The sequence below is a fragment of the Humulus lupulus genome, chromosome 1 (genome assembly GCF_963169125.1).
Source record: "Humulus lupulus chromosome 1, drHumLupu1.1, whole genome shotgun sequence".
Lineage (NCBI taxonomy): Eukaryota > Viridiplantae > Streptophyta > Magnoliopsida > Rosales > Cannabaceae > Humulus > Humulus lupulus.
In genome coordinates, this window is record NC_084793.1 from 55,267,544 (window position 1) to 55,339,632 (window position 72,089).

Sequence of the window (72,089 nt, forward strand, 5' to 3'; positions counted from 1 at the left end):
TGTACATATGCAGCCTACTCGATCACCACAATCGATGTTTCTTTTGTGGAACTAGAATTACTGATCATTTTGCCAATTAGGACGGCTAAATTGTATATTGTTTGTCATATATCAGTTTATAAACTCTTTTGTGGGATCCCATGTATATATTAAACTCTTTTATCAAAAAGTATTACTCCTTTGGCCAAAAAATTTAACACCTACCATTTATTTAGTTTAATCACACGTTTAAGTCCAAATGACTCATTTAGCAAGTTGAGCACTATTTTAAACACACAGTGTAACGGTCCTGGATTAGAAGGGTGATACACATATTTTTTGCAATTGTGAGATACTGGGATCTGAGTTCACGTGAGCAACCAAGTATCGTGACCTCATCCGTGAATGGTAAGATTCACTGAAGATAACTACTGAATGAAAAGTTGTCATGAGGGTAGGTCAGAAAGTGTTGGAAGTATACACTCTCGAAGGCAGGAAACCGACTTGAGGAGTCATTTGAATTCAGCTCAGAGTTTTCGCTCTAACTATCAGTCTGAATTGCGAGATCATTTGAATACCCAACAAGGACATAAATCTCGCGGTAACGATCTGAGTTATAATTAGACGAGGGAAAATCCTTCAATAAGGCATGAAAATGGGAACATCCCGATTAACCGAGCTCAATCGATGAGGGACAATAACTCAAACAATGCGTAGAATAAGATGGGAGCTAATAATCAACACCCAAATAACCTGGAAGTGAAGGATTCAACCCTTGAGCGGCTTGCTCTGATGGTAGAGCAAATGAAGCGTCTCATGTCCTGAAAAAATCAGGACGACTGTGATTCTGAGAAGGAGTTCGAGCCCTTCGCTCCTCACAATGCTTCATCTCCATATTCGATAGGATTTAAAACGTCGAACATGACCTCCTATGATGGGACTACCGACCCATCGAACCACATTGGGACTTTCAATACTTTGATGAGAGGATTTAAAATGTCAACATCGACCTGCAATGTGTACTATTCCCAGCCACACTAACAGGATCGGCTAAGCTACGGTATAATAAATTTAAAAGGTACTCAATCACCTCCTAGAAACAGCTGTTGAAAGAGTTCAAAAAACAATTCTGAGTTGTGAACGAAGTACGAGTAGAACCAATTCCTTGGCCAATATAAAGCAACAACTAGGTGAATCTCTTAAGGCTTACATCAATCGGTTCACGAATATAGCAGCTCAAGCTGGGGACGCTGATGATAGCTCCAAGCTCATGGCCATGCGATCAGGAATCACCGTGGGAATTGTGGAAAGAACTCCAAAGGAAGGGAGTGAAGAGCACATATGAGTTCTTGGCTCGTGCCCAAGAATGGATAAACCTTGATGAGGCAGAATCCGCAATGGCAAGGACTAGCCAAATTCCCACTCAGCCTGCTAGAGTAGTAGCGAATACTACAGCTACGGCTCAGCTCCCTACCCATAACAATTAGGCAGGGAATAATAACAAGAGAAATGGAAATGGCAAAGGTGACCAGGCAGGGCCAAAGAAAAACAAGGCCGGAGAGAAGTACACTTCAATATTCACCGCCTATACCAACCTAACGGATACGCAGGAACGCAGATACCTGGAAAATTCTGCTTGCCTTCCTTTGAAGAAACCAGAACGCCTGAGAAATCAGCGAGCAAAAAGAGATCTGGCCAAGTTTTGTCATTATCATAACGACATTGGCTACAACACTAACAATTGTTGTTAACTAATGGATGAGATCGAAACACTCATCTGAATTGGACCGTTAGCACAGTATGCTCGAAATTGGGTAGCTCCTAATTCTCCAGCTATGCAAAATCCACAACTAGCTCTGGGACATCAAGTGAATCCATCACCAGCTCTACCAGCTTTGGAAACCTAACTCATCCATCCTCTTGTTGAGGGAAGGGACATAGCCACGATCGCAGGGGAACCTCATTTTGGAGACACGAGCAATGAGGCTCATAAAAGATATATCCAAGAGCTAAAAACTCATTATGGCGTAGTTTTCACCCCAGAGCAACAATTGTCAAAGCAACAACAAATGGACAAACAACCCATCAATTTTACAAAAGAAGACAATAACCACGTCCAATTCCCTCATAATGATCCGCTTGTAATATCCATTTAGTTCGTGAACCAAAGAGTTAGAAGGATTTTGATCGATAATGGGAGCGTAGTGAATGTTCTATTCAGGTCCATTCAAGAGAAGATGGGGCTATCAATAGCCAATCTAAAGGCATCCTCCACGACTCTAATGGGTTTTCTGGAGAAGGAACGATAGCAATCAGAATGGTCGAGCTCATAGTAACCATTGGCGATGAAGCACAACCTGTGGCGAAGATGCTCGAATTCATTGTAATAGACTGTCCAATTACTTATAATGCCATTTTGAGGCGACTAGCATTGATAACGTACAAAGCCATAACTTTTGTTCGCCATTTAACCATGAAGTTCCCATTTCCCTAAGGGATATGCATATTAAGGTGGGGACCACCTCATTGCCAAGGAATGCTACAACATTTCCATGAAGGGAAAATCACAACCCAGACAACAAGCCATGGTGGTAATCGAAGAAGTCGAGGAGCCTAGGGTAATGGTAGTTGTTGAGGAAGCGAAAGAACCTCAGGTGGCAATAAATGAGGTTGCCCAACAGAAGAAATTGACCCGAGGATTGGCGAGGACCAATTCGAGCTCCAAGCTTTGGAGGAGCTAGAAGAGGTAATTCTTGATCTAGAATCAACATCAAAAGTTGTAAAGATTGGAAAGAACCTTAGTGTTGAACATAAAAGGGATATGGTCGAGGTTTTAAGGAAAAACCTCGACGTCTTTTCTTGGTCACATGTTGATATGGTAGGAATCAGTCCGAGTATGATCATGCACTCGCTAAATTTGGACAAGAATGAACCTGCAAAGCAGCAAAGGAGAATGTTATTGGGAAAGGAAAGAGGAGAAGATTTGGAAAAAGAGGTAGCTCGCCTCTTAAAATGCAGATTCATGAGGGAGGAGAAATATCCGACCTGGATAGCCAACCCCATCGTAGTTCCAAAACCAAATGGAAAGTGGATGACTTGCCTCGATTTCTCCAACGTCAATAAGGCCTGTCCAAAGGACTGTTTTCCCTTACCTAGAATTGAAAAGTTAGTCGACGCCCCAGCGAGTCATGAGCTCATGTCATTCATGGATGCGTATTCTCGATATAACTAGATCGTGATGAACCTAGGGACCAAGACCATACAACTTCATGGCCGAGCACACCGTGTACTGTTACAAAGTCATGTTGTTCAGGCTGAAAAATGCTAGAGTAACTTACTAGAGATTGGTAAACAAGATGTTCGTTGACCAGATCAGGAAAAACATGGAAGTGTATGTTGATGATGTTAGGAATACATCTTATAGGATCATAAATATTTTCATGTATGTTTCATATATTAAACAAATTAACATATAAAATAACCTAGAAACACGTCTCTAATGAATTTCATAAAGTAAGTCAAATAACAGAGTTTAAGATTCTTAATCTTACGCAACAGATATTGAGACTCCTTCATTCACTCTTTCTAACCCTTGTTCCTCTCTGTCGCATAGTAATAACAAGAGAGTGAACTTAATAACAAGAGAGTGAACTGGATCTTCAAATTACACAGTCTTCTACAATTTCATTTGATCACCTATACTAGGGTGGGCAATTCTCAACACATTACATGGGAAAATTATGGAGAAGAAGAGAGTAGTGATGGGCGGCCACAATAGGTCTCTTTTTGAGTTGTTTTTCTTAATCACAATTAACACTTCCTTGACAACCCTAGACTTAAGTCCCTATTTATAGCAATATTTTAGGGTTAATTTAATTCAATTAAATAATCAAAATAATAGCTTAAAATCCCTATATGGTTGAATATTAGATGGGATATTTGCAGCAAAAATACCTAAATTTTTCACTTTATAACACTTAAATACCTAAGTCTTTTTTTTTTTTTTTTGCTGCTAAAGTACCTTCCGTTAACATTTCTTGGCATCCGTAGGTACCTAGCCATTAAGTACCAGGTAAGTGCCTACGTGGCACTTTCTGATTGGTCTAAGTGGAATTTCTATTTTTGATTAAAAAAATCATTTAATTATTTAAAAATCTAATAAAAATTAAAATTATTGAAAATTCATATTTTAACTAAATTAAAATTAAATATCATTGATTAAAATGCCTAAAACTAAAAATAAAATAAAAATCTGATAAATCGCTAATTAAAAATTAAAACATTATCAAAATTAAAATAGATTTAAAACAATTAAGAGCTAAACAAGGAATCGTTTCCAGATTTACAAACCCAAGCTTGTTCATATTCACAAACCTAGATTTACAAGATTCAAGCTATAACCCAAACTCAAGAACAATTACAAAGTATGTATTCCCGAATCATAAAAAAAAATTAACATTTCAATCGAATCTTATAATCAAAACAAATTTCAAAATCAATAAAAACATACAAACAACTCAGATCTCAGATTCTTCAAATGAACAAAATCAATTTTAGAATCAAAACTAATCTCAAAATTTGTACAAATCAATGCATTTATTTTATCATCATCAAACCATTGTTCTAATTATCTTCAACACTATCAACATCATTATTCATATAAAATCCCAAAACCATTTTTCATCATCTTCAACAATTATCGGTACCATTTCACATACACAAGAAAAAAAACTCCATAAACAAGTTAAGACCATTGCAGCTCTTCCCTTCATGTTGCTTGCGAGCCTAGTCGCCCAATGTTCCCAGTCCATGACCTAACACTAAATACTCCAAGCACACTCAAATCTCGTTGAAAACCCAAATTCTGTTGACTACCCAGAACACTTGTTCCCATTGAACACCCAAATCACGTCGAACACCTTAACTCTGTGTAGATTTGCCATCACCAACTCCAAATTCGTATAGATTTGTCTTCTCTAGCCCCAACTCTGACTACCTAGATCTGAGAAGCACCAACCCCGCCGACTCCGACTATCGATCTAAGAAGCCCCAAACTCGACAGTACTATCGCCAAGATCTGAGAAGCTTGCAAACCTCTGTCTTCGTCACACCATAACTCCACCTCGTCGCACTGCCAGTCGCCCCAAAACTCCAGTGGTGGTGGACCTGAGAAGAAGAAGAAAGGGGAAATGGAGAGAACAAGCTTCGATTTTTCATTTTTTTAAGCTTTTTTAGTTTTAGATTTTATTAGTTATTAACAAGATTTTTGTTTTATTTTTTATTAGATTTTTAGTTTTAGGGATTTTAATTAATGATTTTTAATTTTAATTTATATATATAAAAATGAATTTCAAATCATTTTTAATTTTTTATTAGACTTTAAATGATTTTTATTTAATTTTTAAATATATAAATGAATTTTTTTAATTAAAAATATCCACTTAGACCAATCAGAAAGTGCCACGTAGGCACTTACCTGGTACTTAACGGCGAGGTACCTACAGATGCCAAGAAATGTTGACGGAAGGAACTTTAGCCGATAAAAAAAAAAATTAGGTATTTAAGTGTTATAAAGTGAAAAACTTATGTATTTTCGCATAAAATATCCCATATTAGATATTTTGTCAAGCTTTAGGATTTTTCCATTTTTAAATTCAAAGGATAAAAGCCTTTAAATTCAAATACTATTACTTTCTATAATTAAATAATAAAACAAAACTCTTATTAATTAATTAATTAATTATATATAATATATATTATAAACATATTTCGTTATATACGAAATCTGTTTTATTAAAACTTTATATATATAATTATAATTATATTTAAACAATAATTAATTAAATCATTTATTCAAATTAACTAATTATAATTTGAATCTTGATTTAATACTATTTATCAATTTGACACAAATTTGTCATAATTAATAATTTTTCCAAAAATTCTCTTTTCTTCTCTAAATTCCACATCTTAGTAAAATTGTCCAAAATTGACACAAAACAATTTTTGACAATCCTAATTGATAATTAAATCAATTAATCGAGACTATCTATGTAATATATGTTCAAACATGTCATGGTATTTGGCAATTTGGCCTGAGAGAGCAATTCGATAATTTTGGGGTATTTCCATAATATGGTAAACCATTAGGGTATTTTCGTAATTTTATATGAATACATGCTTATGTGTCTATTTGACTATATTTATGATTTGAATATGTTATGTTAGCAATTGTTGAAATTGTGTACGTTTATGAGTAACAACAATAATTCATTCAAGTTTTAAGGGCATAAGTGTCACATAGTATGTAATTATGGGCCTTAATATAATATAAGGGAATTTTGGGCCATAAGTTAATTAAGGAAATTGAAAACTACTAGCTTTATGTGAAATTACTTAAAATACTTGATCCTAGTTATGAGAAAGTTTGAATTTGGGGTAAATTAGTCTTTTCGTTATAGGGTTAGTATAAGCAGATTAAGAAGAGACTCTGGGTTAAGAGTGTCGTAATATGGCCTCCACTTTCTCAAGCAAAGCAAGGAATCATTTCGCTCTCTCATTCAGACCTAGAAGGGTGGTGAATTAGGAATCGACTTTGAGGTAAGATTCAATTACTCTGTAGACTATAAGGATATGGTTATTATTGTTTTTGGGAATTCGAGGTAGAAGTCATGAATTAATCGTTAGAATTGCATATTATGATGCCTATGATTGTGATTCAATGGTAGAAACATTCTAGGGAATGATCTATGGGTAATGATTAAGAATGTAGGTTATGGTTGATAGTTGTATAGACGTTGAAGATGAAGTTAGGGTTCTTGAACCCTAACAATGTATTTATGAACATTTTGAATGAATGCATGAAATGGTGATAAATTAATGATTAGATATGTTTAGGAATGTGGTTTTTCAATTATGGAATTGTTGTGGGTTGAAATCTGGGTTTGGTGATGTTTAAGTTCATGTTCTTGGGGAAAATGGGTTAAAAATTGCATCCTGCAAAATCTGAAATCTCGTTGTGCGATTATGCTCAAACCTAGCGCGATCGCACTACACGTCTAGAAAGTCAAAACTCTCTATGATCGCGACTGTGCTACTCACCCAGAAAGGGGAGTTTGTTTAGCTTTATGTTTTGGTTTTGATTTTTGTGTCTACGATTAGGGGTTCTGTGGTTTTGGGACTTTTGTGAGGACATTTTGAGTATGAATCAACATTAAGATGGGCATGGGTGCATTTATAACAGAGTCTTGGTTTGATATGAAACTTAAGATTTGGCATTCTATGTTGTGACTAGGGTTCGGTAAGGGAACTTGAAGGGAATGGAATTATTGTTGTTGCTTGGACCTGAGGTAAGAAGAGTGGACACCTGCATGCAGGGTGTATGCTCAACATACTTAAGAATAGATTTATTTATATGTCATCAGTATGATTATGTTTCAAGCTATGCATGATATGTGTATTCATGATATGTATGTGTATGTTGTATGTTTTGCGTGACATGCTTATAGTATGGTAATTTGCATGTTTACGTTACGATAAATTGCATGCTTATGATATGTTGAAATGCATACTTTTGTTTTCGTGCTCATTTTCACACTTGACTAGAATAGTATTGGTCTACGGCTGGAGTGTTTCCGGTATGGTATGATATGTTATGTTAGTTATGTTTTTTATATGATTTATTTTGATTGTGAACATGTTATGTTATAGTTATATCTTATTTTATGAATATATTGTGTATGTCTAGTATTGTTGTGAATATAATATTTTTTTACATGTTGTTTTAGTATGGGTTGTGTCCTACACAACTCATCTTATTGGGCGTTAGCTCACGGGTACTCTGCGTTGCAGGTGTCATATGTTGAGTTGTTTCATGGTGACGGGCAAATTCCAATCCAGAAATGGATGTATTTCATGAGAGTCATTCAACCTTGTTACGATCGAAGGGACGTTAACGCTAAAGTTTTACTTTACATTGTTATTCATATGATTTTAAAGATGTTTTAATGTAATTGAGACCAGAATTAATTTTGCTTGTTTACTAATATTTAAATTACAGATATCCAAATATTGCATGTTTTAAATAAGAATATTTTAATGAAGTTTGATGCATTATTTAGTCTATCATTTGGTTTTTGATCTTTAAAATGATTTGAAATGACTAGTACCCTGGTATGGTCTCAGGGTTAGGATTACGGGATGTTACAATCTAGATGATTTATTCAAAGGAATTGTGGGGATGGACCCATGAATTCAAGCTCCAATAAGTTACCATAAAATTATTATCGAATAATTTCAATACCTTATTAAATCCTCGTGACTCCACTAAAGACTTGAAATTACACTCTTGAACTCATAGAACGCTTTACACTTAAAGTAAATACATTATTTATTGTTACAACCATAATTTGTCATTCAATCCTCTATAAATGATCTACAATTGATTCAGGTACAAATTATCGTTTTACCCCTCAATGTATTTTATCCTTAAATACCACTAAGTTCCTTGTAAATGATATTTATGTGAACTTTAATCATAGAAATGAGTACTCAATCATTTAACTCGTTAAACCAAGTTATAAGATGATCATCATTTCTCTTCTTGCTAGAAGCTATAGATGTTCATATCTATGATTAATACTCTCACTTAATTATACTACCAAGTGCCCAAGATGTAAGTATGGGCTAGTCCATAGGGTAAGCTGGTAACGAACAAATCAAAGGACTTGAATAATACAATCATTTAAAATACTAACCACTCAAAATTGAGATTGAATTGACCTATTGCCAACTTTATGATATGACTATATTAGATAATAATGGTACATTTACTTGTCTATCTAAAGTCAACATCAGTCTAGTCTGATGTAACAAATACATCTGATCTTATCTACTTTGCTAATGTTCTGGAAAGAACATAACACTACAATGTGTAAGTAGATCATATCGTAGATTGGCAAGTCATTGTAAATCTTGTGCACTGACTAATCTTAGGACTAACTTATTTTGAACATATAATCATATTTATATTCACTTGTGATTGCGTCACTATAAATATGATTAGCTATATGCTTAGGATTTAATATAAGTTTATATTAAACAAATAATCATGAAAATAAAACATATGAGCAAAGTTATTGACCAAGTCAAAAATGATTTCTATTCTTTTATTGATAATAAAATGAGATTACAAAGAAATTAAGTTTTAATTAGGGCATAAAACCCCAATAGATGACATACTCGTCAAGTCAAAAAATGTTAATAACCATGTATCCGACCTGGAAGAATGCTTTGTTGTATTAAGAAAGTGTGATATGAAGCTAAATCCCCATAAATGTACCTCCAGGGTCTCGTCAGTGAAGCCTTTAGTCTTCAATGTCAACTCGAGGGGAATTGAAGCTAATTTTGAGAAAATCATATCGTTGTTAGAGATTCCATCTCCCAGATCGCGAAAGGAAGTTTAGAGCCTAATTGGGAAAATCGTAGCCCTTAACTGGTTCGTGTCAAAGTCCACTGATAAGTGCCTCCCCTTCTACAATTTTCTCAGGGGAAATAAATGATTTGAATGGACAGAAGAATGCGACACATGTGTTTCTAGATTTAAAAAAGCATCTAGATTAACCCCCCGGCCTATCAAAACCTGTTGCGAGGGAAAACTTACACCTCTACCTGGCAATAATTGAGAATGCGATTAGCACTGTATTAGTTTGGGAGGAAAATCAGGTACAAAAACCAATATACTATATAAGCAAGAGGCTTCTGGAAGCTGAATCCTGATATCCTTTGATCGAGAAGCTCGCATTTTGTCTAATTTTGGCCACAAGGAAGCTTAGGTCGTATTTCTAGTCCCATGTCTTAATCGATCAACCTTTAAGGTAGGTCCTTCAAAATCCTAAAGCATCAGGACGTTTGTTAAAGTGGGCCATCGAATTCAATCAGTTCGAAATTTTATATAAACCACGAACAACTATAAATGGTCAGGCTTTCATTGATTTCGTGGCCGAGTGTACGGGTTCCCAAGACGAGCCTATGAGAGAGCCAGTTTAAGAATTGTGGAAGCTCTTCATCGATGGATCATCAAATGAGCACGGGTCTTGAGCTGGAATAATCTTGATCAATTTTAAGGCCATCATTTTCATACAACTATCAGATTCAGGTTTGACTCATTCAATATTGAGGTTGAGTGCGAGGCTTTGCTGGCTGGAATTCGTGTCACAAAAGAGCTAAAACAATAGGATATCCAGTGCTTTAGTGATTCTTAGCTCGTGGTGAACCAGTTGTTAGAAGAATACCAATCTCGTGGAATCAAGATGGCAGCTTATCTAGCTAAAGTAAAAAAGTGAACTGTCAGAATTTGAATTCTATTCCATCGAATAGGTTCCATGCGAGCAGAATACAAATGCAAATGCTCTTGCCCAACTTTCCACCACCAAAGAGGCGGACACATTGAATGTAGTCCCAGTTGAATTTCTAGACAAGCCCGACATAGAGGAACAGTTAAGAGAAATCAAGATGATCCGTGAATGCCTAACCTAGATGACCTCAATCGTGGAATACCTCACCACTGGAAAACTGCCCAAGGATCGCAAGGACGCGCGGAAATTGTTGTACTAGGTCCCAAGGTATGTTCTAGTCGAGGGAGTTCTTTACAGAAAAGGTCATTTCATACCTCTCCTTAGATGTGTTTTGCCTGAAGAAGCCCGACTATCCTCAAATAAGTCCATGAAGGATTCTGTGGGGACCATGTTGGGGGGAAAACCTTGGGCTTGAAGGTATTGAGGTAGGGTTATTTTTGTCCTACACTAAAGGACTCAACATCGTATTTTCAAAAATACAATAAATGCCAACGCTTTTCCACGATTGCTTGAGCTGCGCCTATGGAGTTGACTATGATCTCCTAGCCCTAGCATTTGCCATTTGAGGAATATGCTTAATTGGTTCATTGCCAACTGGAAAAAGAGGACTTCGCTATGCGGTGGTCGCAATCGATTATTTTACAAAGTGCGTTGAGGTCGAACCACTGGCGACCATAACCTTGAAGAGAGTGCTAGACTTCGTGATAAAAAATATAATATGTCGTTTTGGACTCGAGAAGAAGATTGTGTCCAACAATGGAACTCAATTCGATAGCAATCTATTCACGAACTTTTGTGATAAGTACAACGTTGTACGCCCTAAATATCCACAGGCTATTAGCGAGCTGAGAAATGGCATAATTATATCAGCCACGTGGATGCCACGTACCCAGAGCTGCTATTACCAGGTCCTACCTCTTTAGCTCGAGGTAACCAAAGGCTTAATGAGATTACTAAGGAGTCGGGTCAGGAGTATGGACACCACGAGCTGAGGGTACATCAAGCTCGAGATGCGAGCTTGAGTTGGCACCTCTGACCCCTTATAAAGTCAACCACGCAATGTAAATGTGCATATATCAGACATCACGTGTCTGACCCATCCCTGAATTCTCGGACACACAGCATAAACGTGCGTGTTCAGGCACCCACGATTGGGTTGGGCCGTGCGGCCCATTATCCCCCTTACCTATTGATTAGACCACACTTCAGTGTCAGGTTTTAGGAATTAATCATGAATGTCACAGAAGTGACATGATGGGTAAGAAGGTCATGGGATGACCCCCCTTGCCAACCCCCAGGTGCCCTCTCCCTATAAATATGGAGACCTTGGGAGTTGCAAAGGGTTGGATTCTATTTTGTAAAGAAATACCCTGTAAAGAATATTAGAAAGATAGCAATAATATTGGCTGGTGGACTAGAAGGATTTTAACCTTTGAACCACCTAAAAAAAGTATTCATGTTACCATTTTACTTTAAGATCATTCATCTATTACGGTTCATTATTTAGCACTAATCCCACTCTTTATTCTATTAATTATCTGTTGCCGAAGAACCGCGTCAACAGTTTGGTGCTTTCATTGAGAGGCTGTTAGATTGGTGCTATCGTAAATACCCAACCATGGTAGTCACTCGCTCAAGACATGGTAACGAGGCAGACGGGCAGGAGGCCCATCATGCCGCCATTTTCGATGATCAGAACCCTGAGGTTCAGCAGTGGTTGGGCAAGCAGCCAATATGCTAAGATGACACTGGAAGTTTGGCTCCCGGCCACCCGATCTGAACCCAGATTTTTACACGGCAGTGGAAATGGAAAATGCACAGCTGAGGAGTCAGCTGGCGAAAGCTAACAGCAGATTCAAGAGGTTTTGGCCCGACTACCCCCTCTTACAACAGACGCTAACGTCGGAAAGAGGCAAGGCGAGACTCATAAGTCCTGCTGGGGTAATCAGCCCAGGCCCAGCCAGTCGGTCAGACCCCCGACATCAAACTCTACTCCCACATCGCACCACCGGGAAACCACTTTTGAGGAACTACCTAGGGTCGAGCAACAGTACAGCCGATCGGTCCGGACCTCAACTCCCAGCTCACTTCCGCCCTCGAGCATGCCCAGGAGGGCTCGAAGGAGCTCGTGAAGGAGATCTGGGGAGGGCTCACAGCGACAACCTTCCCCGGCCAGCCGTCCTACACCCCGCTCAGACCGCCGAGCACAGGACCTAGAGGATGGTAGAGCGGAGCGGCCGCAGCCTGACCTGATCTGCCCTGACGGGACTAGGACCGCATCTCCGGTCAGGCATCCTCCTTCACCAATAAGATACCCGTCTCCTTCCCGGCCAGTTCGAGACATTCCGGCTCATGGGAGCAGTAGGAGAAATCCACCTTCCGCCGGACCTTCCCATCGTAGCCGGGCGCCCAGAGAAGTCCCGGATCCTCATCCCCAGAGGCAGGCTCCAAGCTTCTCAAATGGGAGCTATTGGACCGGAAGCCGTCGAAGTGACCTCTCCGGCGGAGACCTGCGCCAACGCTTGAGCTCGGCGCAAAGTCCTCAGGCCGCCCCGAGGGGCGACCTCCGAGATCGTCTAAACTCTCAAAGGGGAGACCCGGTGGGAAACGGCAACCGTGCTCGCCAAAGGGAAGACCTGTCCGAAGTACGCGACAGCGGGAACGTCCCATATAACCTATCTCAAGATAGGAGGGACAATAACTCGCCAAATGCATACAATGGATTCGGAGCTGTTGAACAGCCCTGGAACAACCAAGGAAATCAGGACAAAACCCTTGAGTGTTTGGCTCAGATGGAGGAGCTGATGAGGAAACTCTTATCAGAAAAATAAAAAGATGAATATGATTCAGGGGACGAACTTGAGCTCTTCGCCCCCAGCATAGTAGCAACGGCGTATCCACCTAGTTTCCGTATGCCTCACTTGTCCAAGTTCAACAGAGACGGGGACCTGCCAGATCATCTGGGCATGTTCAATACCCTGATGATGGCCCACAACATTGGTCCCGAGCTGAGGTGTCTAATATTCCCTTCCACCTTGACTGAGCCAGCCAGACAATGGTTCAAACAGAATAAGAAGCAGTCAATCAGCTCGTGGAAAACTTTCTCTGCTGACTTCAAGAGAGCATTCCGAGCTTCCCAGGCTGCTCGCGTCAAGGCCAACACCCTGGAAAATGTAAGGCAGCAACCCGACAAGCCTCTGAAGGCTTACCTGAGCAGATTCGCGAACGTCGCTGCTCAGGCCAGAGACGCAGATGACAGCTCCAAGCTCATGGCTTTGAGAACGGGAATCCTCGTCGGGGGAGGACTCTGGAAAGAGATACAAAGGAAGGGAGTCAGCACCGTAAATGAATTCCTAAATAGGGCCCAGGGGTGGATCAACCTGGAGGAGGCACAAGCCTCAGCTGCGGGAACCAGCCAGGCCCCCGAATAGCCCGCTGGAGTGGGAACGAAGGTCGTGATAGCGACCCAGACCGTTACACAAAATAACCAGTTTGGTGGAGGCAAGAGAAAGGGGAGCAGCAAGGGAAACCAGCACGGCCCAAAGAAGAACAAGTCCGTAGAAAAATTTAAGCTGGTCTACGCGACTTATACCGAGCTCACCCACTCTAGGGAGAACATCTTCCTAGCCAATTCTGCTCACCTCCCATGGAAGAAGCCGAACCCGTTAAAGCACCAGAAGGGTAAGCGAGACCCTTCCAAGTTTTGTCGGTTCCACAACGACATTGGCCACAATACCGATGATTGTAGAAACCTGAAGGATAAGATCGAAACTCTCATCAGAGCCGGACCCTTGGCTCAATATGCGCGGAATAGAGTTCCCACAGGCCATCCAGCTCCGGAAGTCCCGGTCAGTCAGCCCGGGTCTCGGGTAGATCAGGACGTCCCTCCTCCCGTGATAGGAGGAGAGATCTCCACGATCTCTGGAGGTCCCCATCTGGCTGGCACGAGCAGAGGTGCCCAAAAGAGATATGTCAACGAACTTAAGGCTCGTAATGGAGTGGAGTTCGTCCTTGAGCAACATCTACCAAAGCAGCAACGATTGGAGAGGCAACCAATCATATTTACTGAAGAAGATGCCAGCCACGTCCAGTTCCCTCATAACGACCCTCTGGTCATAGCCGTACAGCTCGCTAATCAGAGGGTTAGGAGGGTGCTGGTCGACAATGGGAGCTCGGTAAACCTACTGTTCCAGTCCATGCTGGAAAAGATGGATTTGTCTGTCACCGAGCTGAAAGCCACCTCCATGATGCTTTACGGACTCTCTAGAGAAGGATCAGCGGCAATAGGAACGATCGAGCTGGTGATCACCTTGGGAGAGGGACCTTGGACAGTCTCGAAACTCCTTGAGTTTGTGGTCATCGATTGTCCAACCGCGTACAATGCCATTTTGGGTCGACCTACACTAATAGTGTTTGAAGCCGTTACCTCCATCCGCCACCTCGCGCTAAAATTCCCCTCTTCCATGGGGATATGCACGGTCCATGGCGATCAACTTGCTGCCAAGGAATGCTACAGCATTTCTATGAAGGGAAAATTAAAACCCGGGCAGTTAACGATGACCGTCCAAGGTGGAAATGAGGAATCTTAGGAACTCGTGCCTAATCCTGAGATTGAAAAACCTCAGAATGTCGAAGGGGGAAATATCATCTTAAGTGATGATATTGACCCCAGAATAGGTGAGGATAAATCCGAGCTCCAAGCTATCGAAGAGCTCGAGGAGGTAAATATCGATCCATAGAATCCCTCGCGGATGGTAAAGCTCAGGAAAAATCTATGTGGGGAGAGGAAGGCGGAGCTGATTAAGTTCCTACAGGAGAACCTAGACGTGTTCGCATGGTCTCATGAGGACATGGTGGGGATTAGTTCGAGCATCATCATGCACACCCTCCATTTGGATAAAAGCGTGCCTGCGAAATCCCAGAAATAAAGGCGCCTAGGAACAACCCGAGTTGAAGCCCTAGAAGAGGAGGTAGCCCGGCTATTAAAGTACGGCTTTATCCATGAGGCTAAGTTCCCCGTCTGGGTTGCCAATCCTGTGTTGGTCCCGAAGCCCAACGAAAAATGGAGGACCTGCATCGACTTCTCCGATCTGAACAAAACTTGCCCCAAAAACTGTTTCCCCTTGCCGAGGATTGACCAATTGGTAGACGCCACGGCGGGGCACGAGCTCATGTCCTTTATGGATGCATATTCGAGCTATAATCAGATCGCCATGAATCCAGCAGACCAGGAGCACACTAGCTTCATGACCCCAACTAACGTTTATTGTTACAAGGTCATGCCATTCGGGCTGAAGAACGTCGGAGCTACATACCAGAGGTTGGTCAACAGGATGTTTGCCAACTAGATCGGGAAGAACATGGAAGTGTACGTTGATGACATGCTGGTCAAGTAAAAAACTGTCGATAACCATGTTTCTGACTTGGAGGAATGCTTTAAAATACTAATAGAATATGACATGAGGCTTAACACGCAGAAGTGCACTTTCGGGGTCGCATCAGGGAAATTCCTTAGTTTCATTGTCAATACCAGAGGAATCGAGGCAAACCCCGATAAGATCAGGTTATTGCTCGAGCTGCCCTCACCTCAGTCATGAAAGGACGTTCAAGGCCTGACAGGAAGGGTGGCAGCCCTTAATCGGTTTATCTCTAAATCTACCGACAAGTGTCTGCCATTCTACAACTTGCTTCGGGGGAATAAGAAGTTTGAATGGACCGAGGAGTGCGAACGTGCCTTCCTCGACCTGAAAGCACATTTAGCCGAGCCACCCATATTGTCCAAGCCAACGGCAGGAGAGCCTCTTTTCCTTTACCTAGCTGTCACGGAAGATGCAGCTAGTGCCGTATTGGTCCGAGAAGAAGACCGATCTCAGAAGCCAGTCTATTACATCAGCAAGAGGCTTCTCGGAGCTGAGTCCCGGTATTCGTTAATGAAAAAGATGGCTTTCTGTCTCATTATGGCCTCCTGAAAGCTCAAGCTGTATTTCCAATCCTACTCAATACATGTCATAACCGATCAACCTTTAAGGCAGGTTTTGCAAAAATCTGAAGCATCGGGACGTCTGTTGAAGTGGGCTATTGAGCTCAGCCATTTCGAGATTTTGTACACTCTGCGAACTGCAATAAAAAGCCAGGCCCTGGCTGATTTTGTGGCAGAATGCACAGGATTCAGAGAAGATCCTGTGGAAGATTCACCCCAGACCTCCTTAGTACAAGCCTCATGGAAGGTCTTCGTAGATGGCTCATCTAACGAGAATGGCTCTGGGGCTGGAATCATTTTGATATCCCCAGAAGGACATAGATTCCACTCGGCGTTGAGATTCAGATTCAAGGCCTCCAATAACGAGGCTGAATACGATGCTTTACTGGCCGGGCTAAAGGTGGCCCAGGAGCTGAAGGCCAGCTCCGTTCAGTGTTACAGCGATTCCTAGCTCATGGTAAACCAAGTGCTCGGTGAATACCAAGCACAGGGGACCAAGATGGTTGCTTACCTAGCGAAGGTAAAAGTCGAGCTGTCTGCATTTGAACGGAGCTCAATCAAGCAGATACCTCGGGAGCAGAATGCCAATGCAGACGCCCTCGCAAAGCTCGCTACCTCCGAGGAGATGGAGACTTTGGGTTTAGTATAGGTAGAGTCCTTGGAGAAACCAAGCATAGAAGAAGTTGTGGCGGAGGTCGAGATGATCGACACCAGACCGACCTGGGTGACCCCCATCCTCGAATATCTCACAGCAGGAAAGTTACCTAAAGAGCGTAATGACGCATGGCGGGTACTTTACCAGGCTCCAAGGTATACAGTGGTAGATGGGATATTATACCGGCGTAGGCACTCTCTACCTCTCCTGTGATGTGTTCTGCCAGGCGAAGCGAAGACCATTTTGCAGGAAGTGCACAAGGGCTTTTGTGGAGATCACACTGGGGGGCAAAGCTTGGTCCTGAAGATCTTAAGGCAAGGATACTACTGGCCCACTCTATCAAAGGACTTGGTCTCTTACGTCAAAAAATGTGACAAGTGCCAGTGATTCGCCACAGTTACCCGAGCTCCCCCAGTCGAGCTGAAGATGATCTCGTCCCTGTGGCCATTCGCGGTCTGGGGAATCGACTTGGTTGGTGCCCTCCCTACTGGAAAAGGAGGAGTCCATTATGCGATGGTGGCTATCGACTACTTCACCAAGTGGGCATAAGTAGAGCCCTTGGCAACAATCACTTCAAAAAGAGTCCTCGACTTCGTGGTCAAAAGCATTATCTGCCGATTCTGGCTGCCAAAGAAGATCGTATGAGATAATGGAGCGCAGTTCGACAGTGACATCTTCACCGAGTTCTGTGAGAGGCACGACATTGTAAAAAGCTTCTCCTCCATGGCCTATCCCCAGGAAAATGGGCAGGTCAAGGCCGCCAATAAGACGCTAAAGGCGAGCCTTAAGAAAAGACTGGACGAAGCCAAGAGATTCTTGCCAGAACAGCTCCCCCAGGTATTGTGGGCATACCGGACCTCACATCGAACACCGACAGGTCATACTCCTTTCTCCCTAGCTTTCGGGAGTGAGGCGGTCCTTCCTGTCGAAGTAAAGTTAGCCTCGCATAGAATCCAAGCATATGACCAAGATCGCAATCACGAATTGCTCTGCGCGTCCCTCGACTTGGTTGACGAAAGACGAGAAGATTCACAGCTACAGCTTGCACACTATCAACAAAAGATCACTCGTTATTTCAACTCAAAGGTCAGAAAATGTGCCTTTAGCATTGGCAACCTGGTCCTCAGAAGAGTCTTCTTAGCCAGTAAAGATCCCAAAGACGGAGTATTGGGACTGAACTGGGAAGGGCCATACCAAATAACTGAGGTCATAAAGGAAGGAACCTACAAGTTATCTCGGCTTAATGGAGAAGCAGTCCCACGAACTTGGAACGCCATCCATTTGAAGAAATATTATCAGTGATACCTTTGTAAGGCTTAGTCAGAGGCCATCTTTTGTTTATTAAGTAATGAGAATTAAATCTTTCTTCATTATTGTGTATATTTGTGGATGTAACGTCAAGTAACCACAAAAGACCCTTTCATAATTACTTGGGGGGCATATGTCCTGGATATAACCAGATCATCCAAAAGACTTAGAAGTTAATTCAAATCGATTGATCGATGTTTTTCTTAAAAAGCACGAGATATCGATAAAGGATTAACACGAACTAAGTTGTATCCTGGATATAACCAAGTCGTCCTAAAAAACTTAGAAGTTAATTCAAATTGATTGATCGATGCTTTTCTTAAAAAACACGAGATATTAATAAAGGATTAACGCGAACTAAGTTTTCAAATTAACGTCCTGGATGTAACCAGGTCCTAAAACTTAGAAGTTAATTCAAATTGATTGATCGATGTTTTTCTTAAAAAGCACGAGATATTAATAAAGGATTAACACGAACTAAGTTTTCAAATTAATGTACTGGATACAACCAGGACTTAACTCTTAGAAGTTGGTTTAAGTTGGTTAACATATGTTTTTTCCCAGAAGAACGTAAAATGTTAATCACAACACCAACAGAAACTAAGATTATTACCAAATGCATAGAAGAGAAATGAGATAGAGGCAAAAAGATGCAAATCAATTAAAAATAAAGTTGAAGAAATCAATTTTCTCGAGGTTAAGAAACCTCATCACATAAAGTTACAAAAAGTCAATAAACGATAAAGGAGGAGGAGAAAATTCCTAGGCCCCGCCGGGTCGCTCTGTTGAAGTCGCCACCTCGCCGTCCTGCTCGATTGCGGCCGGAGTTTCCCCGGTCTCGGAGGGCGCCTCTTGTTGGAGGTAAGCTTTGAACTTCCCCAGGAAGGACTCCCACGCTTCCGTCCCCAAGAAGGAAAAGTCACCATCTGGGTTGAAGGCCCAGCAATGGTACAGCATGTTCTCCATGGAGGTGGTGGAGGTCACCTTCTCCGCCGCAAGGGTAGCCTTAGCTTCTTCAAGTTCCACCCTCGCGGCATCTAGGGCGACCTTGGTGGACTCGACCTCCAATAGCTTAGGTCGAGATGCGTCCAGCTCAGCCCGCACGGTTGCCAGGGCGTCTTTGGCGTCCTGTTCCTGTTTCTGGGCAATCGTAAGGGCGGCCAGGGCAGTCTGATGCTCGCTCCTCATCTCCTCGAGCCTGGCCCTAGATTAGGATATGCTCCGGTGAAGAGCCAAAGACGCCTACGAGACAGAAAAAATGTGTAAGGTAGATGCCTTAGAAATAAAGCAAATGGAAAGAAACGAATGGTAGAGCTTACTTACCGTGAGGGTCATCCCTAATGAAGAATCCATCACATTCTCAGGACTCCTCGTCTCGGCGTTGTAATAGTGGTCCACGGTGTAGCTCGCAGTCTCGTAGACCGTCCCTTGAAAGACATTGGGGATTTTCTCCAAGGCCCGGGGATTGACCAGGACGCACACCTCGGGGGGCGTAGTTGGCAAGGTCTCAGCGGCCGCCTCCTTTTCCCAAGCAGGGACGGGAGGTCGTGGCGGAGGTGGACCCATCTTCTCTGCGGTAAGAGGGGGTGGAGGCACCTTTTCAGTGGCAGAAGGGCCTGGGTTTTTCCCCTTAGCCGGGGACTTAGAGGATGTCCCAACAGCCTGCTTCGTCAACCGGAGCCTCTTCACCAAAGGCCCGGAGGGAGGATTTCCCCCCTGGAACATGGCCCGCAAGCTGTCATCCCTGGCCTGCGACATCTCTGTTGAAACAAAGACAAAGCATTAATATACATGTAAAAATATTTGTGCAAAACAACAAACAAAAGAAAACAAAGCTCAAGTATGTATTGAAAGGGGTCCTACCCTCCGAACCAGAGGAGGAATCTATGGTCACGACCACCGACCCTGGAGCTTCAGCAGGGGAGTCTAAGATAACGACTTCGCGAGCTAGGAGAGGCTCTGGGTCCGGATCTGCCTCGGGACTGGACTTTTCTACGTACTGCCTAAGACCCGAAGCTACTACACCCTCCAGGAGGGAGGGCCACGACCTAAGATTGGTCCCATACTCCTCAAAGAAGGCCGACCTAAAGGCTAGGGTGTTGTCTACTACTACCGTTCCCCTAGGGCGACCCATTTCATTACGCAGCATGAGCTGGTCAACACATTGAAGTAAAGTGATGTTGCGGTCTAGGTCTGTTCGGTGGCGGTGAATGATTTGGCCGGGATTAAACCTAGCAAGCCTTAAGTCTGCAGTGGCCCTATCTAAATCCCTAAATAAATAAGGATTACCTTAGCCGCAGGGGCCAGCTGCTGCCCCAGACTGGGCCCTCTCCACATTTACTTCTTGGGCGACCTCCAGAGCCCATCTCTGCCGCACGAGGGGCACCTCATCCTCCTCGTCCTCATCCTCGCCCGCGGCCTCCTTCTCGGGGATGGACGCCATCCCGCGAGCAGTGAGGATGGTCCGCAGTCTCCTCAAGGCCAGAGTCTGGCCTGGAGAGATTAACTTACACGCCAGCATCGTCTCGTCGGACACGAGCTGGCGATAATCCTTTTCACTTGGGGGGAGCCCCGCCAAGGTCTCATATTGACCCCCAAGGGTCACTGACTTGGCCGTCCTCGCGAAAATGGCTGCATGATAGTTTCTAAGTCAGGAACGAATAAAAGAAGCTAATCAGCAATCAACTTACGAGCTGAGAGTAGAAGGTACTTACGAGGACGGTTGAAGTAATGATGTTCGCAGTTGCAAAACCCCTTGGACATAAAAAATTGGTCCTTAAAGTCGTTGGGGTGGCTGGGCAGCTCAATGACCGCATCCGTATTTGGAAAACAGGTCAGATAATAGAACCCGTCGCCTCGCCCCCGCTGCTCTGGGCTGGCCTTGAGGCAAAAGAAGTAGAGGATGTCCGCCGGCGTGGGGACCTCCCATTCCTGCTTCGGGAATAGATACTTCAACCCCGCTAACAGACGGTATGAGTTAGGGGGGAGCTGGAAGGGAGCCAGCTTCACATAATTTAAAAAATCTGCGAAGTACTGGTCTAGCGGAAGGAAGACCCCAGCCTTGAGGTGCTCGTCGCTCCAAGCGGCGTACTCCTCATCTAGCGGCGCACAACTCCGCTCGCCTTCAAGGGGAGGTCGGGCGTCTAGGGCGCCCCTCCCTATCTTAATATTATGGGAAAGGAAGATTTTATTCACTTTCCCTTGGGTGGTGACCTTCGAGACGATCCTCTTGGCCTCGAAGAAAGCGTCGGGCCCCACCTTGACCTCCTTCTCCACAGCTGGACCGAAGGCAGGGATCGGGGAATCCGTGGCCACCTTCTTTCCTTTGTTGGCTTGCTGGGAAGACGAGCTGCCAGCACTCTTCTTGGGTGCGCTCTCCTTTGGTCCCATCTGGTCGCCTAACGAACAAAAGAAGAAAATTTAGAAAGGGAAACCTAAGCATAAGAAAGAATCTAGCACGAAGTGTTTTCTTTCCACGGGCTGAGGTAATCTCAGCCCGTGGAGAGTGAGACCACGCGATTCCATGAACATGCGCCTATGCTCCCAACGGGTCCCCGATTACTTGGAATCTGTGTCTCAGGAGGGTCAGAGTAAAAGTTTGCCTTGGAAGGAAAGTTTCAGTAGGCAAACAGTGCAAAACCGCCTGTGAAGCGTGTCCCCTAAGCTACCCGGTTTTGGCACCCTAAGAACTGCTTATTCCAAACAGGCATACAAAAATTTTACCCAGAAAATCTCCCCAGAAAGTGTACCCTATGAGTCATTCTCCTAAATGGTTTTTCCTACGGTCGATGCCCCTAGGATAAAAACCTACGCATAACCTACCAACAAAAAACCAACAACATACTGCATGCTATTACAGAGACAATTTACCTAAGCAACAGTGAAGGAAAACATTTAAAACATGCACAAACGGAGGACTTATAGAAATGTTTTGTTGTGGTGAGACTGAAAGGGTCGTCTGGGTTGGAATCCTGCTGGGATTGCTGGTACCGAAGTCTCGAAGTATCTATAAGACTTCTTTGTGTAGGAACAATTGTGTAGGAACAATTGTTAGTGTTAACCAATGAGATTAGAGAATTTTAAAATAATTTTTGGAGCTAAAAACATGTAACTGTATGGGTCCATATGGACGGCCTAAGCGACGCGTCGTCTGTCTGTGTTGTCGTAAGCCAGGTGATGCATCGTCTCTCAACATGTATTGTGCCTATTGCACTGAATTTTGACCATGTACATCGACCCAAAACACCTCCAAATGCCTCCAAACTTTTTGGGTACTCTTATATACTCCAAAGAAACACTTTGGATCCAAACATATGATTTTTTAAGTGCCAACAACAAAATTCAACTCACACATGTTGACTTTAGTGAAATCCTTATGATTTTGCACCTCATTGTGCATAACGAATTTCACTATGTATTTAACCAATCCTAGCAGTATGTATATCCCATTATTTTGTAAATTTAGTTATAGAAATACAATACAAAGTATCTTCACTCATTCCTTTATCTTATTTATTTAATCTTCTAAATCAAATCTTGATTGATCAAATAGAATTGAAACTAAGATAATTGGTAATTAATAAGCAACTTTTGTGGGGACGATACTTTATTTATCACTTTATTATTTGTTTATGATAGCGTGAACTCCATCCCAACCATGACATATATAAGATATATTTATGTTTTAAAATTTAGTATAATTTTGTTTTAAGATTAATGTTTATTTATATTTAGGCTTTAATATTAGAGAATTTTGCATAAAGTGCCAAAAATGACACCATTTTAACAAATTGCTACCACACGATATTTTTAACATTTTTACTGTTCACATTTTACATTTATACGATATTAGATTTTTAAATATTTCATTTATACTACATTGCCTATCAGTGTACTTTGTAATCATTTATTATATTATTTTAATAATATAAACTTAACATGACACTCTCCTCACTCTTCTTCTACACACGTTAAGTGGTGGAGTATGTATAAAGTGTTATTTATATTCTTTTTAATGCAATAAAAACAAAAGCTGCATACAAAGTTGTGAAACATTTATGAGTCTTTGACTTGTGAGTCCTTTTTTTCTTTATTATTATTTCTCTTTTCTTTTCTCATGTCCAACAACTCTCTCTATCTCCTTCTTTCATTTTTATTCATTTTATTCTTCTTCAATTTTTTACAGCAACAACACCATCACCATTAGAGATCGTTGTTGGCTTGATGTTGATTTTACATTGTCTGTACATCTTGTATGCTAGGATCATTGATAACAACGTCAACAAAACATACCAACAACCCAACAACAACAATGTTTTAAATTGAAATTAAAAAACACTCTCTTTGTTCTCATTATACTACCCAGAATTTCAGTGTAGTGTTGTCCCTTTCAGATATTCAAAAATAACCAGAAAGCAACAAAATTTGATCAATAATTAGATCATCAACAAAGTTTCACTCGATTTGAATATTTTTTTTCGATTGTTGCCTTGATATCTTGCTGTTGTTTTCAGTACTATTGCTTTTGCAAAGCTTGATTGTCGGCATCCATGGAGATTTTTCTGTTGCTTTGAGGTTCTTTGCCATAGATGATCAGCGAAGGAGAAGCTCTCTATTCACTACCAGCTCATTTTTGTTATTTTATTTTTGTCCCACTAATTTTTCTGAGATTGAATGGTGGTTTTCAATTTTTTGCATGTAGATTTTGCTGTTGTTGCTGTCAGATCTAGAACACCGGCAGCTATGCTGTTTTGACGTTGCTGCTTTTCAGATTGAGATCAGGGGTTGTAGTTGTGTTGTTGTTTTTAGATCTAGATCGACTATTGTTGTGTTGTTGCTTTTCAGATCGAGATCAAGTGTAGTTGGGGTGTTGTTTCATATCGAAATTGGCTGTAGTTTTGCTGTTATTTCAGGTCAAGATTGGTTGTTGTTTCAGGTCGAAATCGTAGTGGGTCACCTGAGAGAGAAGTAGTCTTGCCGTCTGTGAAGGAGAGAGCAAGTTCGCGCCGACGTCCATGGAGGTTTCTCGCCAGCGTTCATGGACTTCTCTCCTTGTTGGGTTTGCAGTGGCTAATTACGGAAGCAAAGCTTCTCACCGACGCCGTGGGTCGCCTGAGAATGATTGATCTTGCTGCCTGTGAAGGAGAGAGCAAATAGTATTTTTGTAAAAAAACTTTTGTGCCATACAAAAGTTATTATTGCCGTGTAACAGTAAAAATGTTATTTTTTTTTAAAGATATTTGGTTATTTTAGGAAAAATCCCATAATATTATTTAAATTAAATAGATCTTAATGTAATGATAATTTTTAGTTTTAGTTTGATGGTTATTTAGATATTAATTTTGTTTAGATTTAGTTTTTATGTTATTGATTTGGTTAATTTTTTTAATTTCAAGGTTTTTAATTTTTTGGAAATAAATTTTAAATGAATTGTTTAAATATAAAAATAAAATTATATATGATTATTTATTATTTTAAAAGTTGGACTAATAAAAAATGACATGTGTTAGACTAATCATCAGGTGAGGTATTCGTAGCTACTTTTGTTAAAAGAAAAAACACTTTAGATATTTAAGTGCAACTTTAGATAAAATAAATACTTTTAACACAAATATTCTTAAAACAAAAATGGTAAATATGTAAGCCAAAATTTTATAAAAAAATGTATGCAAAATAAAATTACTTCCAAATAGATATTAGATATAATTTTTCCAATTAAGTATCAAGTGGAAGGCCCAGCTACACATTATGCTTTAATAAGCAACAAAAAGTCACACCCACACAATTACCTTCACAAATGCACGTGGCGTAAACTCATTCGTAATCGTATTAATTGTAAAAAATAACAAATCGATGACAGAATAGAATATGCGAACCTAACCGGAGAGACTGTGACTTATTTCTTTCTTCTCACACAAGAACTTCTCTTCCCTATATCTTTATCTCTCTAGCCGATTATTAATTCTATACTTGTCTTCTCCCAATCACCTTCCTCCTTCTCTCTCCTAATCTTTTATTTTTGTTTTTCTTTTTTTCTTATTCTTCTTTTATTTTTTCGTTAAAAATATTCATTTTTTTCCTTTTCAATATTTTTTATTTAATATTACTGAAATTATTTTTATTAAATACCAAAACACATTTTCTTTGTTCTCCTTCTCCTCCATCGTGTTATTCAAAGATACTTATCGCTCTCTGGGGTTTTTTTTTATTTAGTAATTTCTTTTTGGGATTAGGGTTAGGGTTTCGTCTGGTTGCTGAATTTGATCGATCTATTTGATAGTAATATATATATATATATATAAAAGGAGAAATATTATGGGTGCCGAGGGTGATTCAAGCGATCCTAAGGTCAGTGGCGGTGATTCTTCTGGTGGTGAAGGAGGAGAAGCAGTGGCGGTCAATGTCCGCTGTTCGAATGGTTCTAAGTTTACGCTGAGGACGAGCCTTGAATCAACGGTTGAGTCATTCAAGGCATTGTTGGCTCAGAATTGTGACGTTCCTGCTGATCAGCAGAGGTTGATCTACAAGGGTCGCATCTTGAAGGACGATCAAACCCTACAAAGTTACGGTAAGGGTTCGTTGATTCGTCGTTCTTTATTCGATTTTTGGTGAATGTAGATTTTTATGGTTTTTATCAATTCCGTTTTAGTTTCGGAAGCATACAATTATAATGATTCTGTCTGATGGACAATTTTGTTTTGATGTATGAGTTTTTGGGTCATATTTGGTTTTGTTTTCCATCGTGAAATTACATTGGAAGCATATACGGTGTTTTGTGGGAATTTAATTGACAATTTTTGGCTGTTGAAGCATCTGCTCAAATGATCATGCTCTTTTGTTGAGATTCCTTATAGTGGATTTAAAATTAATTGCATCCCCTTTTGTTATAGAAGATGAGTGTCTTGAACTTGATGTTTTCGGTCTGCTTCAAAGTTTGTCTTAGTTTCATGGGAATGGTGGTGATTTATTTATCTTTACCTTTGAGGAATTTTTGTGCTCTCCTCATCCTAATGCCTTGTTATCTTCTTTTATCTAAGGTTTGTCAGCAGATCACACAGTTCACATGGTTCGTGGGTTTTCCCCAGCTTCGTCTACACCTCCTCCTGCGCCTGCTAATTCTGAAAGTACGGGTCCTAATACTACACCTGGTGTTACACGAGGCGTTGGTTCAAATGAAGGCGTGGGGCTAGAAAGTGCTGGACTAGGGGCATCTGCATTCCCCGGATTGGGTCTAAATGCTCTTGGCGGTGGAGGCGGGGGCGGCGGCGGTGGAGCTGGTTTGTTTGGAGCTGGGCTTCCTGAATTTGAACAAGTACAGCAACAACTGACCCAGAACCCAAATATGATGAGGGAAATAATGAACATGCCTGCCATTCAAAGCCTTATGAATAACCCAGACTTAATGCGAAGCTTGATTATGAGCAATCCACAAATGCGTGAGATTATTGATCGAAACCCAGAGCTTGCTCATATACTTAATGATCCCAGCATTCTCCGTCAGACATTAGAAGCTGCAAGGAATCCTGAGCTCATGCGTGAGATGATGAGAAACACTGACAGAGCAATGAGTAACATTGAATCATCTCCTGAGGGTTTTAATATGCTTAGGCGTATGTATGAGAATGTTCAAGAGCCGTTTCTTAATGCTACAACAATGACTGGAAATGGTGGAAATGATTTGGGTTCGAATCCATTTGCTGCTCTTTTGGGGAACCAGGGAGCACAAGTCAGAGATGGATCTAACAACCCTTCAACCACTGAAGCTGATACGACTACAGGACATGCTGCTCCAAATACAAACCCACTTCCTAACCCTTGGAGTAGTACTGGCGGTAAGCTTCTCGATCATAGTTTTTACCCAGCTATATTTAATTTGATGTTACCACCGTTGGCTTGATATTATATTATGCAACATAATTTGATAGGAAACAAGCACAGGAAGTGTTTTTTCTAACACCCGCTGTTATGTACTGGTGTGCGTATTAAAATTTTTGTAACCAACACTCTCATTTTCTTTTCTTTTCTTTTTTATTTTATTTATATTTTTCCATTAGAAAATTGGAATGCTTGTATTTTTTCTTAACTCCTGATGGTTGATGTAGATAAAACCTTATTATTTTTTTCAGGAGTTGATATCCCTTTTCTAGTTGCTTTTGAATACGTTATTGCTTTTATTATTTCCTCAAGTTGTATGTGTTTACATTTTCTTGTTGTGAACTTTCAGGAGGGACCCAGACAAATACTACCAGACCAAATCGAGCTGGGGAAGCAAGGACACCTAATGTTGCTGGTCTGGGTGGGCTTGGTCTCCCCAATATGGAGCAGATGCTTTCTGGTGGCATGCCAGACACTAATCAAATGAATCAGCTTTTGCAAAACCCAGCTATATCTCAGATGATGCAAAGCCTGCTTTCCAATCCTCAATATATGAATCAGGTGTGAGCATTATAGATTTTTCATATTTCTTCATTGTTTTTTCACACTTGTATTCAAAACTGTTTTTTGAATTGTAGATGCTGAACCTTAATCCACAACTGCGTGGCATGGTTGATCTGAATCCTCAACTTAGAGAGATGATGCAGAATCCAGAAATACTGCGCCAGTTAACAAACCCTGAGACAATGCAGGTATATCACTATTTTGTAAGCTGAAGTACTGTATCCATGAAACTGATTTGTATATTGTCTAAAATTGTGTGCGCTCTCTGGATATGCATACATCCTTGAGGCATCTTCTTATGTTTACATATTGGAGGAATTGAAGGATGCTTGTTTGTCTCTCTGTGTGTCTTTTGTTTCTGATTCTACAGAATTGAGAATATTTTAATATGTTGAACCACTGTGGTTGGCTTATTTTCTTTTTTTCTGTATTGTAGCAAATGCTCACTCTACAGCAATCACTTCTGTCTCAGCTCAATCGACAACAATCAACCCAGTAAGTTCAAATGCATCTTTTTACTTGGTAGCTGATAGTTGAACTGTTATTGTTATGCATGTCATGAGATTTTAATTGGTTTATATAGTATTTATATCTGTTACTTTATCTGATGGTATGTAGCATAAGTTTTCTGGATAATTGATGATGTCAAATGTGTGTCAGTTTCCTAGTAAGGACTATTCATTATTATTCTGAATCTCGGGGAGCATCGACTTCTTGTCTGATGTAGGTGCCTTGAAAGGGCATATTGAAGTTATATGTGGTGACAAGTGTGTGTCAGTTTCCTAGTAAGGATTATTCATTGTTATTCTGAATCTCGTGGAGCATCGACTTGTTGTCTGATGTAGGTGCCTGGAAAGGGCATATTAAAGTTATATGTGGTGTATATTTGAAGTGTTTCCTTTTCTCTTTGGCACCATGTTGACTGATTGAAGTTTGCCTGCCCCCAGTGAAGCCTGTGTTGATCTCTGCTAGTCCTGTGGCTGTTTATCCTGAAATTTGGTGTCCTACGCTAACATATAGGTTTTATGTGTTAACCAAACCAATTGACATTAATGAAGTTAAGCATTAGTTTGTCCTTTTTTCTCCCCCTTTTCTGGAAGAAGCATTGCTTGGACTTAGTTACTACAATTCACCTCTCCCTAAAGCATGGCGTTTGCACCGTTTGTTAGGAGTAACTGGGTATTTAATGAAGTGCTCTTGGAGTTTTGGGTATTTAATGAAGTGCCGTTGGAGTTTATAATTTTCTAATTTCTGTTTTTAAGTTATTCTTGACCATCATTTGTTGATTAAGTCTTTGTATCATTTCTCATCGTGTGGTGCGCCTTCTCATGCAGGGATTCAGGTCAGACTGGTGCAACTACAGGTATGCAAAATTTAAATTAAGATGATTTTATTGTTACCGTTTTCAATTGCAACTTTTATTGATATTCTTGAATGGATTAGGAACACCTAATAACAATGGGTTGGAACTACTGATGAACATGTTTGGTGGTCTTGGAGCTGGCAGTTTTGCAGCGCCAACCAATCCAGATGGTTAGAACTTTCCAATTTATCTCCCTTTATATTTTTTTTCCCCCCAATTTTTTCAGTGGAATATTACTTAGTACTTAACTTGGAAAAAATTATGTTGTTTGTAGTTCCACCGGAAGAGCTTTATGCAACTCAACTATCACAGCTTCAAGAAATGGGTTTCTTTGACACCCAAGAGAATATCAGGGCATTGCGTGCCACGTCTGGGAATGTCCATGCAGCTGTGGAGCGGCTTTTAGGAAATCCAGGGCAATAGACATAATCCGATTTGATTTCTTCTGTGTCTCTTTCTTTAGTTGGACATTTCTTGTGGACATGTTAAACCAGACGATTTGGACTTAGGTTCTTGCAAATGATGCGAGAGAAATTTACGAGGAGCAGCTGTAGATTTCATTTTGGGCGTGTGAATAAGCAAGTACACACCATGATAGAGCTGTGAACTTGTGGATATATAAGCATATGCGTCAACATTACAGGACTTCTCTCTCCTCCCTCACTCTATATATCGCTCTCGCATATGTACATTTTATTTACATCTTTTTTTTTCTTTTCCAAGTATTGTTTTTGTGAAATGTTATCTGCTTATTCAATGAGAAATACAAAAAAAAATATTACTGTTGCGGTCCATCTGCGTTTTGCTTTATAAAAGTTGAATATTACATCTTCCTTCATAGCTATAGGAACTGTACGGTTGATTGCTGGAAATTTCATGTCCAGTTTGTACGAAGTTTGTAGCCCTAGTACTACGTTTGGAAGGAGCAACAAATATAGACTAAATCTTCTTCAGCTATGCTCTCTACTTGTGAATTACACCAAACGTAGCCTAACATTAAAATTCAAGTACATCAATATAGAACATCACAATATACGTGCAAGTGTAGGTGAATAGAACAGTTCAACAGTGCGGCCAATGCATATGAGTTTATGATCTTTCCTTTTTAACATTATTTTATGTTTATCTGTGCAAATATTTTTAACTTATCCCGCATCCTAAACTTCCAATCTTAAAAATTTTGCATATTAAAAAAGACCCTGATCTTCCTAATAGTATAGATGCTCAATTGCTCATAATCCGAATGAAACTGAATCTAATTATAATAAATTGGATGCTGAAATTTGAATTCTAATTGGTATTGATCGGTTGACGATTATGAAGTAACTTATGACACATTTGGTGTTTTGGACAATTATTTGGGGTTGGATAATTTGTCTAAGTTAAAGAATAGTGAATAAAGAATAATATGAATGAAAAACCAGCTCAAGTGATGCTGGTGCCTTTAATTTTATTTATACACTGATAGGTAACAATTACATAGAATTCTATACTAATGACACGTTTAGAGTTTGTTACAGTCATGGAATATTCTAGTGGTGAGTGGCACCTAACTCTACGCACAACACAACGTGCTGACTAGTACAGATAAGACCAATTCCTAATATTGACTAATTTTAACACCACCCCTCAAGCGAGAGGGTGAGCATACCACTCCGAGCTTGCTGATTAGGAATCGATAACGAGTGTGTGAGAGTCCCTTTGTAAAACAATCTACAATTTGGTCATGTGAAGGCACATATCGAATCTCCAATTGCTTTAGTATAACCTTGTCTCTTATAAAATGCACATCAAGGTCGATGTGATTAGTTCGAGCATGATAAACTGGGTTAGAGGCTAACGCTCTAGCACTTATATTATCGCACCATATAACTGGAGGTGTTGTCAATTTGTATCTCAATTCCTCCATCAATCCAAGAATCCAAGTTATCTATGCCGCTAGATGTGATAAGGCCCTGAACTCTGACTCAATACTTGATCGAGCAACCACAGATTGTTTCTTGGATGACCATGACACTAGTGTATCTCCTAAAAAAACACAATAACCCCTGCGGATCTCCTATCATCTGGGAAGTAAGCCCAGTTGGCATCAGAAAAGCCTGTAAGTGTTAAATTATCAGTTGGCACTATGTGTATTCCATGTTTTATGGTCCTTTTAAGATACCTCAAAATTATTTTAGCTACACTCCAATGCACCGTCGTGGGACTCTTTAGAAACTGACTAAGTTTATTTCCTGAGAAGGCTATATCTGGTCTTGTGTGACTCAAATATTGAAGAACACCTATTAAACTTCTGTACATTGTTGGTGTAACGCCCTGCTAATTAAGGTCTGTTACCAAGTGTGTTTAAAATTAGTGCTGGACTCGCTAAACGAGTCATTTGGACTAAACAGGTGATTAAGCCACTACGGGTTCAGGTATTTAAAATTTGGTCAAGTCATAAACATTTTCATTAAACCAAAAGCTTTGTTCTATACACGGGATCCCCAAAATACAAGTTTAAAAGTCGGTTACAACACCAAGGTTACAAAATAAGTCGACCTATGCAGCAAAACTGGGTTCAACCCTAGTTTCCTTGACTTTCTCGGTCGTGGTGGTCGAGTGGACTACATATGTACACGTCACTGCTATCGCTATCCAACTCATGGCTGGCCAAGCTTCCCTTTACCTTTACCTGCACCACAAAGCACCCGTGAGCCAAAAGACTCAGCAAGAAAACATATTCAACAATTCACGGAGTAATACATTAGACTTAGCAGTAATAACTGAAGCTAGCATAAACATTATACAGATCAGCAACCATAGAGTTGCACAAGTGCGTGTTGCACTCCCTTTCAATTTGTTTGGCATCCGAGCCAGTTAGGTGCTTGGCGCACCCCCAAGGTGGCCCAGGCATAATGGCCTGCACTCCACGTGCGTAATGCCAGTCGCAGCTCATAAGCTGAGTCCTACAGATCCTCGACTTATGAGTCGAACCTCACAGACCCTCGACTTGTAAGTCGAAGCCTAAAGACCCTTAACTTATAAGCCGTGCTTAAGAGATTCTTGACTTATAAGTCGAGCCCCTTAAATCATATATGCCCTCGACTAGTAAGTCGATCTTTAACTAGATACAATAATAAATCCCTGGTTTATAAACCGAGCCCCCTAGTCACAGCAGACAATCACGTAATCCATTTATCATATATATACAGATACAATGCATTATAATACATTTAAACAAACATACATAGGCATAATCATAATCATAATCATGTGCATTCACAGGCCCAACGACCAATTCAAGATTTTGTTCAGCATTTGGGCCGAGCCCCAATCATGTATATCATATTCCAGGTGCAATTTTCTTACCTTCAGTCCAAATGCAACCTATCGATGAACGGCTCTTGAGTACGATCCCTGATCCGAGCCCCTAGCGTTGAGCTAGTCACAACCATGATAAAGAATCCTGTCAACAACGAGTGAATAAAGACTCTGGACCGAGTCTTAGCCTCCGGGACATTGAATTCCACTAAACATGGTAGTAGGATCGATCGCGAGCCCTTAAGGTTGAGTTCCGGCACTCAAAACCCTGTCGGGGAAGCGTCGCGGCCCCATGCCCTTGCACCACGACCCGCCCCAAGTTAGAGGCTCAGCCTCCCCACTTAACTAAACACGCGATGCGGCACTGCCTAAGAGGCGCTGCGGCGCGCCTTTGCGACAGGGCCTTCCTTGGCTCCCTGGGTTCAAGAATGACGCGACACCCCAAGAACAGGGCCGTGGCCCGACCCCTTCGAACCCAGAACTCCTGGGTTTTTCCCCTAGCCGAACCCAATTAAAATCAACCCAATCACACTTAAAACTTCAATTCAATCACCATAATCAATTTTAACACTTTTCCAGCAACAAAACCTAGCTCAATACTTGATTGAAAACTCATCAAAAATCCAAAATTCACTCTTCAAACCCCCTCACATGCACTCTCTAAACTTAACAGAATTGACATAATTAAATTCAAGTTCATACCCTTACCTCTGAGATAATTTCACCCTTGAGCTAATCCCCAAGTTCCACAAGTTTAACTCTCCAGTTTCCTAAGCTTTGTCCCTTCAATCTTCTCAAAATTTCCAAGCTACCAAGGAGAGAAAGAGAGCTTCGGGAGAGAGAGAGAGAGTTTTCCTTCTTTCTTTCTTTATGAATAGTTCTAAGGTCTCAGCTGCCTAAACCAAACACTTCCCTTTTACCAAAAAGTCCAAAATACCCTTATAACTAACTTAAATCCTATAGTGATCTCAAGGGAAATTCCGTCAATTTCCACTTCCCGTAGATCCTCAAGTGTTCCTCTAAATCCCAAACTACCTCAAAATATTAATCATTTAATCTCCCACTACCCAATAAATCTCGGTAATGTACTAAATTACCAAAATACCCCTGTGCTCACCCCGAGCCGGGTATTTTACCCTGTTGTGACTTTTCCGCTAACTTGCTCACCAGGATTGCCTCGCGCTGAGTAACCCAAATATATCAATCACACACACACACACACACACACATATTTACAATTATACCCTCAATGGGTCAGATTACTAAAATGCCATTCTTATAAGAAATGGATCCACACACACATTTAATATTTTTAAACAGGCAAGCATAATTATATTATAATATAATTCACATAATGACATGCTCATACTATATTAACACATAATTAAAATAGTTATTGCCTCCCGACCCCCTAATCCAGGCACTAAGTCATATTAGGGAATTTGGGATGTTACAACTATCCCCTTCTTATAGGAATTTTGTCCTCGAAATTTTACCTGAACAACTCGGGATACTGGTCCCGCATGGATGATTCCAATTCCCAGGTCACTTCTTCGACCTTTCTGTTCCTCCATAATACCTTCACTAAAGGTATGGCTTTATTCCTCAGGACCTTGTCCTTTCTGTCTAATATCTTAATTGTCTGCTCCTCAAAGGAAAATCTGTCTGCATCTCCAAATCTTCATAACTCAATACATGAGTCTCATCAGATACATACTTCCGCAGCATCGAAATATGAAACACATTGTGCACGACCGACAATGCCGGAGGTAATGCCAATCTATAAGCCACTTGACCGATCCTTTCCAGGATCTCAAAAGGTCCTACGAATCTAGGGCTCAGCTTGCCCTTTTTCCTGAATCTCTTCATCCCCTTGAGTGGTGAGACTCTAAGGAAAACATAGTCTCCCACCTGGAACTCCACGTTCATGCGCTTTGAATTTGCATAACTTCTCTGTCTACTCTATGATGCAAGCATCCGAGCTCTGATCTTTTCAATGGCTTCATTAGTCCTCTGAACTGCCTCAGGACCCAAGTATCTGCGCTCACCCATCTCATCCCAGTGAATAGGTGATCTACACTTCCTACCATACAACATCTCATAAGGAGCCACTCCTGTAACGCCCTGGATAGCCAAGACCACTACACTGTGTACTTATAAAGGTGCAGGACTTGCTAATCAAGTCATTTAGTGAAAAATGTGATACAGAAACCACTAATGAACTAGGGTTAAAAGGTTTTGGTCTCAAAAGGGTACATTTCATATAACTAAACATTTTTACACATGGGATCCCAAAAAGGAATAACGTTCAAAAGTCAGTTTACAAAATTTCCAGAGTTCAAACAACCATTAGCCACTCTAAGGAAAAAACGAACGTTTTTGGTTCTCCTGTTCCTGTCTCCCTCTCAACCGTGGCGACTGAGCAGCTGATCATGTACATTATGCTCTCAGAGCTCTCCAAATCAGGGCTGATCAAGCTTGCCCTTGCCTTTACCTGCACCACGAAGCACCCGTGAGCCAAGGCCCAGCAAGAAAGCATATCATATTATATAACAAGGAACAATAACATTTGGATAACCCCTTAAGCATGTTTATACACTTAACATACCACAATAATCACAAAGCATGAAGATTCAACCAAAGATTCAGCTAATCAACACCCAACTATACAACATAACAATCCGCCAATCAATAATAACAATCAAATCACACCGTAATCAGGGCCGACACCTTAGGTCACACCCTCTATTTATCCCACTGACTCCGGCCCGCTTAAACCGAGCTCAGTGCATAATAAGCTGTCCTCAGCTACCAGTGGCCGAGTCGCGCCCTGTGCGCCAGTGTAAACTTTGGCACTCTTAGGCCGTTTGTTTACTAGTTACATGGCATAATACCATCCTTCACAAAGCATACAAAATAGGGAACCCTTAGTCCCATTATAAATCCACAACCGGGTGCAGTTTTCTTACATTTAGTTTCCAAATGTACTGGTTACGCGAGATGCCTCTTGAGCACGATCCGTTTCCTGAGCCCCTAGCTTATACTTAGTCACAACCAAGATAAGGGATACCATTAATAATTGTAAAAGGGCTTCTAAGTAAGGTTCAAGTCTCCAGAACATCGAATTCCACCAAACACAGTAGTAGATTCGATCCCGAGCACCCTAGGTTAAATTCCCATGCTTAAAATCCCAAATTCCCTTAAGGGCTGCGGCTCTAGCCTCCCATCCCGCGACATGGCCCTCAAACAGAGTCCTCCCACGCTCAGAACCAGACACGGGCCGCGGCCCTACAAGCCCCATGCCGCGGCCCGCCCTCCTTCCTCAGCATGCATCAGCTTCAGAGGGTCGCGGCTCACCAAGAACTATGCCGCGGCCCGAACCCTTCGAACCCAGAAAAAACCTCCATTTTTAGCTCTCAAACCTCACTCAAAACCATCCTAATTCCATAACTCAACTATCACAGAGCTTCTAACATGGTTCCAGCAACATAATCCAGGGAAAACCTAGCCTAATAACTCATCAAAACCCCACTTCAATCTCTGAAACCCAAAAGCTCAAGAACACTAAAACCAGCCAAGAAAACATCAGAATTCAAATATTAAATCATAAATTCGAGCTTACCTTCACTGCAGAATCAATTCTTTAAGCAATTTATGAGCTAACTTCCAAGTTCCTAGCTTCAATTCAGTCTTCAATTTCAAAACCCAAAAACCTCTTAGAACTCAATCAAAACCACAGAATTTAACAACAAAAAGTGTAATTCAATCCTTACCTCAGTCCTGGTTGAATCCCTTAGCTAAAACTAAGCTATTCCCTCAAAACTCTAGCTCAAATCACAGAGTTTTCAGCTGAATTTCCCTTAGATTCTAGTGGTTTCATTTGAGAGAGAAAGAGGAAAGGAGAGAAGGCCGGTTCCTAATGTTCCACCGAATTCTGTGTTTTACTTAGTTTATTCTTAGGCAATTAAGTTAATCCCGAGGCTCGGGGTGCCAGAAACGTCCCCGAGGGCAAAATGGTAAAATTCCCCAGTATTCCCACATAGACTTCCTAACCTCAAATATATCTCAAATTATTTATTTCCATAACCCGATAACCTAAATAATCATCCAATAGCTGAAATACCCCTTGACTTGCCCAAAGTCAAGTATTAAGCCCCATTGTGACTTTCCTGCTAACTAGCTCCCTAGGATCGCTTCAAGCCGCATGCTGCAGATTCACCCACATAATAATGTGGTTCTCACAATTATAGCATATAATCACATTTACATTCATATAAACATACTAGCATGCTTATCATATAATCATGAATTAAATTAATAAATTCACACATAAACCAATTATGCCCTCCCGGCACACTAATCAAGGCCCTTAAGCCATATTAGTGATTTTGGGTCGTTACAACTATCCCCTCCTACTGAGAATTTCGTCCTCGAAATTTACCTGAATAGCTCAGGATACTGATCCTGCATCAGTGTCTCTAGCTCCCAGGTCGCTTCCTCGACCTTGCTATTTCTCCACAATACTTTAACTAACGGAATTGTCTTATTCCGTAGAACTTTGTCCTTCCAGTCCAAAATCTGAACCGGTCGCTCCTCATAGGACAAATCTGTCTGCAGTTCTAAGTCCTCATACTTCAGTACATACTTCCGCAACATGGAGACATGGAATACATCATGAACTCCTGACAACGATGGTGGCAAGGCCAACCTGTAAGCCACTTGTCCAATTCTTTCTAGAATCTCGAAAGGTCCAACAAACTGAGAGCTCAACTTGCCCTTTACTCCAAATCTCCTCACCCCCCTCAATGGTGAGACTCGCAAAAACACGTGGTCCCCAACCTGGAACTCCATGTTTCTACACTTAGGGTCAGCGTAGCTTTTCTGTCTACTTTGCGAAGCTAACACTATAGCTCGGATCTTCTCAATAGCTTCATTTGTCTTTTGAACCATGTCTGGCCCCAAATAATTTCTCTCACCCATCTCGTCCCAATGAATGGGCGACCTACACTTCCTTCCATATAGCAACTCATAAGGAGCCATTCCAATCATGGACTGATAACTGTTGTTATACGAAAATTCAATCAACGGGAGATACTTACTCCAAGACCCCTCGAAGTCAATCACACACACCCTAAGCATATCTTCTAACACCTGAATCGTCCTCTCAGACTGTCCATCAGTCTGAGGATGAAAAGCTGTGCTAAACTTCAACTGATTCCCCATGGCTCTCTGCAGAGCTCCCCGGAACATGGAGGTAAAGATAGGGTCTCGATCAGATACAATAGACTTAGGAACCCCATGGAGACGAGCTACCTCACATATAACTCTGCATACTGTTCCAATGTGTGGGTTGACTTTACTAGCAGAAAATGAGCTGACTTGGTGTATCTATCCACTATCACCCACACCAAGTCATAGAGTCCCACTGTCCTGGGTAGAACTCCCACAAAATCCATGGTAATGTCCTCCTACTTCCACTCCGGAATACCCAAGGGCTGAAGCAATCCCCCTGGTCGCTGATGCTCAGCCTTCACTTGCTGACATGTCAAACATCTGGCCACATACTCTATCACATCCATCTTCATCCCGGGCCACCAATATAATGTTCGTAGATCCTGATACATCTTCGTGGTACCCGGATGAAGTGTAACGCCCTACCACCTTAGAGCCGTTACTAAGTGAGTTTAAAACAGAAATTGTGCATTTAATTGACTCAAAGTGGTTTCTAAAACCAAAAGTGTAATTAAACCAGAGTTTAAGGCTGTATTCTTTTAAAATGGTCAACTTCATTGAAAACGTTAAATATAAAACATCTGGGATCCCAAAATAAGGTTTAAAAAATGTTTACAATTCAAAAATAGATTTACACTTGATCAGCTATCAAAAGAATGGTTAAATACAGCCATATACAAAATGCCCCCAACCAAAGCAGTCGGGCAGGCCGAACATGTACGCGCCGCCCCCACGCTCTCCATACTCATGGCCGGTTGACTGACTCCTTGCTTTTACCTACCACACGGAGCACCCGTGAGCCGAAGCCCAGCAAGAAAACCCAAATAACACATAACATATGCAAAACAAATAGCTGGCAATAATTCACTGACACATAGGAAAACCATCATAATAAACAAGTACGGCCATGCCGCTCCCAAGGCCTTACCACGGCCTGGAGTTTCGGTTCTCACTGCGAGGATAACTCATGTATCCCTTGGGTCCCACCCTGAATATAAGCATCCCATGTGCTGTGTGTTATTTTCGGCCCCACGGCCGCCCCGGCCTACGCCGTACCCGGCCCTTGCCGTTCGTTTCATCATAATCACACTTATAGTACATTCAAAATAAACATTCACACACATCACAGTTCATTTAAGGTTAAGCATTTGCACGTAATACAATCCGGGGCCATGCCCTACAATCACACAGTGGGGCCATGCCCTAAACTCGGGTGTTACGGTTTTCTTACCTGTATTCCGTGCTTTCCGATGCACCACGATCACGAGCACGGTCCACAAGCACGAGCCCCTCCAAAATCCTAGTCACAACACACATAAAACACTTTCAATACTAACCAAGCCTAGAACCACTTCCCGGGACCAATCCCGCACTCCTGGGACCTCTAAATCCATAAAGAAAAGTATCGGAACCATCCCCCGAGTCCCCGGGCAAAAGCCCCAATAACTAAACTTTTGGGTTGCCAAAATGGCCTAGGGCCGCGGCACACCCCTCAAGGGTCGCGGCGCCCAGAGCCCATGCCCTCATCCTGAAGCCTCCTCGCGCCGCGGCGCCCAAGAACAGGGCCGCGGCGCTCCATCGCGAACCCAGAAAATCTGGGTTTTTCCTGCATTTTCCCCGAGCTTTAACCTCTCCAAATCACCCCAAACCAATACCTAAACCCCAAAACTCAAATCCAAACCTCATATGAACAATCTAACATCCTATAAACACTAGAATCAATTCAAAACATCAACACACCCAAGATCCACTCCTATGATTTCAAATTTCAGCAACTAACCCCAAAACCCAACAATGTTTAGCTAGGCATTTAAATTCCTTAAATCAAAACAAAATCCATACTTAGAAATGTATAAAACCTTTACCTCAAATGAAGAATCCACACAAGTCCTTGATCCCCTCCTAGACTCCCACTTCTCCTTCTCTTCTTCTTCTTCTTCTTGCTTGCCCTAGCCTTTCTCTTCTCTTCTTTTCCTTCTCTTCTAATTTTATCAAGACACTAAATGATCCCTTGCCCAAACCGTATACCCCATATACCCAGCTAAAACTTGTCTATTTGCCTTGCCAGAAGACCAATTTACCCCTTCCTAATAATCCCTCCTTAGCTAAACCTTCAAGGGCACTTAAGTCTTTACACTTTCATTTCAATTCTACCACTTTCTATCTTAAAACTTGTTACCCACAGCAGTTACAAACGGTTACCTAGGTTACCCAATTACCAATAACCAACCACTCATTCTCAACTCAACTTATAAGATTCCCAAAGTACCCCTAGGCTTTACCCGAGCCGGGTACAACATCCCGTTGTGACTTTTAGACTAAATGGCTCACTAGGACCGTCTCGATGCGTGCATCCTGATAAAAAAATCGCACTCACATGGCACCATTCACATAGTACAATTATTACAGGTATGCCCAAACATGGCCAGATTACAATCATGCTCATTCTAAGACAATCAGGTCTACATGCATACTAATTCACATAGCCGTGCATCTCAATTAATCAACTAATCACATAACGTGCAATAAATTGTAATCATGCATTAAGCTCATTAAAGTCACACACAAAATCCCATCATGCCCTCCAGGCACACTTCCCCAGGCCCTTAAGCCTAAACACTGAATTTGGGTCGTTACATGAAGCGAGTATGGCGTAGTGTGAGACTCATCCAGTATCTCTCGTCTGATCCCTTCATCTGTCGGAACACAAATCTGTCCCTGATATTGAAGCACACCATTCTCAGAAACAGAAAAGTCCTTAGCTACCCCTGCTAAGATTTGCTGTCTAACCTCCTGCAACTGCGCGTCTACCAATTGACCTTCCTTGATCCGATCTAGTAGGGTCGACTGCAAAGTAATATTAGCCAACCAGCCCACCACCAGCTCTATCTTTTCCCTGGCCATCTCATCCGCTAACTCTCTAAAGATCTGAACAGAACTAAATAACTGCCTCGAGCCCCTCTGGCTCAATGCATCTGCTACAACATTGGCTTTCCCTGGGTGGTAAAGAATGTCACAATCATAATCCTTAACCAACTCCAACCAACGCCTCTATCTCATGTTCAGATCCTTCTGGGTGAAGAAATACTTCAAACTCTTATGATCAGTGTATATCTCGCATTTTTCCCCATATAGATAATGTCGCCACACCTTCAGTGCGAATACCACTGCTGCTAGTTCCAAATCATGGGTAGGATACCGCTGCTCATACTCCTTCAGCTGTCGTGACGCATAAGCAATAACCTTCTCATTCTGCATCAACACACAGCCCAAACCCATCCTCAATGCATCACAGTATACCACAAACTTTCCTTCCTCCGAAGGAAGACTTAACACAGGTGCAGTAATTTTCACCCTAGTTAGGATATCCTCCCTAATTTTCACCAACTGTGGCTCTTGTAACAGACTCTCCTTTTATCCTTTCTAGAAGAGTAGATTGCAAGGTAATGTTGGCTAACTGACCCACTACTAACTCAATCCCTGCTCTGGTCATATCCTATGCTAACTTCTTGGATATCTGCCTCACACTGTACAACTGCCCTGAACCTCTCCGACTTAGGGCATCTGCCACCACGTTGGATTTCCCTGGATGATAAAGGATATCACAATCATAATCCTTCACCAGTTCCAACCAACGCCTCTGCCTCATATTCAAATCCCTTTGTGTAAAGAAGTACTTGAGGCTCTTGTGGTCTGTATATATTTCACACTTCTCTCCATAAAGGTAATGCCTCCATACCTTTAATGCAAAGACCACCGTTGCCAACTCCAAATCATGGGTTGGATATCTCTGTTCATAATCTTTCAACTGACGTGGTGCATAAGCAATTACTTTCTTTGCCTGCATAAGGATACAACCTAACCCTTGTCTCGAAGCATCACAATAAACCATGAACTTCTCCTGATCTATTGGAAGACTTAGGACTGGGGCGGTAATCAAACGTCATTTAAACTCCTGGAAGCTGTTTTCACATCTGTCTGACCACGTAAACTTCTGATTCTTATGTGTCAGTTCTACTAGTGGGGTAGCTGTCCTTGAGAACCCTTCCAAAAACTTCCTATAATAGCCTGCCAATCCAAGGAAGCTTCTAATTTCAGAGGCATTCCTTGGCCTTGGCCAATTCCTGACAGCCTCAATCTTTGCTGGGTCTACCTTAATCCCACCCCTACTAACAATATGACCCAAGAAAGTCACCCGAGGTAACCAGAACTCACATTTCTTGAACTTCGCAAATAACCCACGTTCCCTTAGTCTCTGCAAGACCAATCTAAGCCCCTGCTCATGCTATTCCTCTGACTGTGAATAAAAAAAGATATTGTCGATAAAGACGATCACGAATCGTTCCTGATAGTCCTTGAAAACTCTGTTCATTAAGTCCATGAACGCTGTCGGGGCGTTAGTCAAGCCAAACGACATAATGAGGAATTCATAGTGCCCATATCTAGTACGAAAAGTTGTCTTTGGTATGTCTTCCTCCTTAATCCTCAACTGGTGATAACCAAACTGAAGATCTATCTTCGAGAATACCGTTTTACCTTGCAATTGGTCAAATAAGTCATTGTTGATGCTCATAATCTCATCAAGGGGAAATGCAAGGTAGTCACCTGGGCATACTCCCCCCCCCCCCCCCCATTTCGCATGGCCATCAGATGGGCGAGCCTCCCCTGATCCGCGAGACCACCCCGTCTCGCGAGGACGCTGGTCCGCGAGGCCACCGAGTCGCTGTTCTGCGAGGCCACCGAGTTGCCTTCCGCGAGGCCACCAAGTGGCGAGGCCCCCCTGATCCGCGAGACCACCCCGTCTCGCGAGGACGCTGTTCCGCGAGGCCACCGAGTCGCCTTCTGCGAGGCCACCAAGTGGCGAGGCCCCCCTGATCCGCGAGACCACCCCGTCTCGCGAGGACGCTGTTCCGCGAGGCCACCGAGTCGCCTTCCGCGAGGCCACCAAGTGGCGAGGCCCCCCTGATCCGCGAGACCACCCCGTCTCGCGAGGATGCTCTTCCGCGAGGCCACCGAGTCGCCTTCCGCGAGGCCACCAAGTGGCGAGGCCCCCCGATCCGCGAGACCACCCCGTCTCGCGAGGACGCTGTTCCGCGAGGCCACCGAGTCGCCTTCCGCGAGGCCACCAAGTGGCGAGGCCCTCCTGATCCGCGAGATCGTCATATGGAGAGGCCCTCCTGATCCGCGAGACCGTCAAATGGGCGAGGCCCTCCTGATCCGCGAGACCATAGGGGCGAGGTGCCTTATTTAGCGAGGCCACCATAGGGGCAAGGTGCCTTGTTCAGCGAGGCCATCATAGGGCGAGGCGCCCTATTCAGCGAGGCCCTTGGACCACTCCTACCATGCCCATGCGCGGGGCCGAGGGAGGCTGCGAGGCCGCCAATGGCGCCCCATGCGCAAGGCCGCGCAAGGTCCCACGCGCGCGCGCCCCGGGAGGTCCACCAACCCACCATCTTCTCAGGAGGCCGACACACCGTGACTTGATGCGCATGGGGCCAAGACCCCTATTCAACGCCACGGCCAATATGGACACCAAAGATCCCCTTTTTCACAACCTCAAAGTCCCTATGCTTAGTAGATCCAGAACGAGTCGAATGAGGCATATTTGTACGACCGGGTACTAGGTACGGATGCCAGTGCCAGCGAGGATCGTGGTCCGTACGTCTACGGCCATGGGTCAGAGCCGACACCACTACCTCCTGCGCCACCACGCCTGCTACCACGCCTCAAGAAGGAGTACAGACAAGTAGTGGAGACATCCCCTGACACCTGCTCCTGTATGGGTTGTACAGCCACAACCTCTGAAGCCACTCCCCTAGTACAGTACGTTTGTACCGTTTGGTCCCCCGGACCACTATGTACCTAAGGCCGTTAGAGCCTACTATAAATTGAATTCCAAGGCCACCTGTAGGGGGGTTGGAAATTTGACTGTAGCAGAGACATTAGTGTGAATGAGATACTGAATTCTCCATTGTTGTAATTCCATTGTTCTTGAGTCATTGTTCAAGTTTTCATAGCTTTCCAATTAGCGATTTCAATTTGATAATTTTTCCAACTTAACTTCGTTGACGAGTTCTCACCGTCAACAGTTTGGCGCCGTCTGTGGGAACGTTAGTTTCAAGCTACTGTTCCACCATTGTTTCCGACAAGAAGAAGATGCCAAGACGCTCGAAACGACTGAGGGAGACGCGGCAGGTAGAGGTTCACCTGAGCGGAGTCCAACTGAAGGCCTCCATGAAGGACGCTCCTCCACCCAGGGACGTGGAGCCCCCGAAAGACCCTGAGGTTCACGGAGGAGACAGGGTGGCCTCATCGCCGGCCGCTCCACCTGGAGGGAGTCCTCCTAGAGCACCACCGGTGCACGCTGATGAGTTCCCTCCTCCAAAACCACTGCGGGAACCGAACTCCGGCCGGCAAGACCCGGGCCCTTCTACCCATAGGCCGGACAAACACCCCCGGGTCCACTCCGTGAGCTCGAGTTCAAAGTCCCGATTTTACGAAGAGGAGATACGTGAGCTCCACCGTAAAAACCAAAGGTTAGAAACTACCTTGGAGAACATGCAAGAGGTCCTTAACGGCCTACTGCAGGGTAAATCCAGCATAACCTTGCCCAAGGGAAAGGAGAAAGGCAAGGGTGGGGTGGAGACCACTGTGCCAGTAGATGATGGAAGAACCCGACACTCAACTAGCAACACCCCCCGCACGAAGCAACGTGATCACCCCGAACCGCCTAAGCAGGCCCAAAGGCCAACGCCGAGAACCACCGCTGCCCCTCGACGCGAGGATGAGGTCACCTCCAAAAGAACGCCCCCAGACTTGCGGGAGGAGATCAACAGGAAAAGGGCAGGCAAAGGGACCACACCCCCTTAGGCCCTAAGGGTTTTTTACCATTGCCTTTATTCTTGCCAATTCATTTGCCCTTGTTTGGAGGATTATCCACCACATTAGCCTTTGAAGTCTCTCCATTAGACTCCTCCTCGTTCTTATCTCTAGAATGGGATTCCTCATCAATCCTCAAGTGTTTGAGGATTTCCTCCAATGAAATCTACACATTCTTATGGAGTATTTTCTTCTTATAGCCCCTCCAAGATGGAGGCAACTTGGCTATTATGGCACCAACAAGGAATTTCATCGACAATACAATATTGATGGTAGATAGTTTATTCACAATAATTTGCAGCTCATGTATTTGGGGAAGAAGGGGTTTCATATCATAAAATTAAATTCCATGTATTGAGTGATGAGGAATTTCTGTGTACCTTCTTCTTTCTCTTTGTACTTTTTCTCTAAAGCCTCCCATATTTCCTTGGAGGTCTTTGTGTTTGTGTAGAGATCATACAACTGGTCTGATAGTGCATTGAGAATATGACCTCTACATATCAACTCATCTTCTTCGCATTTATTCCTTTGCTTGATGAGTTCTTGAGTGTCCTCTTCTTTAGCAGGTTCTATAGCCTTTAAGTCCTTATCCAAGACATAGAACACTTTGAGAGTGGTTATCAAGAACCTAATCTTATCTTGCCAATAAACAAAGTTAGTCCTGTCGAATCTATCCAATCTCACAAAGTCTTGAGTCATGTATTTCAAAGCCGAAAATGAAGAAGATTCTTCCATGATGGTGCATCTCAGATAATAGATAATTAAAATGTTAGGGAGAAAGTGATATTACATCACCACAAAATTATGAATCTACAAAAAAATATCCTTGAAAGAGACCAACAAAAGATTGAGTTAGATGATGCAAACCCTAGTTTGTAGACAAAACTTCTTGAATCTTCTTGGAGCTTCAAAACCTTGCTTAGAACACCACCTTGAACTTCTTCTTCATCAACAAAACACAACCAAGGCTTATACAAGAGATGTATCTGTAACGCCCCAGTTACCCCAAGACAGTTACGGTGAATGATGAACCGTGAATTTAACTCGCTACACGAGTTCTTTGGTTAAAAATGTGTTTCTAGGTGTTATTAATAGGGTAAGGTGGAAAACCAATCAAAAGGAAATGATATATTTTATTTAAAACATAAAACTGTTCATGGGCCCATCAAATTATTTACAAGTTATTTACAACTCAAAATGGTCATTACAATTTAAATTTACAACCCGCCGACCTAAGCAGCAAAAATAGGGTAAACCCCCTAGTTCCTCTGAGAACTCCTTGGCCATGGTGGTCAAGCGGCCGCATATGTACACAGCACCACCTAAGCTCTCCACTCAAGGCTGGGTGAGCTTTTCTTTCCCTTTACCTGCACCACATAGCACCCATGAGCTAAAGCCCAGCAAGAAAACACAATAACGCGTGAATATAATATCAACAATGATCATAATAATCATTCACGACTTTTAGTCCAAAATAAAGGAGTGACAGTTGGAAAAGTCACTAAAGTGGGTTCCGTTCCCATTAGCCATGTGACGATAGGGTCACCTAGGCTTTACAAATAAGTGATCCTTTCACTAGCTTATCAAGATAGGTGCTCGATGAACTAGTCACCAATATAACCTACCGCATGACCATAGAGTTACATCCATGGGATTCCGCTCCCTAGCCACGTGACAAGCAGTCACCTAGGCCTTTGGCCCTGGTTTTGAGTAACTAGTCCTAGACTAGTCAAGCGCTTATAATTTTCACTGGCCTTAGGGTCGGTCCAGCATTAATGCTCCTAAAGTCATTCAACGCTGATATTGATTAGATCTAATCTTTTATCGGCCCTGCGTTCAGGACGCTTATGTCGTTTCTGACTCTCAGGTCAGTAATATGCGACTAGTGCAGACCTTGACTAGTCAGTGCCATGCACAAATAAGCAAGATTTTCTAAGCATTTAATATGCAATCAATGTCCACATTTAATAACCAACATGCCTCAACAACAATCATGCATGTCATATACACAGGGTGCAGTTTTCTTACCTCTGGTTCGAGCGAGAAATAGAACAAGAACGACCCTTGAGAATGATCTGACTTTAAGTCCTTTAGCAGTTACCTAATCATAACCAATTATAAACTCCATTAATGAAAATCAACAATGAAAGGGTCTTGACCTAAACCCCACTCACGGGACCTCGAAACGTACCCACACGGTGAGTAGATTCGATCCCGGGCCTTAAGGATTGAAACCCCGAGCCAAAAACCCTTAAAAACACTCAAAATGGGATTCTGAAGGAACAGAGTAGTGCCCCAGTGCTACTCACTAGCGCCCCAGTGCTCATCTCAAAACCAAAATTCCCAAAACCAAACCATTAGCGCTGTAGCGATACACCCAGCCTGATCAGCCCCTGAATCTTCTTCCTTCGGCTCCTCCATTTCCAACTCGATTCCAATGCTTCCAAACCTCATTTTAGGTGCCAAATGAACTCAAAAAACATCCCCACGTGTCCTAGGCATCACAACCCCAAGAATCCTAGCCAAAAACTCCAAGCAAAACCAATCAACCAACCTAGAAATCTCAACTGAAAACCAAGACAAAAACAGAGCAAACCAGAGATTTAATGGCTAGAATCTTACCTCAAGCTTAGGTTATGATGCTCTTCAATGGTGTAATACACTCCCAAGCTCTCAAGACTTATTTCCCAAGCTTGATTCCTCAACTTAAGCTCAAAAATCCAAGAAGAAAAAGAGAGAAAATACAAGAGAAGTGCTAAAGATACTCTGTTTTTCCTTTCCTTCTACAACCTTCATGGCTTAAATCAAATCCTAGGGGTGAAAAGACTAAAATACCCCTAGGTCAAATAAAGGTTTCTAAAGACTCCCAAGGGCAAAATTGACCTTTTCCACCTATTTCGTTAATCATAATTAACGAAGTGTAGTAATTCTTGGGCTTGAGAATGGAGAGCCTTGTGTTGGTTAGTTTCGTGTATGGTTCTGTGTGCTTATGAAACTTGTAGTGAGATCTAGGGTTTTGTGCAGGGGAATACATGGAACTCTTAGCTAGCGTGATGGATATCACTTGGGTCGTGTCAGTGAGATCAGGACAAACTGGATTAGTCTGTGGGTTCTGAATGTGTTCCCAGGTGGTTTGCCAGGGCTCCCTTTTATGAAAAGAGACTAGAATGGTGATTGGTTAGTGCCAGAAATAGAATCAGATGTGAGTATTGTTTTGAGTGGTTCAGTGGAGTTATAAGAATTAAAGGATTAGTTGCTGAGTAAGATGGAATCCTTAAGGTGGATCTTGGATCTGGTTAAGACTAGTTAGAGATCAGAAAGAGAAAATTATGTAAAAGATTGTGCTGGTATTAGATTAGAGCACTGCGAGTGCTGAATATATATTGAGAATTGGTTTGATGCTAAGTGTTTGTGAATTAGATGAATAGTGCATTCAAGGGTTGACTTGAATGGGATTTGTGATCGTCTTGGACGATGGTATAGTGGTGTTTTCTCTGTGGAGAATTTCCAAGAGTGAAAGGTGCCTTGGGGAGAAAGTTCTGGGTCTTTTATAGACCAGGATCAATTAGAGGATCGTTATGACATCCTAGTGATAGAGGAAAGTGATTACCTATGCAATGTGTTAATTAAATGACCAGGACTGGAGTAGAGTTTCTAGCGGGCCAAGTGGCCAGTTTATTGTTTGAGATTATTATCTCAAGGAAGATAAAAGGAAAGGTGGTTAAGTGGGCCACAGACGGGCAAGATTGAATGGAAAGCTTTAGCTGGATTAGCTAAAGGTTGTATAGTGACAGACATGAATGTATGGTGGTTTAGAGATCGGACTTGGGATCCGATGGACATTGGGACTGGTTAGGAGATTCTGGATGAATCTCATGTTATTCTTGTGTTCGCTTCATTCAGGCATTGTAAAGAGGTAACAGATTATGAAGGCTTTATAGTGAAGGCCTGAGATGAAGAGGGAGGTAATGAGATGTGTGAAAAGTTCTTAACCTGTTAGCAGGTCGAGACAGAATATCAGGAAACAGCAAGGCCATTACAGCCTTTGAGTATTTCATAGTGGAAATAAGAGAGCATCGCGATGAGTTTCGCGATGGGATTTCTTGGTTGATGGATCGGTATGAATTTGCATTAAGTCATTGTGGACTGGTAGTCCAAGTGAGTTTATTTTATCAGTAAGGATAGGTGAATAGTACAACTGATCAATATTCGAGTCTTCTTGTGAGAAAGATAGAGGGCCTTCGTGAACTCAAGGTCTATCTTATTAGATGAAGACTTTATTGTGACTTCCAGGTTTTGGAAGGGTTAGGCAGGCAATGGGTATATAAAGGGAACTCAGTACAGTTTATTACTCTCAGACTGATGGTAAATTAGAGAGAGAGGGTTATCCAATTATTATTGGAAGAACATCTTATAAGATGAATGCGTCAATGTATATCTGAATCCTGAGGTGGTTCAGGGGATTAATGAGATTGTTGGAATTTGAATCTTGGTTGCTCAATTCTCAGAATAAATGGAAAGGTATTATTGAACTGGAAAGTAGGAATGTGGAAATTCCAGGTAGGAGAATGTATCTTCTCTAAGGTCTCACCATGGGAAAAGGGGTGAGGAATTAAGACAAGTTAAGCTATGGTTTGTTTCAGCAGTTGGATCCTGATTTGGTCTGAATAGGGTGACTCTGAATCAGTTCACTTTTGGCACTGACAGTTGTGTGCAGTGAGTTATGTTCTTCCATGCAGTGAACATGGGTTAAAGGAATTTATAAATTGAGTTATGAGAATCTGAAGGTTAGATTGTGTATTCCGGTAAGGAATAGCCAGCTCAGATTGTGATATAAGTAATGAGATTCTATTGAGCATAATATACCTTGGGTTAAAGTAAGGCTATAGAAATACTGAGGTCAAGAAATGACTTAAGGAAATTTATGTCAAGTGAGTGGAATTCTGGTTCCGAGCTGTTGAGTAAATTTCGAGGATGAAATTTCTGTAAGGAGGGGATAGTTGTAATGCCCCAAATTTCCTAATAAGGTTTAGGACCTTGATTAGGAGGCCGGGATGGCCATAATTGATTTATTATGGTATTTAATGATTATATGCATGTTTACGTGGATTATATTATTATATGATGGTGAATGCATGCATATGGGAGTATTTATTATTGTAAGGGTATTTTGGTAATTTGGCCGTTGTGGGCGTAGTTGTGTATTTTGGGTGCATGGTTGTGATTAATTAATATAGCCACATTATAAGGTGGATTGGTTCGAGCTATTCGGCATGAGACGATCATGAGATGTAAGTGTTCGGTCTAGTCATAACGGGTTTAAGTTCGGGGCTCGGGGTGAGTCTCGGGGTCATTTTGATGACTAGAGCATTACCGGGAATTAAAGGGTAATGGGATATGATTTATTGGTATTTGGGAATATTGAGAATAGCGGGAATTGGAGAGCGTTAATTATAATTAACGAGATAGGCGGGAAAGGACGGTTTTACCCTCAGAAGCCTTTAGAGGGATTTATTTGGCCTAGGGGCATTATGGTCTTTTGACCTTAAGGATTTATATCAGCTTTTTGGGTTTAGAAGGCTGTGGAATTATAACAGAAACAGAGCCCATCCTCATTTCTTCTCTCTCTCTCCCGTACAAGGTTTCTCCTTCATCTTCCTTTCAAATTTTTGAGTGCCAATTGAAGAACAAGCTAGGGAAATCAAAGCTTGGGGATTTTAGACTTAGCTCAGCTATTGGGAAGGATTCAAACCAGCTTAAGGTAAGGAATTGAACCTGAGTTTTGAGCTATACTATGTTTCTTTCTATTAAGTTTCAGTTAAGGATTTTGTTGTGTTAGTTGAGAATTAATGGAAGTTTAGTTGGGGTTTAACTTGGGTTATGATGAGGGTGAGTTGTAGATGATGTTTGGTGGTTGAATTGGGTGTTAGGTTGGGGTTTGGGACAGGTTTGAAGGGCTGGTTTCAAGGGAAAACGCAGGGGAAGATTTCAGGTGCGTGCTGTCATTTTTGCTTGGTCTGGGCTGGGCGCCGCGCCGCGGCTGTGGTGCGCCGCGGCCCTTGGCGTCTGGCAGGGAGGTCTGCCTTTGTTTGAGGGGCGCGCCGCGGCGCAGCTGGGGAGGGCTGCGGCCCTTAGGGAAATTTTGGCCAGAATCATGTTTTTAGCTTGGGGATTCAAGCCTTAGGCCTCGGGGTTGAACCTAGTACCCGGTTAAGTGGGGATTGATGTCCCGAAGGCTAGATATTGATTTGGGAACTTATGTTGATCATTTTTATTGATGGTACCTTATATTTGATTATGACTAGGTGACCGCTAAAGGACTAAAAGTTGATCGTTCTCAAGGGTTGTTCTTTTAATCATTCTAGCTCGACTTTGAGGTAAGAAAACTGCACCCTGTGTATATGTATGACATGCATGGCTATTCTTGATGCATGTCGGTTGATTATTAAGTATGACATGCATGGCTATTATTGATGCATGTTGGTTGAGTATTAAACGTGACATGCATGGCTGTTATTGGTGCATGTTGGTTGGTTATTGAGTATGACATGCATGGCTATTCTTGATGCATGTTGGTTGATTATTGAACGTGACATGCATGGCTATTACTGGTGCATGTTGGATTGTTAAGTATGATGCATGTAATGCACGAGAAACATGTGATTAGGACATGCTTTGTATATTGGGTATGATATCGTTCAGAGCTTGAGCCTCTGTGTTGTGCATGGTCTTAATCGTACTAGTATCTGTTTAGTAAGCATGCCAAATACCTTGTTTATGAATATTAAACATGTGATATATGTTTGGTGGCATGGCTTACCTGTGTATGGCACTGACTAGTCAGGGACTGACTCTAAAGTCGAAGAACATGCATTGAATGGCTCTATGGCATTAATGCTAGACCGACCCTAGGGTCGAAGAAATTATAAGCGCTTGCCTGGTCTATGACCAGATGTTTTCAGCCAAGGTATATGACCCCGGTGACTGTTTGTCACACGGCTAGGGGACGTTGTCCTTAGTTATGACTCTAGAGTCGGGAGGATGGTTATGTTGGTGACTAATCACCATGCACCTATCCTGAACAAACTTATGAAAAAACCATTTATCAATTAAGCCCTGGTGACCCTATCGTCACATGGCTAGAGGGAGTTGTACCCACTTCTGTGACTTTTGGCTATTGTCACCTATCGGTCTTGGGACCGTTGGTCCTGATTTGCTAATATGACTATTGTTGATATTATGTCATTCTTTACTGTGTTTTCTTGCTGGGCTTCGGCTCACGGGTGCTATGTGGTGCAGGTAAAGGCAAGAGGAAGCTGAGTCATCCTTGAGTTGGAGAGCTTAGGTGATGATGTGTACATATTCAGCTGCTCGACCACCACGGTCGAGGATTAAAGTGGAACTAGGGTTAAGCCCTATTTTTGCCGCTTAGAACGGCCTGTTGTAAATATTTTCTATAATAGACTCTAAGACTATATTTTCGGGATCCCAATGTATATATATTAAACGTTCTAGTGAAACGTTACATCTTAACCAGAATTTTTAATCCCTAAACCGCTAATCATACTTAGTTCACGATTTTGGCCAAATGACTCGATTAGCGAGTTTAGCACTGTTTACAAGGCACACCGTAACGGTCCCTGGAGTTGGGGCGTTACATAAACTCACAAAGACAAACACTTTATTTCTTTATGAGTTTCTTGGAGAAAACTTGAGATCTTGAAAGCTAGAGAATAAGAGGTTAGAGAGAGATTTGAAAGAGTGATCAAGTCTATCAAAACTCTATGAGAACTCTTTTATAGAGTAGACACATTCTCTAACCAATAGAATTAGAGCCTCAAAAACACATCATTTGGAGCTAAAACACAAGTCTGTATGGACACATCAGGTGATGCGTCACCTATTAGCGGGCGATGCATCGCCTACGGGGTTTCTCACGTCCCTAATACTTTAGGCGATGTGTCGCCTCCTAGGTGGCGAAGGCATGTTAAAACTCTCAAAAATGACCTTAAACACCTCTAAATGCTCCCAAACTTTTTGGGCATGCTTAGATACCTCATTGTATCACTTTGAACTCAAAAACATAATTTTTGAGTGCCTGCACTTGAAACTCAAATTTCACATCTTCACTATGTGAAATTACTAAATGTTTTACACCTAGCTTGTATAACAACACTTAACATTTGTATTTAACCAATCATAATAGTTGGACATGCTTTGTATCCTTTTATACTCCATCCAAACATCAAAATATTATTGGATGTTCAATTCCACATAAATTACCCACACATTAAAATGTAGCATCCCAAAACTCCTAATAAGGTTTAGTACCTTAATTAGTGTGTTGGGAGGGCACGAGTGGGATTTATGTGAATTATATTATTATATAATTGAGCATGATTTATGTGTATTAAATGTGTTTAAAGACCTACTTTTGTTAGAAAGAGGCATTTTCATAATTTTGACCTGTTGAGGGTATAATTGTAATTATTATGTACTATTTGCATTGTGATCACATTATTATGTGAGTATGTGTTATTTTCGACATGAGTGTTTCTTTTCAAGCGGTTTTAGCGAAAAAGTCACAACGGGGAAAATACATGGCTCGGGCCTAGGGGTATTTTGGGAATTTCTATATTTTGGGGATAGTGATTAAATATAAATTAATGGATAGGGTAATTGTGTTTGGTGGATATTATTGGTAATTTAGAGATTAGTGGTGTTATTAGAGGTTTAGTGGGAATTATAGGCAAATGACCAAAATGCCCTTGAGGTTGATTAAGGGGTTAAGTAAAGGGAGGGGTAAAATAGTATTTTGACCATAAAGTTAGAAAATTTTGGCTAAGCGATGAAGCCTTGTCCCCTTGCACATTAGACCATCTCCCTCTCCTTCTAGTGTTTTCTTTTCTTTTTCACAAGAGTTCACCCAAGGCTAGGAGGCCGAATTCTTGAAACTTTGAGGAATTGCTAAGAGAATTCAAGTGTTCAAAGGAGTTTAGAGCTGCCGAGGTCTTCTACAACCAGCTAGGGATTCAAAATTCAATAGGGTATAGACTTCTCAACTTTGTTTTTAAGTGTTCTTCATGTTCTTGGTGCAGTTTGCGGTTTTGCTGAATTTTCAAAATTCGAGGGTTTCAAGGTTGTTTGATGGGTATTTGGACATTAGGATACAACTATAAACTGATTTGAAACTTGATTTCAGATCGAATTCCATGAATTGAGTTGAATTTTATAGTTGATTTTCAGATTGGGGAAAATTTGGGTTTAGAACCCTAAGTTTGCAATTTGGGGTTTTGATGCGTAATTGCCTGTGTTATTGGTGTTCATGTGTTGTATGTGAAGTGTTGTACTGATTATGGAGCGTGATTTTGAGTTTGGTGCATTTTTACGTCAATTTTGGGGTAATTTGGGTGCTGGACTCGCAAGAAAATCACAGGGGTTCATATTTGGGGATTCTTGAAATTATGGGTTGCGATTGGCATTTCTGGGGACCTAGTGCGACCGCACTAGTGCCCCTGAAACCCCAAAGTTTCTGATAGTGTGACCGCGCCCAGGGGAAAGCGTGACCGTGCCAGGTGCCCCGAAAATGCATTTCTTAATTTTGTGAGTTAGGTCCGACATTCCTAGGATCTGACTTGGGGACCCGCTTGCGGGCTCAAGGGACAATTTCATTACCTGGTTGAATGGGATTATAGGCTCCAAGAGCTAGGGTTTGGTATTGAGACCACATTTGGATTTAGTTCCTAATGAGTGTATCATTAATGTTATGACTAGGATTTCTGAGAGGATCACACTCAAGGTCATTTCACTTTCAGCACAAGACTCGAGGTAAGAAAACTGGCACATGCACATGGAGTAGGGCATCGACCCTGATGTCTGAACGCGGTTATAACCGTGCATTGAATTTTCTTAGGGTTGAGTACCTCATTATGCATGAAGATGATTGTTATACTTGTTTATAATGAATTTTCTATGAATGATCGGCAATGGCATGGATCGTGTTCGGCCATAATCATGCAGAATGTAGGTCGTGATGATACAGCCACTATGGGAGTGTTGTACACACTCGCCTGACAGAGGTCATAAGCTTGGTGCCCCAGTGATGCGCCTTGCTCGGCTTAGGTTGTGTAAATTTTTTAAGTGATTGAAATGAACGTGTTTTATTATATGTGAAGCATGTTGATTACTGTTTATGTTTGATATGATAGTTGAGTTTTATTACTGGGCCTTGGCTCACGGGTGTTCTATGGTATAGGTAAGGGTAAAGGGAAAGTAGACCAACCATGAGTTGGAGGGCTTTAGAGCGACGGATACATGTTCGGTCCACTCGGTTGTCAAGGTCGGGATATCTGAGGGACTTGGGTTAAAAAGTCCAGTTTTGTCGCTTAGGTCAACTACTTTTTAGAACACTTAATGTAATTCTGTTTTATTTAACCCTTTCGAAATCCCATGTAAACCTTTTATAATATCAATGAAAAGTTTAAACCTTTTGACTAAAAATTTTAGCTCTAAAACATTTATTAAACTTTAATTACATTTTTTAGTCCAAATGACTCACTTAACAAGTTAAGCACTATTTTAAACACATGGTGTAATTGTCCTAGATTAGTAGGGCGTTACAAACAAAAAAATCCTAAGTTTCAACACTAATTTCTCATAAAACTTTTAACTTGTAAACCAACGGTCTCAAAAACACATCCATTTCTTTCCTAGAAGAAAAAAGGGTAGGAATTAATATGAACAACATTAATAATTATAGTTTCATAAATTTATAAAGTGGCAAGTTGTACGTAACTAGAATAAATGGTCATATCTATAGCTAGCCCTAATTTGAAATTTTTCAGATTTGTTGCAAAAGAATGATACTTCAAACTAATTTTATTCTACGACCATCTGTCTAATGCAATTCGGAAAAATTGGAGACCCGATCAATAAAAAAAGTTTACTTTTGAATAAGTGTTACAAATAATTAAAAATTGAGACTTAAGCCTTACAAAACACTTTGTGAAAACTTAGGGATAAATTATTTATTTCACTTAAATGTAAAGCCTTCAAAAAAAATTATATTTATGTAGTATTTTTCTAGCAAAAAAAAAAAAAAAACTTAGCTTTTTGTCCAACACCAACATGTGTGTATTGTATTTTGGGTTGAAAGTAAAAGAACTTTTTTTCTAATATACTCATATACTATAAAAAAAATAACAAAAATACTGCTACACAGAAAAAAAAAAAAATTATATGGTAGAAGTTTTTTTTCAACAAAATACAGTTTGTTCCTCATCATTCTCTCGCAAACGGAGGAAGTTTCTCCATCCTGTATCACCCACGATACCGATCTCAGAGCAACAAAAAAGCACCATAGGTGGCGACGATCTCCGTCTGACATCAACAAAAGCAAGATGTGGATCCAAAAACCAAAAAAACAACATTTGATTTCACGGAAATTGATAAAAAAAAACTGGTAAGAAGATTCCTAAACAACAACCTGTTATCCAAATCATCATATACGCCAACAAACAGCAACATGAAATCAATTAACAACTTGGAAATCATTGGTATTCAGCAATGAAAAATCACCATCAAGCTATCAACAAAAATTCAATCCAAAAAATAATAAAAAATAAACTAAAAACCACTTTCAGTAAGATTTAGAAGAAAAGATGGAGAAGAAAAATTAGAAAACAACTTCAAATAAACAATGTAAGATAGTAAATATAGTAAAGACGATGAGATTATTTTGAAATTTATATTTATCAAAATGTTTATGTGGTGATGTTGTTGTTAGGTTGTTTTTGTGTTTATATCATTGAACCTAGGTTATAAAATATAAAATTGCTACTGAAACATTGTAATATATATTTTTTAAATTGAGATTATGTGTCTTTCAGAAAATAGAATCAAATATCAATTCCGGTACAAAGCAATGGACACTCGGATGATCAAAAGGAATTATGTTGATTTTGAAGCAAGTGAAGAATTTATATTGAAGTGTTAAAAATATGAAGACCTAATAAAATAATAAATATGTGTTGATCAGCAGTTGTTGTTTCTTAATATATGTTGCTTTTGTGTTGATGATAGTATTTTAACAGTATATGTTGTGTAGCTTTAAATTTGACATATAGTTGCCGAAACTGAAACTGGGACAACACTTTTAAAAATTGGAACTGATGAGATCATAAATTAAAACAACATTTGGATTCATCAAGACAGCCAAAGAATAAGACAACATAAACTGCAACAAGATGAATACCAAAAATAACATACCCAAAGTAATTTACCACGTTTGTGAATAATCTATGTACAGCTTAGAAGAAATGGTTCAGCCAACTTGTAAGGGAAATTATCTACGATAACTATCGAGTCATGAGAGCTCATATAACTTGAAAGAAAAATAGAGAAAATGTCAATGGGGTGGTTTGAACAACTGAGTTTTGGATATGAGCTTATGAAAAACTCACACAAGAGGCAAAGGTACTATGAAATATGAGAACAATAGATCTAGTGGGTGTGGATGTACCGTTTGTAAACTCGTTGATTTTAGTAGCGCGGTAGGCGGTTGGGTCACACCGGCGACAAAGAAAAATGGTTGGAAGCTAGCGGAGTGGTGCGACATGGTAATTGGAACTAAGGAGGACAAGAAGGTTGAACTTGGGCAGGGAGGTGGTGGAGGAAGAAGAAAGAGAAAAAGTGATAGAGGAAAAAGAAGAGAGAGAAAAAGTAACAAATGAAGAAGAAGAAAGAGAAAAAGTGATAGAGATGTGGGTAATGTGTGTCAATAAGAAATGGAGATAGAGATGGAGATGTGTGTTAAAGTGATGAAGAAGTGTTTTTGTTGGCAAAATAGTATTATTGTAAATTAAAAGTTGTAAAAATAGTATAAAAGATAAAACCAAATAGTAAAAAAAAAAAGCACATGAGAGTTAAAAATAAAAGAGCTATTTTTGGTACTTCATCTAAAAATCCCAAAATAAAAACTTATACCATCGATGTTAGGGTCTGAGACGGCATGGTTGCAAATGGCAAATGAATGTGGTATGATGCCCAACGAGCAATTATAATGACATCAATTTGATACCCACCAACCACTCTTTCATTTTCAAGGGTGGACCATAGTATCGTACTAAACAGATCATGCTATTGAGAAAAATATAGTGTTTATAAGATTATGATTTTGGGAGTGAAAAATGTGATTTACAAAAAATAAAGCTTCTTAAGAAGCACTTACCATTGCATCTTAATGTCAGGTGTGATTTTAGATATTATTTTGATAGTGTATAGTCAAAGATAATAATACCATAGAGAAAATAACCGTGCAGTAATCAAAAGAATTTTTTTATTGAAACCCAAATTCAATTATCCTTTTTAATGTTATTTTATATTTATAAAAATGATAACTAAATTTTGGGCACAAGTTTGAGTCTTCCTAATATTATTCTGAAAAATGTGTACTCCTAAGAAATTTCAAAAAAAAATTACAATATATCCCAAAATTGGAAGGAATTACACCAATTTTTTTATGTAATAGAAAAACATTATGCATCGTTAATGTATCGTAACTGTATCATTTTGAGTGGGGAAGTTTTGCCTTCAAAATGATAACTTCAGATGATGATAAACAAACATCCTAATATGTATTTTATACATATATAAAAAAGAAGAAGAAGCTCACAGTGAGTTTCATAAATATTGAGATTGTAGCTATGTACAAAGACAAAACTTCTTTTGAAGCTGTTCTGGTTCTTAATGGTCAGAAAAAAAATAGGACACAACATCAACTTCAAATTATGTACTTCCTAATGATTTTTTTTGTCTTTCTAATAACAAAAAAAAAATCCAATAGAATCTCCATAGAGAACAATTTTATAGAGAAACACATGGCCCTTTTCTGATTCATGTTAAATTTTTTAATCAAGGAATGTGTTCGCACTTACTCATGTGCTGCAAAAGGGAGTTTGCTTTCCTCTGAGCTCTATTTGTTCCAGACCTTGCAAGCTCCACCAAAGGTTCATACACACCATACTGCAGTGCAGCCAATATGAAGGAAGAATTATTCAAACCCAACTCTAAAAGAACAGATGTAGCACATTCTTTGTTCTTAGGAGTTCCCGTTTGAATAATTCTAACGAGCGTTTCGATGAAGGACAGCCTTCCTATCTCACTTCGTCCTTCAGGATGTGATGCAAGAAGTTGGATGATTGAAAGAGCTTCATCGACCATACCCAAGTTCTTATCCTCAAGAAGATGTAGTAATGGTGGTATTATGCCAGCCTTAATGACTCTGGACTTATTAGCTTGGTTTAAAGACAAGTTAAACAAAGCAGTAGCTGCATCTTTCTTACCTCTAATTGTCCCACTCCCCAAAAGCTCCACTAATGGAGGGATTCCATTCAAATTCCCCACAAGTAATTTGTTTTCATCAAGCATAGATAAGCTAAACAATGCTGCTGCGGAATTCTCTTTAGCTTGACCATTTCCTTTCTGCAAGACTTCAATTATGGCCGGTATGGCACCTTCTCTGGATATGAGTCTTTTGTTTGCCTCATCAATCGACAAGTTCAGAAGGGCTGTGACGGTTTGTTCTTGGATCTCAGAATCCGAATAGGACAAGAGCTGAACCAAAGGTGGGATTCCTCCACTGCTGGCAATCAAAATTCTGTTCTCTGGATTCTCTTTGGAGAGCATACGTATCTTCACAATGGCCTCTCTCCGCACATCAAGATGACAAGAGTAGAGATCTTGGACTAAGGAGGAGATTTCCTCAATGATTTCGGCAGAACAACCAAAAGGAGGGTGTATCACAGGATCTTTCCTGGGAAGTTCAAAGTTGTTCTGCTCACACCACTGCCTAATCACATTCTTGAGAGCGAAATTTGGCGCTAATGATAAATGATCCAATGTCTGTCCAGTTTTTGGGCATGATCTACGATTTGAAAACAGCCACTTCTCTATGCTTGCTCTTTCATAAGTCTTTAAGAAATGAAAAAACAGGGAAAAAAGTTTTATCTCAGCTGTATGCCATAATTAATTAATCATTAAAAGATTACTTTCAACTAAACATTTCTGGCTACTTTTCTCTTAACTAAGTCTTCAGTGTTCGGCATGTATTATATTGACCAAGTCATTAAACGTAGTCAATTACTAGAATGGTCATGAAAGTAGTTAAGACTAGCTTACCTGCCCACTTGCAACAATAACAGGATCAGTCATGATCTCCAACGTGATTGGACAAAGAAATTCATGTGGAATCAACGAAGTTGGACACCTCTGAAGAGTTTTGGAGACTGGATTATCAATCAAAAGAGCCTCATCAATCCCTGCAAGGGTCTTAAACTTGTTCAAAAGATCAGTCATCTGCTGAAGGCTTTCAGAGTTCTGTCGTCTCCTCTTCAGAAGTTTTTTAACGGCAGATGTTTCTTCTTTCAGGTCAGCAACAGTATGCAGTTCTAACTTGCTTGCTAGTCTTTCTAGTATCGCACAATCGGCATTTCGATCATCTTTTTTCTTAGAGAACACAACCATCAAATCCATTGCTAGCTCCATATCTTGTGTGTCAGTTCTTCTCCTTGCTCTCTTAAGTTGTGTATGCATCAACTCAACCTGATGTAAATCCACCAAACACAGAAGTAAAATCTCTACTTTCATCCTTAAAATACCATTACCTCTAAACAGGACACTTTAAAATTTTCCTTTCAATAATGAAACTGTCAGAGTATTTTGAGATAGATAAAGTTCATGGCACAATCATTTAGTATGAATGCTAACTAAAACAAGAGTCTTTCTCCTAAGAGAGAGACAAATACCAAAATGTGAGTCCCACTACCTACTCATTAAAGAAGATTATGACTCAAAAACACTTGACAAAGGGTCATCTTATTATATTCTGCAGATTGCAGCTTTCTGACAAGGAATTTAAGTAAATAAATTAAAGCTAAATATTTATATATATATATAATAAAAACACCAAAAGAAGTGGAATAATTAAAAAAAAAAAAAAAAAAACCTGTTCTTTAACTTCAACTGAGATTCCAAGCTCATCATAAGGCATTTCATCTAAAGCTTGATTTAATTTGTCATAGACGGCAAGAAATCTCCCCATCACAGCTTCACTCTCTAGTGCCTAATTATTCATTAAAAAAATCAATAAAATCGATAAACATCACATCAAAAGAAAAATACCCAGTTGCCAAATTCGCATCTACATCACCAAAAAAATAAAATTAGATATACTGACCAAGTAAATCTTGCTTCCATAGTTACAATCCTTTAACAACTTCTTAGCCGGAAGAAGTGCAGTCTTCAAATTGACCAAACCATTCAGAGCCTGAGCAGAAATCAATGTAGTGTCGTTTTCTCTAATCTCTTCCAAAAGTGGCACTAAAAGCTGCAGTCTTCTGACCAAGCTCAGGCATTGCTTCCTTGTCGTTTTCCGGTACCCGGAATACGATCCAACGGTTTCGATCAATCCCATCAGTTCCACAACGACGTCGTTCTCATCGCCGACGCCACCACCACCACTAGCGTGGTTTGATCTGACGACCACATTTCTCCGCTTCTGTTCTCCCTCCTCCATTTTCTTATCCAACCCTCTCTGTCTCTCTCTGTAAGGCTTAAAGCTGTTGCCTCCAGCTTTAGTAGTAGTAGTAGTTACTAAAAAGAATATCGTCTTTAACGATTTTAACAATTAAGATTTTTTTTCTTCTTCTTCTAATTTTTAAGAGAAAGTAAAAAATAAATATAAAAAAAATATATTAATGACGACGATAGGTCAGTAATATAGTTACATTTTTTTGGTTTTTGTCACACATATATATTATATTTTTAATTTAATTTGCTGGATGGCATTTTGGCGGGTTCTGTTGTTGGTAAAAAAAAAAGAAGAAAGTATTTTGAAAAACAGTTGATTGTGTTTGTGTGACACATAACATTATATATTATAATAATATATATAGATTAGAGAGAGATATATATCTAGGACGGTTTCACGCGGTTTATTGACAATGAGACGCGTCTTCACGTGTGACTTTTTTTTATTGCTTTGCGTCGTGTTTGTGGCTTTTGGGTCCCATTTGTTTTGAGGTCTCTAATTTTGGCTCATGGCATGGGTCCCACCTTCTCAGTCTCACACACTAATATATCATATATGTATTTTTTTTCCTAAAGTGATTTTGGGGACAAGCTAATCTGAATAAACGGAGCTTGTGATTTAAGTTAAAACGGCTGTCATTTCGGTTTTAAGCCGTGTAAAGTAAATCACGCTCTAATTTGGTCATAAATATATGGCCATTGTACCAAGTCATTTTTTATTTTTAATTTTTTTAATTGAGAAATAATAAAAAATTTAGTGTCCAAAAGTGAGGTGGTAACAAGTTTTTAAACTTTTCCTTCAAAAAAAATAATAATAAGTTTTTAAACTCAAATTATGTATTTTCTATATAAATACGAAACATTTCGAATAAATTTTCAGGTGATATGTTTAATAATATCCTCTATTTTATGTATATGAAATATTTAACAGGAATCTCAAATATGTTATATGAAAAATTTAATAAGGATCTCAAATATGTTATTTTGTATAATTTTGACTATAATACATATTTTATTAAATTTCTTACTCTCTCTCACATGCACTCAATTTTTGTCATCTATATCAAAAATTTAAGACTTTAAATATGCTATATATGTAGATCTTGATGAAAAAATATTAAGATTAAAAAAAATCAACTAAGACGGACATTTAAGCAAAAAGTTATGACACCAAAAATTTTGTCATATTTCAGCGCAGAACATCGATATAGCATTGATGTACCATTGATTTTGTATCATTTTTGCCAAAAATCAAGTTTTTATAATTACATCACAAAAGCATCGAAACACTATCAATTTTGCATAGAAAAAATATTGTTTTGGCAAAAAAAAAAACCAAGTTTTCAAGATTGCATCAATTTTACATCGAATTTGCACAATTTTGGCCAAAGAATCAATTTTTGTGAATGCACCGCAATTGTATCGAAGAAACATCAAAATAGCATCGTTTTCATTATTATTTTTTTGTACAAAAACAATGTTATTTCGATGCAATTGCGATGCATTCACAAAAATTTATTTTTTGGCAAAAATCGATGCAAATTCAATAGAAAATCGATGCAATCTTGAAAACTTGGTTTTTTTTTTTTGTCAAAACGATATTTTTTTCGATGCAAAATTGATGGTGTTTCGATGCTTTTTCGATGCTCTTGCGATACAATTATGAAAACTTGATTTTTTGCCAAAATAATAGAAAATCGATGGTACATCGATGCTATATCGATTATCTACGCTGAAATTTGACGAAAATTTTTGTTAGCCATAACTTTTTGCTTAAATGTCCGTTTTAGTTTTTTTTTTAATCTTAGTATTTTTTCGAGATCTACGCGTTAAGCATATTTAAAGTCTTAAAATTTTGATGCAGAACACAAAAATTAATCAGTGGTGCATATTAATAGAATGAGTGTTTATGAAAATAGTATTTTTTGTCCAAATCATAGTTTGAGGCACGTTAATAGAAGGAGTGTTTAAGTTGGCATATTAAAAAAGTTTTTCCAAACATAATTACATCACTCTTTTAGTTGTACACTTTGGCATGAGTTTTCCCACGTGAAATTTGTAAAGATTTGTTTTTATTTTATTTTAAGGATTTGTAAATATAATTATTAGTAGTTTCAAGCATATTACTTAAGGCACCACCAACTAAGTGAATACCACAATTAATAATGTATTAATACATTTTTTTTCCCGAGGGATTGTTTTCTTTGACATATTCAGACCATCTTTAATAAATGTGCCAATTATAGCAGGCAAATATTATACTTAGTGTTATCCCTATTTCCCCCGGGACACGTGGCAAGACACAATTGATCTGTGGGATTTTTCTCAGAGATCAAAGGCCCAGCCTAAGCCCAATGGATCGGAAAGGAGAAAGTCCTAGTGGCCCAGTCGTCAATAAGCCCGACATTGTTCGATGGACGCCACCATACCGAGGGAATCGGGACCAAGATGCGAGTCCGAACTCATCTTCCCAGTCCCAACCTAATGGTACCGTCCGGGATGCGAGTAGGGGTGGCAGGTTGTTAATAATATAAGTTTTATTATTATGTAAGGGTAGTTTAGTTTTTTAGCCTCTCATTATTTTGGCTATATATTTTGTTGCTCTTGTACTCTTATTTTCATCTCTTTTGACATAATGAAAACCTAGCCTCCATTTTGATTCTCTCTCAAATCTCCTTTGTCTATTTTGCAAAATTATCATGGTATCAGAGCAATATTCTTGAGTACCCTCGATTTGGTTGCGCTAGGATTATAATCTCGGTGATCAAACTTTGCAGAACAGTTGGATCTTTGGGATGCCAACAATTCGAAAATCATCACTTGGATCAACAACTCGGTTCAACAATCAATCAGTATCCAATTGGCGAAATATGAGACGGTGAAGGAAGTTTGGGAGCACTTGGAAAGGGTGTATACACAGTCTAATTTTGCAAAGCAGTATCAGTTGGAGATTAACATTCGGGCCCTTCAACAGAATAGCATGAACGGTCAGGAATTTTATTCTGCTATGTCTAATCTGTGGGATCAGCTTGCTTTGACTGAATCAGCGGAGTTACGGGCATTTTCCCCTTACATTGCTCGGCGAGACGCACAACGTCTAGTTCATTTTTTGATGGCTCTTCGAGATGAGTTTGAAGGTCTTCGTGGCACAATCCTGCATCGCAATCCTCTTCCGTCGGTTGATTCAGTGGTTAATGAGTTGTTAGCAGAAGAGATTCGCTTGAAGTCTCGTGTTAATAAAGGGGGGGCGGAAAAGGGGATTCTTCCTTCTCCGAATCCCTCTGTCTTTGCAGTTCCTCATCGGCCAGCCTCCAACAATCAACACAAGACTCAAGCCAAGGTTGGCTACGACGAATGCAGTTTTTGCAAGAAAAAGGGACACCGGAAGGCTCAATGTCCCAAATTGTTGAACAGGGCGCAATCACCGAATCAGTCTCCTCACTGGAAATCTGGAAACCAACCTCATCGACCTCTTCACTCTATGTCTTCAAACATGGGAGCTATTGTTCCACCTGCAGATTCTGGAAGCACTCCTAGTACCTCTATTGCTACACTCACAGAGCAGTTTCAGAAGTTCATTGCCTCGCAGCCACACGCCATGTCAGCCTCCTCACACATAGGTTTGCCTTCTAGTAATACACCAGCTATATCTTCCTCTATATGTGTCCTTGATTCTGGAGCTTCACATCATATGTCACCTAATTCCAATTCCTTCTTGTCCATTAAATCAGCACCCTCTGTATCTGTCATGACCGCTGATGGTATTCCCATGCCATTAGCAGGGATTGGCTCGATTTGCACTCTAAAAATGTCATTCTCTGATGTATATCATATTCCAAATCTTACTTTGAATCTTGTCTCTGTTGGTCAATTATGTGACTCTGGTTTCTCAGTTATTTTCTCTAATTCTTGTTGTTATGTGCAGGATCCTCGTTCCAAGAAGCTGATTGGGACAGGCCGTAGGCAGGGGGGCTTTACATTTTAGATGAGGTGAGAGTTCATGATGTTGCAGCTTCTAGTGTCGATTTGTCTTCATTTCGTTTAAGTTCGTCTTCGTCTAGTTTTTATTTATGGCATTCTCGTCTTGGACATGTATCTGGTTCACGTTTAAAGTACTTAGCTTCCACAGGAGCATTAGGAAAGTTACAAACCCATGATATTTCAGATTGTTGTGGTTACAAATTGGCAAAATTTTCTGCTTTACCTTTTTATAAGAGTGTTTCTGTTTCTCTTTCACTTTTTGATTTAATTCACTCTGATGTGTGGGGGCCATCACCCATTCTAACAAAAGGTGGATCACGTTACTATGTCTCTTTTATTGATGATTATACTCGTTTTTCTTGGGTCCATCTTATGAAACATCGTTCTGATTTCCTCGCGATTTATCATATGTTTTGTGCTTTTGTTAAAACTCAACATAATGCTGTTATCAAATGTTTTCGATGTGATCTGGGTGGTGAATATACCTCCAATCGTTTCTCTGAATTGCTTGCTTTAGATGGTACCTTACATCAAACCTCTTGTACCGATACACCAGAGCAAAATGGGGTTGCCGAAAGAAAACACAGACACATTGTTGAAATTGCTCGTTCTCTCTTATTGTCTGCTTATGTTCCTAGTGAGTTATGGGGGGAAGTCATTCTGACTGCAGTTCATTCAATCAATAGAATTCTATCATCTGTCACTTCAGGTCTGTCTCCCTTTGAAAAACCTTATGGTCACGCTCCTGATTATTCTTCATTGAGAGTCTTTGGTTCCACATGTTTTGTTCTCCGTCCTCATGTTGAACGTAGTAAGCTTACTTCTCGTTCCGCTCTTTGTGTATTTCTTGGTTATGGTGAAGGTTAAAAAGGATATCGATGTTATGATCCTGTTAGTCAAAAACTCTATGTTTCTCGTCATGTTGTGTTTCTTGAGCATATACCTTTCTACTCTATTCCATCGGACACCCCCAATCTACACAAATATGATCTCACTCGTATTGATCCATTTGATTCTTGTACTGTTGATACTCTTAACTCTGCAGATGTCGGTTCTCAGCCTGTCGAAGTCGCTTCTGTCCCTACTACTGCCCAAGATGCTTTTGAGATTATGGATCCTGCTCCTCCTCCTCGCTACCCTCAAAGAATTCGTAAGTCCTTACAGTTACCTGATTTTGTCTACTCCATTTATTCTGATTCTTTCTCTTCTTTTTTGACTTATATTCACCAACTCTCTGAGCCCTCTTCCTATAAAGAGGCTATTCTTGACCCTCTTTGGCAGCAGGCAATGGCTGAAGAACTCTCTGCGTTGTACAAGACAGGTACTTGGGATATTGTTCCTCTTCCTGTGGGGAAGCGTGCTATTGGTTCCCGTTGGGTTTACAAGATCAAGACTAAGTCTGATGGGTCAGTAGAGCGGTACAAAGCTCGTTTGGTTGCTAAAGGCTTTGCTCAGGAGTATGGGATGGATTATGAGGAAACTTTCGCTCCAGTTTCCGAACATACCACTATTCGTACTCTCATTGCTGTTGCGTCTGCTCGACAGTGGTCCATTTCTCAAATGGACGTTAAATATGCCTTCTTGAATGGGACTCTTCAAGAAGAAGTTTACATGGTTCCTCCACCAGGTGTTCCTCATAATTTAGGAGAAGTTTTCAGATTGAAGAAGGCTCTTTATGGGCTTAAACAAGCTCCCCGAGCCTGGTTTGAAAAAATTTCCATCGTGATTACTTCTCTTGGCTTCCACCCCAGTGCACATGATTCAGCTCTCTTTGTTAGGTGTACTTCTTCTGGCCGCACTTTACTCTCTTTATATGTTGATGATATGATTATCACCGGTGATGATGCGAATGGGATAACAGAGTTGAAAACGCACTTGACTCGTGAATTTGAGATGAAAGATTTCGGTTCCCTACGGTACTTTTTAGGGATAGAAGTAGCTTACTCTCCTCGTGGCTATCTTCTTTCTCAATCTAAGTACATTGCTGATATTCTCGATCAGGCTCGTCTCTCTGATGCTCGCACTATTGATACCCCTCTTAAGCTTAATGCCAGGTATTCTTCATCTGATGGTGTTGCCTTGTCAGACCCCTCTCTATATCGCACTCTGGTTGGTAGCTTAGTGTACCTTACTATCACCAGACCAGACATCGCTTATGCAGTTCACATTGTTAGTCAGTTTGTTGCATCTCCCACTACCGTTCATTGGGCAGCTGTGCTTCGTATTCTTCGATATCTTCGGGGAACTCAATTTCAGAGTCTGCTTTTTCCATCTACGTCTACTTTAGAGTTACGTGCCTACTCAGATGCAGATTGGGGTGGTGATTGTACTGATCGCAAATCTACCACTGGTTTTTGTATATTTTTGGGAGATTCTCTTATTTCTTGGAAGAGTAAAAAACAGACCGTTGTCTCTCGATTGTCTACAGAAGCAGAATATCGTGCCATGGCCTCCACTACTGCTGAAATTGTTTGGTTGCATTGGTTACTTGCTGATATGGGTGTTATTCTCTCAGATCCCACTCCAATGCATTGTGACAATGTTAGTGCTATTCAGATTACTCGCAACTCCGTTTTTCATGAGCGCACGAAACATATTGAGATAGATTGTCATCTTACTCGTCACCACTATCAGAATGGGACCATCACTTTACCATTTGTCACTTCCGCTATGCAGATTGCCGACTTGTTTACAAAGGCTCATACTATTTCTCGTTTTCGTTTCTTAGTTAGCAAACTCTCGATGCTTCCCACAAATGCATCGTGAGTTTGAGAGGGGATGTTAATAATATAAGTTTTATTATTATGTAAGGGTAGTTTAGTCTTTTAGCCTCTCATTATTTTGGCTATATATTTTGTTGCTCTTGTACTCTTATTTTCATCTCTTTTGACATAATGAAAACCTAGCCTCCATTTTGATTCTCTCTCAAATCTCCTTTGTCTATTTTGCAAAATTATCAGCAGGCTCAACAGTCTGAGAACACAGCCTTGTCAAGAATGAACCCGAGCCCTGGTAAACGAACCAGGGTCCCGGTGAATGGACCAGAATGTTAGTTAAGGAACCCGGACCAGGCATCCGTTAGGGCATGATTGATCTTCCCTAACGCTGACACATTCCCAAGAACACGAAATTTGGTCTCCTCAACTAACCTACAGAAGAGGTTACATACGGAATGTACACTGTTATCGGGAAACAGTATTGTCACTACTCTAACAGATCCTATCCCCAGGATCTCCTTAGAAGCCCACGCGGACCAGTCTGAGGCTACGCACTGTTGTCACCTGTAAAGCTTGGTTATGCCCAAACTAGCCCAATGGGCCCTGATTAATGTATATTATCTAGCGAAATCCTTTGTATTAAGCCTCCATTAGCGAGCAAACCATGGTTACATCTCTATTGAACCCGGATTAGTTCGGCCCAAGCCCATAGCACCCAACTGCCTATAAATAGGACCAGTTGTGCACTGTAAAGGAGATCCCAAAAATTTTGGTAAGCAATTACTCTTCTTAAACTTGCAGAAAACTCCATTGCTAAAAGCTCTCTAAGCTGAAATACAACCGACTCATGGACTAAGGCTCAATAACGCCCCAACCACGTAAAAATCTTTCTTGTGTATTTTAAATCCTTTCTTTTTAGCTCTCTTATCTTTCATAATTCTAGTTTCCGAAAAACTTGGTAAACATTTTGGTTCTTTTATTGAGAGCCGAAGGAAGCTTGAGTTAATCTTGATCGTCTGCAACAATGGTGAACACCAAGCACACCATATTTGATCCCGCTCACCAACAACAGCAAGGAAATGAAGAACCATTGCCCAATCAACCATTCCCTCAGGACCAACCTAAGGAAACACCCTATCAAGAGCCTCTGCCTGAAGACTCTCAGAACATTGAGGATGGGGCTAACTACGACCAGGGTTACTACGAACAAGACGAAGAGAATGAGGGGGAATATCCAGATTACAATGCCGAAGATGTTAGTCCTGAAGACATGAATCCCGAACAGGAGAACCCAGAAGTGGTCCGTCTGAGACAGCAATTCCTGGATCAGGAAGCCAGGATAGCTGAACAGAAAGAGGCTACCTACCAGATGCAAGAGTCCTTCTTGGCTCTTAAAGCCTTCATTGCTGCCCAAGGATTATTAGCCAATCATCCACCCATTCCGCCTATGGGAACACAGCCGTCGGTCCCACCAGTTAGGTCCGGCGTACCTAAGAACACGAGCTCGATCCCTCCTCCGGGACCATACCCCAGAAACGGCCCGTCGAATCCTGCTCAAGAAAAAGGAAAAGCCAAGATGGTTGATCCTGTGGGAAAAGCAAACCCACAAAAGAAAACTCATCCCGTTCCAAAAACTGGGGCCAACCCAAGGCAGTTCCCTAGGAAAGAACGGATGCCTCTTTCCCAGGACGAAATCATCCGATCAATCCACAAGGGAAGCGCTCGGAGGGTGTCAAGCCCCAGACTGTCCCTAGACAAACTAAACAGGAATGACGTTTCCATCCCAGTGCCTCAGTGAATAAGAATCATAAAGGACGCCAAAGATCCAGAAGACATCAGTTCGGGAGACGACACTTCTCAGATAGACTTGCGCGATGGCCTAAATGCCCGAAAGGAATGAGCTCACAAGGAAAAGATTTTCCCCCGAGGGGGCGACCTGAGGAATAACCTCAACGACAAGAGGAACGAAAGACTCCCCCTGGATGATGGAATGGCCAAACAATTCATGGAACAGTTGGCCGCATTAAAGAAGGTCACGAAAACAAGAAGGAGGAGGCTCTGATTCCGAAGAGGAAGAAAGGAGTCGTGCGCTAAACACATCCTAGATGTGGTATTGCCAAAAGGGTTCAAGATGTCGAGACTACTCGCATACACCGGGAACATAGACCCCAGGGACCACTTGTCCTGCTACAACCACCTGATGACCGTAGCTCACGTCTGTGGCAACGGAAAATGCTTGTGTTTCTCAATCACTCTGGTCGGACCCACAGAAGAGTGGTGGAAGAGACTTAAATTGAAACCAATCCAATCCTAGTCCGGATTGCAATCGACATTCCGTAAACAATTTGTGGCCGCCATGAAGATGGACATGCAGATTATTGCACTAGCCAATGTCAAGCAGCATCCCACAGAGACCCTCAGGGCCTATATCCAACGCTTCACAGAGGAAGCCTCGAAGACCAAAGTGGAAGATGGGCAGCGCCTGGTGGCGCTCCAGTCTGGGATCAGGGTCGGATCCCCTCTCTAGGACGATATGCAGCGCAGCAAGGTAGCCACCCTCGAAGAATTCATCAGGAGGGCATAAGGTTTTATCAACTGGGTGGCAGCCAACAACCTAGTCGAGTGCCCAGACCTTTCCCGTATAAGGGGTGCAGTGCCCCGTAAACCATTATTCGTCACCCCCAACGGTGCTCGGATCCTCTGGTACCCATGGGATGACATTCGTAACCCCGATGGTTTATGGTCCCACTTCAACGGGGTACGTGCCAGCACAATCTGCCCCATTCACCGGATACAACATGGTGTCGGTCGGATACAATGCCGCCCCCGGCGGAGCCCTCCCGTCTCAAGTCGGGGGAACAAAGGCGAGCGTGAACTCCTACGACCCTGGGTGCACCTAGATCGTACCGACCTCCCCAGGGAGGGTACACTACAGGTCCGGGAGCATAGGCCCCTCAGGGGGCCCCGATTGTGCAGGCACCCGGACCCGGAATGCCATATCCTCCCGGAACCGCACCTCCGCGGATAGATGGTCATGTGGCCACCATATCAGGAGGGTCGCATCTGGGAGGATCGTCCTGGAATGATCAGAAATGCTACCTTAGCGAACTCGACCATGACCATGAGGTATGTGCCTTGGTCCAAACTCTGGCCCAACGCCCAAAGTTGATGAACTTGCCTATCACTTTCACGGAAGAGGACACTCGAAACATCCACTTCCCGCATAATGATTTTTTGGTCATCGATGCCAAAATCTCCAACTAAATGGTGTCTAGAGTGTTGGTGGATGACAAGAGCTTCATCAATGTGCTGTTCAAGCCAGCCTTCACTGTAATCGGCTTGACTGAGGCAGATCTAGCCTCATGCCCAACACAGATCTATGGCTTTAATGGGGACTCATTTCTCCTGATGGGGAAGATCCAACTGCATGTAACATTGGGGAACGAGATTCAGGGCTCGTTCAAGTTTTGCACGTTTGTAGTAGTGGATTGCCCCATCACTTACAATGTTATCTTCGGCCATCCCGCATTGGTCGAGTTCGGCGCCATCACCTCCATCCGTCGCCTCTGCATGAAATTCCCATGCAATAATGGAGGAGTGGGAACTGTCCGGGGAGATCAGAAGAGCGCCCGGAAGTGCTATCACATCTCTGCCCGACCAATTTACATGGTCCGTGAAGAGCCTCTTGAAGAGGAGAACGCTAACACAATCCCACCTCTGCCACCAGCACGGAGGGTGATTTGGAAGGAAGACGAATCGGATCCACGGATAGGAGCAGACATGGCACTAGAACCCATGGAGGAAATAAAATAGGTGTGCATTAGTGATAGTGACCCAACCAAAGTTATCCATGTTGGAAGGAACCTGAATTTAGAGGTCAGGTTTTCCATTATTTCCCGGGTCAGAGAGAACCAAGACGTCTTTGCCTGGTCTCACTCGGATATGACCGGAATCGAGCGCAACGTCATATGTCACGCCCTGAACATTGACGTGAATGCAACTCTAGTCTGGTAGAAGCAGAGACCTCTAGGGGTAGAGAGGGAGGAGGCCCTCATATTGGAAGTTGAGAAGTTGTCCTCAATCAACTTCATTCGGGAGGCCTTGTATCCCATTTGGCTGGCCAATCCAGTGTTGGTGTCAAAGCCGAATGGGACATGGAGAACTTGCATCGACTTCACCGACCTTAACAAGGGCTATCCAAAAGACTATTTCCCTCTACCCCGGATCGACCAGATGGTAGATGCAACGTCCGGGTACAAGATATTAAGCTTCATGGATGCCTACTCCGGTTACAACCAAATCTCAATGCACG

The 72,089-nt window shown here is 41.2% G+C and overlaps 2 protein-coding genes across 2 annotated transcripts; one reads left to right on the forward strand and one right to left on the reverse strand.

Annotated features, from left to right (window-relative positions):
* Positions 1-25,296: 25,296 nt before the first annotated feature.
* On the forward strand, positions 25,297-29,872 carry LOC133792704 (ubiquitin domain-containing protein DSK2b-like). The gene is made up of 8 exons (XM_062230610.1): positions 25,297-25,844; positions 26,314-27,108; positions 27,501-27,712; positions 27,790-27,903; positions 28,152-28,210; positions 29,050-29,078; positions 29,159-29,248; positions 29,353-29,872. Exons 1-8 carry the CDS (start codon positions 25,592-25,594, stop codon positions 29,499-29,501), a joined length of 1,701 nt encoding a protein of 566 aa, XP_062086594.1. The 5' UTR covers positions 25,297-25,591; the 3' UTR covers positions 29,502-29,872.
* Positions 29,873-58,142: 28,270 nt separating this feature from the next.
* Positions 58,143-61,191, reverse strand: LOC133792714 (U-box domain-containing protein 15-like). Its single transcript, XM_062230621.1, has 4 exons — positions 60,727-61,191; positions 60,496-60,612; positions 59,670-60,092; positions 58,143-59,462 (listed from the first exon to the last, which is right to left on the reverse strand). The coding sequence occupies exons 1-4, from the start codon at positions 61,063-61,065 to the stop codon at positions 58,404-58,406; spliced, it is 1,938 nt and encodes a 645-aa protein (XP_062086605.1). The 5' UTR covers positions 61,066-61,191; the 3' UTR covers positions 58,143-58,403.
* Positions 61,192-72,089: the final 10,898 nt, after the last annotated feature.

Bases quoted from the DNA above. Each gene is read 5' to 3' on its own strand.
- LOC133792704 (XM_062230610.1), top strand. From the start codon at position 25,592: ATGGGTGCCGAGGGTGATTCAAGCGATCCTAAGGTCAGTGGCGGTGAT. The intron at 25,845-26,313 runs GTAAGGGTTCGT...CTTTTATCTAAG, and splicing joins TCAAACCCTACAAAGTTACG to GTTTGTCAGCAGATCACACA. The intron at 27,109-27,500 runs GTAAGCTTCTCG...GTGAACTTTCAG, and splicing joins CCCTTGGAGTAGTACTGGCG to GAGGGACCCAGACAAATACT.
- LOC133792714 (XM_062230621.1), bottom strand. From the start codon at position 61,065: ATGGAGGAGGGAGAACAGAAGCGGAGAAATGTGGTCGTCAGATCAAAC. The intron at 60,093-60,495 runs GTTTTTTTTTTT...GATTTACATCAG, and splicing joins CAGTTGAAGTTAAAGAACAG to GTTGAGTTGATGCATACACA. The intron at 59,463-59,669 runs GTAAGCTAGTCT...CATTTCTTAAAG, and splicing joins TTATTGTTGCAAGTGGGCAG to ACTTATGAAAGAGCAAGCAT.